Below are 72,089 nucleotides of genomic sequence, written 5' to 3' on the forward strand. Positions count from 1 at the left end.
TGCGTTGAGCGCTACAATTCAACACTTCTTAACCCATTTAAAAAAAAACAATCTAGATATTTGACCGCCATTAACAGTTGGTCACATAGTTTCACACCATCCCTTTCTACCTACAAATGCCATTCGATTTCAAGGTTCATTAAATCCAGAACCTTCAACTAATTCAAGTCTATTCTTTTAATTGAAGCCGAGCGCCCCGTCTTCAGACAGATTTATCCAATCTTCAATATTACAGCGCCACAGATTCCAGATACTCCTCTTCAAACAGATCGGTTCTCAACAATAAACCGAATTTAAAAACTCTGCACAATCTCAGCAACTCGCCCTCTTTTGATGATGCTATCGCTCAAATCCACATCTTCGAGGTTCCTGTCTATTAAACAATGCGCCCTTCAAGTCGACTCAACAAAGCCGATATGCAATTACCCAACTTAAATTCAATTCGACCCTTTTTCTAAGATTATTGATCCTCTTTTTATTTTCCGTCTTTTCCATCATGTGCAATCTTCAATGTGAATTAATCGGCAATTGCAATCACGGGATTGAGTGCCACAACCCCGTTTGAACCACAGTTCCGATCGATATAATCGCCGACCGGAGATCACATGCAATCTCTCCTGTTCTGATTCGATTACAATTGTCACAGTTCCGATCCTATGAATCGGAAATCAAAGGTTGGAGATCACCGATCCCATGCAAATTTGATATTACTACAACTTTCACAATTCTAAATTGCTCCATCACTCCAATGCGCACCGATATGATATCAAACACTGTTTAAAGAGATTCAACTCTGACATACGCCAAATCCACAACGCCGATGTAATTCTCCGCTGCTCCGATCCGATCCAATCGGAAATTGGAAATTAGAGATCGCTGATCTGATGCGATACCGCTTGCCACAGTTCTGATTCGATTCAATTTCAAATCCAGCTTATAACGCTTCGTGTTCACCCAAAGGGTTCTGTCAATGTTTTGACATTAAATTCTTTGTATTGAGGACTTTTCTATGAACAATCTCGACTATTGTTCGATTCACATCAACACGGAAATTCATATAATTAAATACACACACAGAACCGCCACTATATCAATCAAATCAATACATAGCTCATCCTTGAGAACTCGATTTATCTGTACCAGGATTCTAATTGAAAGAATTTCCATACGCTATGCTTTGGTTCCACCTCATTCAATCATAATTTCAACAGACCTTCAACAGAACGCTCATACAAAACAGTTAAACATTGTTTTAAATCACCACCGATCTTTTTCGTGATCGATGTTCGATCAACAAGCTCGCATTATTAACAAGTGTATAGAAACACACACGCATCGCAATCACTTCAAACAATTACATAGAGAAGAACCCTGTCCAAACTCCACAACTCATCGTATAATAATACATTCAATATTTATTAAAATCACAATAAAACAGCAGAACAATCCTCGGCCTTTGGCCCATTACACCATGAATCAGATTTCTGTCAAACAAAAAATCCACCACCCCTCAGAGCCCTCCTCAACCTTTCCAACCTTTTATTATTAACTAGCTCCTAAAAACAATGCTAACGCTATCTCCTTTTTTTAAAAGATTAAACAGAATTAAGCTATTTTATAGCTTCTCGATCACATCTATACAAACAAATCTTATCACTAATATAAAATAAGACAGTCTCTGATTTATTACAATTCTAAAACTATTTGAGGAATCCAACCTCCTCAGCAAATCGATTTTGACCAACAGTAAATAAATTTCATTGGATTTAACCACAACATGTGGACAAATCTCCACATTGCTGGCTAATGCCGATGCTCCTGCATCAGACTCCCGAAGTTTAAATTAACCATGATCTCCTGATCATGCAATTTTGTTCCATGTCCTCCTGGATCCCATACTTGGTTTGATAATTTGTCCTTGGTTACTGCTATTGTTGTTTGTCCTTCAAGTCTCCATCCTTTATGCTGTAATGCCTCACTATCTACTGTTGTCCTTTTCGCATATTTTGCTGCTGTTTTGCTCATTCTAATTTGCAATTTCCAATTCCCTTCACCTGTACCATTTCTTCCAGCCAATCTTCCTTTCTTCTTTTGTCTTGTATTTGTTTTACTGGAATGCTGTAGTATGAGTTTCCATAACTCATCCAATTCTTTGTCTATTTCACTTCCCATGTGCTGAATACTATTCTGCTGCAACTGATTTTGTTCTTGAATTAGAACATCATAATCTTTGTGCCAAAAATCTTCCATATACATTTCTGGAATGTACAAATGCCTTTTCCCAGGTTCTTCTTTTGGGTTCTCATTCATGACTTCATCATTCCTTGTTTCAAATTCCAGCATACCTTCCATTAATCCAATTTGTTGTTCTTGGTTCAGATTGACTTCACACTGCCCTTTTCCTGCATGTCAATCTTCATCAAAATTAATCAACTCAATAAACACAAATGCTTTACCTGGCTTCCTCATCAAAAGATTCGACTTATACCACAAATCTGCCATCTCATCTGGAAGTTCTCTCAAAAGTTCTGTACAATCTGCAATATCTGTCTTTAATCCTCCTTCACTCTGGCTTTCTTCAAGATCAATGATCTTCAATGACTCAGTGTATCTTTTGAATTCAAAAATTCTTTTGCCATCCTCCTTATTATGCATATGATTATGAGTAGTCATTTCTTCAACAGTCTTCAATAACTGTTTGTCTTTCCTCAAGTCAATGTGACCTGCAACCACACAACAACCTTCAGTTTTCGAAATACAATACCTTCCATTTTCTTTTGATGCTTCAAGCACCAATCCCCCATCATAGATCTTTTGGATTTCAGCGGATCCTTCTTGCGGTGACTTCAAATCAATATGAATTAGTTCTAGTTTCCTGAATTCGTTCATCAGTTTGCCATTCAACCTCTGTTGCAATAGCTTCCACTTCACCCTTTTCTTCAGTCTCCATCTATATCTTCGGTCTTCACTTATCTTTCTTTGTACAGCCAGACCAATTTGGTTCTTCATTCTGCTGCCAGCTTCTATACTTCTGCAATTTGATAACTTCCTCCAATTCACTCTCATGTAGCTGACCATTCCTTCCAAATTTCTGATTACTTCCATCTTGCTGAGTTAATATTTCTGTCTCCTTCATGCCTTTGAGGACATAACTCCCTTGTTGCTCTTGATCTTTCATCTCACCTTCAAATAATCGCTGCTCAATTTCTCTAATTTCAGCATCATATTTATTAATGTTGTCTTCCACACCTTTTCCTCCATCAGGTTCTGTAAGCTTTGTTTCTCATTTGGGTTCCTCGAGTAATCTTTCCAAGAATTCTATCTCCTTGTGGAATCTCTCCAACAGATCATCACAATTTCCATTCTCAGCTTCATTCTTTTCTTGGCAATCCTCCTGAGTTAACCTGCTTTCTATATCGTCATGTTGCAAGCATCTTTCATCAATTCCATTAAACAAATTCATTGGTTTACCTTCTTGTAGTACCACTATGAAATTTTCATTGGACTGCTGATCTATATCAACCTCATCTGATTGTTTCACCCCAAACAGAATTTCATCTATGAACTTCTTCTGTTGCAATAGATTAACGCCTTCTTCCTCTAAAAGGGATTCACCATCATACTTTACCTCAAAAGCTTCATTTCTAGTTGTGACAATTTCATCAGGCTGTCCATCATCCTCTACATATCCTGCAAACATACACAAACTGTAAGAATCAAAATCACAAGGCTTCATTGCCTCATCTGCTTTCCTTGTCAACATATCTTCGAATTGTTCTGAACTATGCCAATAGTCCATGAGATATTCAGCTGATCTCTCATTATCCTCTTCACCCAACATTTCACCTTGTTCTGGTCTACAAATGGAAACTTCCATTTCTGCTTCTACTTCTATGAGTTTCTCTGATTCCTCTTGAGCGCTCAATATTTGCTCAATCTTTCTCAATTCTTCTGCTATCTGTAACTTCACTTGCTGATTTCTCCTTTCCCGTAGTCTTGGCCATTTTACTCTTTTCCTCATGGTCCAAACACTTTTCTGCAGCATCTTCATCAATATTCCAATCTGAAAATCTATCTCAGCTTTCTCTCGGTCAATCTCTTCTTGACTCATCTTCATGCCATCTACTTTGGCATCTTCCCTTCTGCTGTGGCTTCTTTGTGAACTTCGGCTATGATTATCTGTAGTCATTTTCTGCTCCTCTATTTCCATGAGCTCCTCACTCCTCTGCAACAAGCCTCTGCAACAGTAACCCCTTCTGCTGCCACTTACCTCACTAAGCTCTCCTCACTCAGTCTTTTGGTAAGCACGATCCCCTATCTGGAATCTTCTTCTGAGCAACACCTTTGCTCCCTATAGGCTTCTGCAATCTCTCACTTTCTCTTCCGAAGACACTTCAATTGTCCTCTCTGTCCAATCTCTTGTTGGATTCTACAGGTTCACTGCCACTTCTAAGGATTTTCCTTATTCTGCTTTTAAGAACGCATCTGGTTCTTCTCTCACAGCTTCTCTTGATTTATATTGCTGCAGTCTTCATTCTTTCTTAAGTTGTCACTTGTGTTTTGAATGGATTTCCTCTCTTCTGTAATCTGGTACTAAACTTCATTCAGAAAACAAACATATTCAATTTCAACAGAGCCAAGCTCTGATACCAAAAATTGATGCAGGGCAAACCCTGCAAACCCAGAATCAAAATCAAATCCGATGCATGTAGATTGCATCTCAGTAAATGCTTAAATCTTCAGTATCTGGCAAATTTTCACACCTTTAACCTTCACTCTGCGTTGAGTGCTACAATTGAACACTTCTTAACCCATTTAAAAAAAAACAATCTAGATATTTGACCGCCATTAACGGTTGGTCACACAGTTTCACTCCATCCCTTTCTACCTACAAATGCCATTCGATTTCAAGGTTCATTAAATCCAGAACCTTCAACTAATTCAAGTCTATTCTTTTAATTGAAGTCGAGCGCTCCGTCTTCAGACAGATTTATCCAATCTTCAATATTACAGCGCCACAGATTCCAGATACTCCTCTTCAAACAGATCGGTTCTCAACAATAAACCGAATTTAAAAACTCTGCACAATCTCAACAACTCGCCCTCTTTTGATGATGCTATCGCTCAAATCCACATCTTCGAGGTTCTTGTCTATTAAACAATGCGCTCTTCAAGTCGACTCAACAAAGCCGATATGCAATTACCCAACTTAAATTCAATTCGACCCTTTTTCTAAGATTATCGATCCTCTTTTTATTTTCCGTCTTTTCCATCATGTGCAATCTTCAATGTGAATTAATCGGAAATCGCAATCACGGGATTGAGTGCCACAGCCCCGTTTGAACCACAATTCCGATCGATATAATCGCTGACCGGAGATCACATGCAATCTCTCCTGTTCTGATTCGATTACAATTGTCACAGTTCCGATCCTATGAATCGGAAATCAGAGGTTGGAGATCGCCGATCCCATGCAAATTTGATATTACTACAACTTTCACAATTCTAAATTGCTCCACCACTCCAATGCGCACCGATATGATATCAAACACTGTTTAAAGCGATTCAACTCTGACATACGCCAAATCCACAACGCCGATGTAATTCTCCGCTGCTCCGATCCGATCCAATCGGAAATTGGAAATTATAGATCGCTGATCTGATGCGATACCGCTTGCCACAGTTTTGATTCGATTCAATTTCAAATCCATCTTATAACGCTTCGTGTTCGCCCAAAGGGTTCTGTCAATGTTTTGACATTAAATTCTTTGTATTGAGGACTTTTCTATGAACAATCTCGACTATTGTTTGATTCACATCAACACGGAAATTCATATAATTAAATACACACACAGAACCACCACTATATCAATCAAATCAATACATAGCTCATCCTTGAGAACTCGATTGATCTATACCAGGATTCTAATTGAAAGAATTTCCATACGCTATGCTTTGGTTCCACCTCATTCAATCATAATTTCAACAGACCTTCAACAGAACGCTCATACAAAACAGTTAAACGTTGTTTTAAATCACCACCAATCTTTTTCGTGATCGATGGTCGATCAACAAGCTCGCATTATTAACAAGTGTATAGAAACACACACGCATCGCAATCACTTCAAACAATTACATAGAGAAGAACCCTGTCCAAACTCCACAACTCATCGTATAATAATACATTCAATATTTATTAAAGTCACAATAAAACAGCAGAACAATCCTCGGCCTTTGGCCCATTACACCATGAATCAGATTTCTGTCAAACAAAAAATCCACCACCCCTCAGAGCCCTCCTCAGCCTTTCCAACCTTTTATTATTAACTAGCTCCTAAAAACAATGCTAACACTATCTCCTTTTTTTAAAAGATTAAACAGAATTAAGCTATTTTATAGCTTCTCGATCACATCTATACAAACAAATCTTATCACTAATATAAAATAAGACAGTCTCTGATTTATTACAATTCTAAAACTATTTGAGGAATCCAACCTCCTCAGCAAATCGATTTTGACCAACAGTAAATAAATATCATTGGATTTAACCACAACATGTGGACAAATCTCCACATTGCTGGCTAATGCCGATGCTCCTGCATCACTTCCTCCAACCTCTACAAAATTAGCCCAAACATAAAAGGGTTCCAAGATTATATAAAAAAACTCAAACATGTGCTCTAATTTTATTGCATCTACAACTCTATAGTGATCCCTCTCTCCATATCAATTCAAGCTTACTAACTCTTCCCATTTTGGTAATGGTGCACCCATTTATGAGTCCATCTCCTTTATTTGGAAGCGGAAGTGTGTTTTCCATGTATTACTGTTTCTCCTCCTACTCCACCTGAATTTGTTACGATGGATCCCTCCATTAAAGACTCATATGATAATTTTGGTCATAATACAGTTAAAGCTTTCTCCATCCATTGTAGCTTCACTTGGTTTTAAGAATGGATCTTTAACAGCTTGCGTGGTTTCTAATGGTTATAGGTATAACACTAGAGGCATAACTTACCATTATATGGGGATCTCATAAAGTAGGCTCAAATCTATTCTCACAGGTAGTGATTGCGAAGATGCTTACATTAATGGTTAACAGAATTGAACATTTTCAGCTATTTTAGTGTGTCAAGTTGGGGGATTATGTAGGGTTCACTTCCTAAGAAGGAGGGTGAAGATGAGAGATGAAGGTCACATTTTACAACTTAAATCAAATTTCATGGGATTGGATTCCCATCTACCCCATGGCCATGGCTACAAAGAGTATAGCCTTTGAACCCATGCCTCATAGGAAGGCCAATTCAACCCTTTAGACTTTCATAAACATTGCTTGAATTTTGATAACAATCTCTTTCCATTAAATTATAGATGATATAATTTGTTTTTCTGTGTGGTTCATGGTCATCGGATATTGGTGACTCGCTACATCCACAGAATATTTTTCTAGGCAGAACCACCCAAAGAGATCACTTCCTACTAGCTCAAACATGGATCTTGACCCTGAAAGTGTTGATAGAATTAAACTCATGACCTCTCAATAGAATAGGTGCTTAACAATGGGGACTCCATCAATTGAGCTAACCGTCAGGGATATCAAATGATACAAATTGCAATTTATTATTCTAACTATTTCCAATATGAACTATTGGAGTAATCATGATGGCCATATAATGAGGAGCTATTCTTGGGGTGCCAAAAATGAGCTTGTTCATTCCATGTAATGCCCGAATTGTTTGACAAGCAATATTTGGAGTGTTCATGTGAACATGATTGGCAGGTTTTGTTTATATTCATTGTTGTAAAGGTTTACTTCTTGTATTCTTCTTACTACACCTGATAGCATTTTCTTCATACAAAGAAACATGACCACTTCTATTGGAATTGCATGGTTCTAGTCTATTTTTTTGAATATAGGGGAATGTGTCATTATTCATATAGTCACTCTTGAAGATTAGTTTACATTTAACATTATAAAGAATGGTAACTTGCAAATATATCTTTATCAGTTTATTGGTTAAATTGAATTATAAACATGTACATTTTCAATAGAATCCAACACCCTCATGAAGTTGGCCAAATAGAGGATCATAGTTTTGATCTTTGTTCTTATGAGAACTGTGGATGTATTTTTTTCTTATCACCTTATATCTAATAGGGAGGGAATAAGATCAATTATTGACAGTTAGACTTCAAGTTTCAAAGTCGATCAATCGAGTAGGAACAAGAAACGTTGAACCATAACCTAAACCAAAACCTCAAGCCAAAGTTAGAGCTATATCTAGAGCCATATTCCATGATATGACATCAATATGTAGTATTTTTTAAACCACCATTCAATAGAAGGATTATACATTTTTCTAGAAAACATATTGTGGTCATCTTCAAATGACCATTTTCGAGCACTTACAATTCACAAAAGACATCAAATTCAAGCTCAATTAGGAAATATTTCAAGAACTACTGAGCCTTGGCGCCAAGTTTTGGAGTTTGGAACATATTCAAAATATCATTTATGAGCACTTCTAATTAGAAGAAGACATCAAGTTCTATCCAAATTAGGAAATTTTTTTCAGAACTAATAATCCTTAGAGCTTAGTTCTAGAATTTATGGTATTCATTAAACCACCATTTAATAGAAGAAATCATCTTTTCCTAGCCATTTGGTTGGTGGTCATCCCAAAACCACCAAATTCATAAACCACATCCAGTCATTAACAATTGTCCACTTCCATATTACAACTCTCTAATTGGACTCACATACACCCAATTTAGATTTGGGGTGGGGGGGTCGGGGGGGGGGGGGGTAGGAAACCTAATCTATTAGGGATATCATATTATTCACTTGAGGAAATATGAATAATCTCAAGTGAATTAGAATATTCATCAAAAGTCTAAGGGACCTTGGAAAATGAATCCAAAGATCAAGAATATTGTATTTATATATGTATGCTATGAATAAAATGTATCACATCCCTATCTCATTTTGTGCATTTTAATAGAACTAAATTTTTGGATAGTTAGTTAGGGTAATTAGTTCATGCTCATATTTTTTTTATACCAAACAATTTGAGAAAGGAACTTATTTCCATGTGTGAAAGTTTAGAAGTCTGGATAATAGCAAGGATAATCAATGTGAGGCTAACTTCAAGGATTCATCCTCTCATTAAGCATCAAGTCAGGTAGGTCCTTTATATAACTAATTTTAATAATTACATTTGAGTTACTATAGACATAATTAGGGATATAGTTACATTATTTTCCAAATCAATCTATTAATAGTCCATACCAACTGTAGGATTATTTTTATTTGCAAAAGAACTAGTGAATTCAATTTGAAACATTCACTGAGTTTTTATTTGTAGGCATTGGAAGTGCTAGTCGACCTTGTTGACTAGACCCAACATTGGAACCTAGTCGAATGTCTAAGTTAGAATGTAAGTCAATTGATCACGTAGTGGGGTCAATCAACCAAGATAGTTAGACAATTATAACTAACTTGTAACTAAATATCATATATAAATAGCTTGTTATTGTAAAATATATGTGGATAAAGATTAGGAGGAATTACTGTAAGTGTTATGGTGCATTAATAAAGAAGCTTATTTGTTGGTCTACCACTACCTATGTTTGATCTCCTTTTATGTGTATAATAATTCATATTGTTATGTCAATACATTATCAATAACTTATCACAAGTCCCTATATTACAACATTGATCTCATTGTCAGTATCTCTTGAACCCGAGCTTGAGTAAATATGCATACTTAGATGTTGAGTTTCAAAGATATTCATGAGTGGTGGGAGAGAAAAATTGAGAACTATCTCAAGAACTACACTAGAATAAATTGACTAATGACAAGAGAAGCAAATGTCCAAGTCTTCATAGATGCCCATAAAATATTTCTAGAAGCCACCTTGGAAGAAATTCTATGATACATTAACCATGCTACTAATGAATATATTGATGGATGACTAGAAGTTAATGTTAAAAATCATGAACAAAGAACAAATAAATTTATATGAGTGGGTTGAAAAAAATTATAATGATTAATGTGAAGAGTAAGAAGTAGAAGAAAGAATGTCAATCGACAAAAATGAAAGGATATTTCATGACAATTTCTTATGCACCATACCATCTCTCCTATGTAAATTTTTTCTAGACAAAGGAGTTAGTGATATAGTTTAATACTAATCGCCATCAAATACTCCACCAACAAATACTAATTGGGACCACAAACAATAAAATTAGGAAAAAAATATTAGAATCCAACTATAAATGTATAAAAGAAATTTGTGATTATTTTTTAAGCAAATGAAATTAGTAATTATGATAACTATCATTGATTTCAAGTAAGTCAAGACTGGCTATGGGGGGGTCATCAATTTGTGAGATACCTTAGTCCATGTTGAATGAATCAAATACATTAAATAATATGATGTGAACATTAAGGAGGAAGTGGATGGAAAGGGAATATATGCTAAAAGAAGCATCAAAGTGAAATACTACACATCAAATGAAGTATCATAAACCTTTAGTTGATATTCAAAAATTGAAAAGGACAAAAGATAGAGAAAGTGAAAGAAATGTGTAACACAAATGAAGCCTAAACATTAGGAGTAAAGAAACTCTAGGAATGGGTGGTCAATGCACTAGACTCATCTAAGATTGATAGGTACCAACTAGATATGAGAGGGCCTACCCCAACAATTCTTATGATCAGTAACAACTTGCAGTTGGTTGTGGTAGCAGATGGCACTAGTAAAGATTAAATAAAATTTCTATTCCTTAAGATGCAATTCCCCATACTCGTTAATTCCTCAACCAAAGATTAAATCTAGATATTGAGCCCTCTCCAATGTCATATAGATTCAATTCATAAGGAAAATTGCATGATAGACTATTGATCAAAATACCATTGGTAGATCAAATCTATGTAGGAAAATAAGATGGTGAGAATCTCACACTCCACATCAAGGATCTCATGGACATACCCCCACCAATATTGGCTATTGAAGAAGAATATTCAAAGTCGACAAAATATTTGGAGTGAACCAACATGTCCCCAAGAAGGGAAGTTCGTTGAATATAAGCATAAGGCTTGCTAGACAAATCAAGATGGTCCACAAGACAAGGAAGCTGAACTCATAACATGAACTAAAGTAATATTGACATAAGTAGGAAATTAAACTTATAAAATTTAGTAGTCCACATAGTTGTCTCACTCAAAAAGCCAACATGTGAAAATCACTCATCCTTCTTTCCCATAGAAGTGACACATTAAATATAAAATGGGCATAAACAACATCCAAATATATAAAGGTGATAAAGAACCAAAACATCATTTGCTTTTATATGAAAAGTTTGGGAATCATTAGACATTAATGGCCCACTTTGATGGCACCATTAGAAATAAAGCACTGACTTGGTTCATGAATTTCATGGAGAATCAAACAAGAAGCAAGTCAGGGATAAAATCCAACTCTTATCCTTCTTTAAAGTGCAATATGGCAAACGCCTTGTTTCTTAGATATTTAAGTAAACAAAGAAATGACCAAGAGAAACAATGAGAGGACATGTTAAGAGATTTAAGGATTTTTTAAGTTAAATTTCTTTTCACATAGACGAACAACTCCTGGTGTAGTGGTATGTATCAATTCTAAACAAAAAATCAAAGGACCACTGCACATTCATGGCATTAATTCATATGAGGAAGCATTGCAAAAATAATAAGACATAGAAACTAACAATAATTGGCCTTCAATGCCATTATTTTTTACTAACAAGAACTTAGAAGAAAAGTTGGAAATTCTTTAGCAATCACTGAGAAGTTTGGCCATCCAAAGAAACAAACTATGGTGCATGAGGACCATACAAAAGATGATTGTAAATATGTATATATATTTGAAAAATAACTAGAAGTGAACATAATTCAATCATAATTACTCTATGAGATTTGTTAATCTCTGAAAAAATCATAGTACAAGAGCTTATCCCACACATTCTAAAAATGGAAAAACCAAAATTGTATGCAATCTATGGGAAACCAAGCCATTCAATGCAAGAATTTAATTTGAATGGTTGGAACAAAACTAATTATCACATAATATATCATACACAGACAAAAATCAAAATACACAAAAAAAATTAATTGCTATAAAGGGCATGAAGGATATCAAGGAAGAAGAGGTAGAGGAGGAAGGTTCACAAAAGGTGGAAGAGGTCTAAGAAGAGGATGATTGTAATATTTTGTATGTTGGAAAGAAGATCACCTTTCCCTCGATTGTCTATTGAAAGAATGAACTGACTTAAAATATTATAACGTATGTGGTGTAGGCAATAACTCTTTAGAGGATTTAATAATTATTTTGGACAAAATATGAATAAGAGAAATAGAAATCTAGTACATATAATCTCTAAATATCAAGTCTTGAATTATAAACCTACATGTCATGAAAACTTAGGAGTTGGCCAACAAAACCATATGCAAGGGACATTCCTAGTCAACTAATAAAGAATAAAAGTTTGTACCTCATTTCAGACCAAGAGAAATGACTAGGACATGAGGCATTGTAATTCTTCAAAAATAAGGAATACGATGGTGCTTTAGACATGGATACACAATGGAAGAAATTCCGCATTTACTTAAAGAGAAATTGTCGGTTGGTGTATTTCTTGAATTTCTCAACAATTTGAATGAAAGAGGAACATATATTATATAAAAACACGTTCGATTTGTCGTAGAATAAGATGCAAAATGATTATGGTCCACAAGTAGACTTAGAATCTTGGAATGAAGATAACAAAAAAATTAGAAAGTTAATTTAAAGAATGAAGACAATGTTGGTTGGACAACTAATTTGTTAGGGTTACTATGGACACATGTGAACTGTCATGGAAGTCCAAGAAATCTCTTGGGATATGAAACCAAGGGTTATACAATATGTATTACTATGTACATTTTGTTAATAGAATGCATTTCACATTTATATGAATCTATCAATCAATATTGTGTGAGTTTAACATGGTATCAGATAAAATGTACTCCTACCCTACTTAACGTTTGTGAGACATACTTTTGTGGCCTTCTTAGAAATCAAATTGATTTTTGGTCTAATCAACTTGAGCGCTTTCCCACTCTCAGTCTATCCCTTTACCTATCATATTGCAGACATGCCTATCCCTTGGAAAACACAAGGCAATTTCATTTACCTTCAGATTATTATAACGAGGCCATAAATTTGCTCGAAAAATGGTGGAAATTCCAGTATGATTTTTGCCAAAATACAACAGAAATTTTGGGAAATTTCGGTTATAGTTGTCAAAATTCAGAATTTTGGGTGAAGAGGGAGTTTTTGATTGTGTTGAATCCATTTTCACCATAAAAAAATGATTCAAATGCTCCTATGATAAGATTTTTTGAAAAGAAATCGCCAGATTCTCAACTAAAAATAACTTTCTGAGAGAATTTGTGGCCTTGATAGGCTACACCTTTAACTTTTTTCCAATTTTATCACCTCAATGGCTACCTAACATTCGTACTCGCTATAAATTTGCTGGACTATGGTACAACATCAAATTTTATCCATTCTTGTAATAATTAGATGGAAGTTTTTGGTTTCCTTGCTTAACCTTTGCTTTTGACACTCACTGTAAAATTGCTCCATAGCCTCAACCTACATTTTTTCCTATACATAATGCTCTATCAGTGTCTAGACACTCTCAAGTCTCCAGACCTGTCAAGTATGCCCCTCATCTACTACATTGTCAAAAACCTCTTTGCTCATAAGTTTTACCTAGCTCTCGTTGCTCCTCATGATTTTTTTCTCCTGGTATCCCAATCAGTTTCCCAAGTAAGTGTACCATTCATATTACCTCATGGATGAACTTTATAAGGAACTTGTACATTTTTTTGGATGCCATTGTTCTTCCCACCATGTATCCCAAGTAAGCTGTATCATTTTGAATCTTACAACCAGCTTAAATGAACGTACAAGGGCCAGCTTGGTAGTGTTAGCATTTGTAAATATTATACTTACATAGCATGTGGGAATTAGCACTTAGGTATACCTCATTGTTCTTGAATATTTGGTTGTAGAGGTTTTGGAACTTACTGGTAATGCTTCCTAGGATAACAAGAAGAATGTTATAGCCCCTAAGCATATTCAACTTCTTTTTCGTAATGATGAGGTTCTGAGCGAAGTTGTCGGGTGTGGTAACCATTTCCAAAGCCACGAGAGGAGGAATGGTGATGCTTGCTGAAAAAACAACAGTATTGAAAGAATGCGTAAAATTAAGGAGAGCGCTTCACCATGAAGACCAAGTCTAGTTTTCATTCTTTGTACAACTGACGGAGAAGCCTGAGTTCTACCTTGATTTTCTTTGCACCAAGTTCGAACTGTAGTATATTTTGGCTATGGAGATGGTCGCCTTCTCATCTCTAGGGAATAGTGAAATTTACATTCAAGGATTTGGATAATTTGACATCCTATAACAAAACTTTCAAAGTGTTTTAAGAAAATTAGTATACTTTGTATGTCTTGTCCAATGCTTTCCATTTTCTCGAGCTATTTATGCAATGTAGGGTGGTTATGTCTAAATTGAAATATGAATTTTACGGATTAATATTTTCCCCTTTCCTTTGAAACATTAATATTTCTTGTCTGTTAGTTCCATTTGCAAATCAATATATATAGTTTATTGCAATCCGAGAATAAAAGTTTTTGTTTGTAGGTTTATTTCATTTGAATGAAAAGTACTTGTGGGTGTAGGTGAAAACCCGCCAACTGAAGGACGAAGACAAGCTACAAAATTATCTGACCATTTTCCAAGAACGATTTCATGTTGTTATTCTAGAGTTATAAACATTCAATCAAGAAAGAAATGAATAAAATAGGAAACAGAATCACATACAAAGTCACACAAATAATTACGTGGTAAAACCCTGATAGTGTGTCAAGGAAACCTCCATGGGGCAAGGGATTGGAAGTCTTATTGCTCAATAATGATTCTCCAAGTTACAAGAAGCCTCTTGGAAAATCACCAATTTAATATGGGCTATTTTGTTACATAACTTCCTTTCGTTATAGAAAATTGATTAAACGGTAAAATAGATTTACCCAGATAATTACATCATTTACATTAATTGTTGTAATTTTTCAAGAATCTCCACCTTGACAACGATTTTCCTGATCCCTTTCCCATGCCCATTCATCATCTCTTTTACAAGCCAAGAGAATCCAAACACCATCAAAACTTCTCTACTGAAAGTGACTTCGTGAATATGTCTACACAATTCTCATGTGTATGGACCTTCTTGAGGGCTACTTTGTTTCCATCGACCACATGTCTCACAAAATGGTACCTTACATCAATGTTCTTGGTCTTGTTGTGACAAGCTGGATTTGTATTTAAATGAATAGCACTGTGACTGTCACAGGACACATTCACTTTCTCATGCATCCTTCCAATCTCATCAAGTATAACTTCAACCAGATTTCCTCTTTACAAGAATTAGAAGCAGCTATATACTCTGCTTCAGTAGTAGACAAAGAAAAAATTTCTTGAAGCTTTGACATCCAACTAATTGCTCCACCTGCATGAGTAAAAACATATCCTGTAGTATATCTCCTCTTGTCCAAATCACCTGCATAATCAACATCCACATATCCGTAGATCGAACCTTCACTACCGTTCTTCTCCTAGATTTGCATTGAACATGCTGACAACTCCAACTGCATGTGAAATGTTAGGTCTTGTAGATACCATCACATACACTAAGTTTCCTACCACATTTTCATATGATACATGAGAGATACACTTCTTTTCTTCATCAGTTCTAGGACTCAAAACCGAAGAAAGCTTAAAATCGAAAGTTAATGGAACATTAATAGGTTTCACATTGTTCATACCAAAATTTTTAAGTACTTTCTCCACATCTGCTGTGATAACTAGAGCTTTCCATTTTTTATGTCTTTGCGTATCTCCATGCCCAAGATATGTTTTTTCGCTCCAAGATCCTTAATTTCAAGCATCCTAGAAGGTTGAGCCTTTATCATGTTGATCTCTTCCATTATTTTTCCCGAAATAATCATATCGTCAACATATAAGATCGAGATAATGAATATGCCATTGAAACTTTTAAAGTACACAGAATGATCTTACTTACTTCTAGTAAATTTCTGGCTCACCATGAAGGAGTCAAACTTCTTGTACCACTTCTTGGGAGACTGCCTCAAGCAATACAATGATTTCCTGAGCTTGCAAACTAATCTTTTGTTGTGACCTTGTACAAAACCTTCTAGTTGTTCCATATAAATATCTTCATCGAAATCACCACAAAGAAAAGTTGTTTTAACATCTATGTGTTCTGACCCAAGGTCAAGTAATGCACTTAGTTCTAACACTGTACGAATAGAAACACATTTTATGACTAGTGAAACAATATCATGAAAATTTATACCTTCAACCTAAGAATATCATTTTGCAACCAGGCTCGCCTTATACCTTTCGATACTTCCATCAACATTTCACTTCAATTTGAAGAACCATTTGCATCCAGAAAAACTTCTACTGACAACACTTCTCCCTTCTGGGAGTTATATAAGGTTCCAGGTTTTGTTCTTATACTTCCTACAATCTAGATAATTGTAAACATTTTGGAAAGTATGAAATTGTTTCATACAAAAATTCAAAACAAGGGGTGCACCAACACCCTATTCATCTTCAACTAAATCAACGGGAGCAGGGTCTTTCACACTAGAGCCTAACAACTCAATTTGAGCGATACGTGGAATATGTTGCTTGATGTGACTAAGGCGGCCATTTTGTTGTTGCAGTTGGAATTGATTCTTCTGAAACTCCTTACTATAATTTGGGTACCTATGAGAAGACAAAGGTGTGTTTGTTGGGATTTTCTCTGGGGCTTTAGTTAGGAGCTTCTTCATCATCCAATATAGATGAACTGTTTGTTTGTATTGGGTGGATCTTCCTCCAAAATGACTAGGGTTTGGCACCAAACTCTGCCAGTCTTCCAAATCAATATCAACAATATCCTCTTTCTGGTTGAGATCCTCTTCCCATTCTGTAATGAGCTGCCATACTTGGGCTGAGCTGCCTGGATGGTATGCATGGGACACTTCATTAATGATTTGGGAGGTTGACTTACGCCCACAAACTTTACCACTTGAAGCACTAGATTGACTGATCTCAGGGGATATGATACTTTGTTTACCTCGACCACGAGATCCCCAAGAAACATTTCCTTTACTCGAGGTGACACGAGCCATGTAGCTGAGGTAACTGCAAGGCTTTTTAAAGACTAACTGTAACCCTGGAAACCGACTTGAACGAATTTTATACATAGGAGCAAGAAGCTTCCAGGGGTTGCTCCAAAACAGGGCACCCATGAGAGGAGGCTTGAACCAACATAAATTGAACCAGCGCTTGGTGAAACCTCACGTAAGACTCCTTCCCCAGGACGATCAGAAGCTTAGACCAAATCCAAATCGAACGAGGAATCACAGACAGGAAAATTACCAAACTTACTAAGGAAAAAGTCGAAATCCAACACCTTGATAATATCTCTGCCACCTTCATGGATGGCATTAATTAGTTCCATGCACACACCCACCTCTCCATCTGGTTCATGCATGTGGAGGGTGGTATAAGATCGCCTTGGGATTTTCATATAGAACGATGGATAGGGGTAGGTCTCATGTTATCCATCTCACACCTCAATCAAGGATGTTGGTCTTTATCTTGATAATGTTGCTAATTTTCTCTATTATCCTGCTCCACGATAGATTTTAAGGTATTGAAGTCCACCTCCAGAGGTTGGGGATGCCAAGCCATCTCCATAGATCTACCCGGATGAGAACAACCCCAATTCTCTAGGAAATATGCAGCTTTGTTGCATTCTATCATAACATAGGAAGTGAGGATATGGTCAAAACTGGGGAGAATCTCACCCACTTCCTGCACCAGGCGTGCTATATGGAAACTATGGCTAAGATTTTCCCATATTTCGCCCTAGTTTAGCTTCTTGACAATGCCAATCACCAGTTTTGAATCGCCTTCAATCACTATCTTTCTGTAACCAGTTGTAATGGCGGTAATGAGGCCTTGTTTGACTGCAGTGAACTCTACCTCATTGTTGCTAGCATAACCACAGTTTGCTTGAATACAAGTATAGTTCTCTTTTGCAAATCCTAAAAGATACCTCCAAAACCAACATTCCTTGGATTACCTTTAGAGGATCCATCAAAGCTTAAATTAATGAAGCCATCCAGAGGGGGCAAAAAAGTGTTGGGGCGACATAGTAGGGGCAATTAAAAGTTTCCATGAGCTTAGAGCTATCATCCTGGGGGACAAATTCAACAAATTTAGAATTCTAGCTTCATGAGGGGCTACTTGCCAATCATCCAGATGCCATTTTTCTGCCAGTATCGTATCTCCAATGTTCCGAGTTATGTCTGTCCAAACTACTTAATGAGATTTATGGTTGTATTTAAATATCTTGATGTTTCTCTCCTTCCAAATTGACCATAGGAGGAAACCCAGGGATAATTCCCAAGCTCGATTTAGTACCAAACTTGAGAATAGGCCTTACGTCATAAGAGGATGGATTCCTTGATTCTTTGCTTATCTCTGTCCAGGTGGACAAATAGGTCCCCTAACTGTCACCATTTTGGTCTGCAAATGATCACAAGTTTAGAAAATGTTCCAGGTTCTCATTATGTTGGCCACATAAAAAAAATGAAGGACCATGGAAACCACATTTTTGAAGCTGATCCGGAATGAGGATTCACCCTCTTTATACCAACCATAATAAATATGCTATTTTCAGCCATGGTTTACCTGTCCATGTCTTCTTCCATATATGGTGTTGGTGGTTTTGATAATCTTATGCTCAGAGTGTGTATGCTTCCTTGATATTGAATATACCATGGGTAGAATATCCCCAATGAAGAATATCATGTCCCTCCTGAATTGTAATTTTTCCAGACTGTAATTCTTTATCCAATTGCTGCCATTATTTTGAAAGGGGAGGGATCATCCAATCCTGAGGCTCCTTCCATTGTCTCCATCCAGAGTTCGGCTGGGGGGGCTTTCAGAATTGGTCCATTGAATAATAGTTCTGAATATTTGTGAATAGGAATATCTCTCCTAGCTCTTGTCAGCTAAACAATTTCTCCCTCTGTTGCCATGAATCTTGCAAAAAGAGTGTCGTTTGGCCATTTCGAATTTCCCAAAATAAATTCTACTTTATGAGGTCATTGTTTCCTGTAACCAGGTTCCGGATTGAAGAACCCTTAGGGGCATCGCTGTATCTGAGGATATATTCTGTCTAGATCGGCATACCAAATTTTCTGGTCCATATTTTATTCCATAAATCTTGGCCCCCCTTTAACCATCGCCACCCAAGTTTAACCCCGTGACTTGATTTAAGGTGAAAGGATCCTGAAGACTTAAATCCCCAGCCATCTTGGCATGTGTAAGGTTAGTCCAAGATACCAAAGCCAATTTCTTTAATTGTTGGGCTCCACCCCATAAGAATTTTTTTACAATATCTACCATAGCCGAACATGAGGTTTTGGGTGTGACCATTCCAGAGAGTTGATATACTGGAATTGAATAAAGGACTTCTTTTAGAAGAATTGTTCTACTGGCCAAGTTTAGGGCTCTAAACTCCCGACTACTAAGTTATGATTAGATTTTTTGGAGAAGGTCTTGCCAACAGGAAGTCTTTTAAGAATTAAACACCAAATGCATGCCAAAATATTTAATAGGTAAAGATCCAATTCCAAAGCCAAGTAGCCTAGCGAGGAAGGTTTGGATATTCCCAGGGCTATTGAAGAAGAACATTCTAGATTTCTCATTGTTAACCAGGGTGCATGAGGCTGTCATAAAATCCTACAGAATCTCTTTGATGTTTCTTGCTTCTATTAGGGAGACTTGAAAAAATAACATGATGTCGTCCACAAATTGTTGGTGAGTAATGGAAAGATCATTGCCCCATGGATGGAAGCCCTTAATTTGAGAGGAAAGAACTATCGATTTTAGATATCTACCCAGTCCTTCAGCAGCTAGGATGAAGAGAAAAGGGGAGATTGGATCTCCTTGTCTTAAGCCTCGAGTGGGATTGAAAGTTTTAATGGGAAATCCATTGAGAAAGATAAATCAGACTACATATGAGATAAGGGAGAAGATTGAATTCACCCAATGCTGATCAAAACCAAAAGATTTGAGAATTCTAACAAGGTAAGACCGGCTTAAGCGATCATAAGCTTTAGATAAATCCAACTTGATCATCACGCCAGAGATTTTAATTTGCTTGAAGGAGTGAACCTTTTCTTTAGAGGTAATGGTTCCATCAAGGATTTGACGACCTTCCACAAAACCAATTTTCTCAGGAAAGATGAGAGCTGGAAGGAGAGGCTTAAGATGCTTGATGATAACTGTGGAAATAATCTTATAAATAACATTACACAAAGAAATGGGTCTAAAACCCTGGGATCTTCAGATTTAGTTGTTTTGAGAATTAAAGCAATGAAATTCTAGTTGATACCTGGAGATACCTTCTAGTTTCGATGAGATTCCTCCACCACTTCAAGAATATCCCACCCAATAAAGTTCCATGCGTCTTGGTAGAATTCTGCCATAAATCTGTCTGGCCCTAGTGCTTTGTTTCTGGGCATGCCCTTGACAACATCATCTATTTCCTCCAAAGTTTCAACGGGCATGAGGGCCATATTCTGCTCTCTGGAGATGAGCCGAGTGATGTGTTGGGTGATTCTCGGAATAGATTCTAATCTATCTCGGGGAGGATCAGAGAGAAGGGACGGGAAGTGATTTAATACTAGATTTTCCATCTCTTCATGATAAACCAATATATTCCCCGATCCATCCTTAAGGGAGAAAATTTGGTTGTGTTCTCGATGTTGGATCATGGCTTTGTGGAAAAACCAAGTGTTTCTCTCACCTTCCCTAAGCCACTGTATTCTAGATTTTTGTTCCCACAAAATTTCTTCTTGTTTTCTTCTTTCCTCCAATTGGTTCACCAATCTTCCTTCTTCCTCCACTAGGATTTCATATCTTCCCTCCATGATGTTTTTTTGTGGGACGTCTTGCATTCTATCTTGGAGTTGTTTCTAATATTTCATGATGTTTCCAAACTCCTCTTGGTTCCATCTCTTAATCTGCTTTTTAATTTCTTTTAACTTCAGCTGGAATGTTTGCATGTGATTCCTCCCTTGGGTTGTGCTCCCTTTCCACTAACTTTCAAATTTATGCATAAACAATGAATCCCTTAACCAGAAAGATTCAAAGCTAAAGAGATGATCTTTTGGTCCTATTTTCAAGTCAATCTGCATCCTAATCGGCTAGTGGTTTGATCCCATGCATATCACTATGGACGCTTCAAGCAAAATATCCCTACTAATCACTTGTTTAGAGACCATCAATATATCAAGACATGATGTTACCTGATGAGGACCCCCATGTCGATTGTTCCAAGTGTACACTGCATTATTTGTTGGCATATCCACAAGTTGTAGTTTCGTGATTGTGTCTTGAAATGCCTCCATATCAGCATCGATGCGATGAAGGCCTCTCTTCTTCTCATCCAACGACGAGATCAAGTTGAAATCCCAGCCAAGAATCCAAAGCTACTCCGAGTATAACCTTCTAAGTTTTCCTATATTCTAAGGGAAAACACCTTTTTCTCCTAGAATGTGAGGCCCATATATTTCAGTTAATAGAGTCCAATCACAGGTACCAATGTATTGGAATTTACCTAAGAGAGTGTGAGGAAGACTAATTCAGTATTCAAATATGATCTCGACAGGATTCCACAGGATAACGAGCCCGCTTGCGCTCCCATTGGACTCTTGAGCTGTAACCTCGTACTGGAGTTTTAAACCTCTGACAATTTCCTTTAATTTGCTTTATGAGATTTTGGTTTCTTGGATAATCATAATACTTATTTTATCTCTTCTGATCATGTCTTTCAAATACCATTGCTTTCCTCTACTATTGAGGCCTCTTACATTCCAGGATGTAATAATCATTGAAAAGGCTTATTGATTTGGTGGAAAATCGCAGAGAGCACACCACCCTTCCCGAGTTAACTAGTAGATCTCCCACCATCTGTATGGATTCTTGCAAATTATTTTCGCCCCTTTCTTACCTCCTTTACCAAATATATTCAAATCCACTCCCTATCCTTGATGAGATCCCAAGTGATCTGGCTGGCCCATTGATATCGACCCTTGCTTAGCTTGGTACTGTTGGAAAATCTCCCAATATAGTTGCTTTTTGTCTTCAGGGATGAATTGTTCATCCAGGGGGCACCATTCACTCAACCGTCTTCTCATGACTTGTTCTTTTATGATGAGTTCCTCCTTCATGCCATTGATTTGCATATTAGCTTTCTTCGCCTATGTTACCTGTGCTTCTTTTTCCTAGGGTTCATCCTCAACTTTTTGCTTAGGTTTATTCCCCCCATTTTGCGACACTTTAGGGTTTTCACTGCTTGTTGGGTCTCTAGATTCACTGGCGTTCTCCTCTTACTTTGTCAGAATTTCAAAGTGGTTGGTGCGGTTCAGTCCTTTCTTTGGTTGTAGTTGAGAAAAAAAAAAGGGAGGTTTCACATTATGCTTCTTTTTTTGGACTTCCTGAGAACCCTCTGAATCCTTCTAAGATTTGGCCGGATCTTTGGCAGTTTGAGGCTTCGTGGGTTCTGTTTGATTTAGAGGGTATTCCTTGTATAGGTGATCATATTCATGACATCTCCTGCACCGGAATGGGATGTGTTCGTAATCTAGCGGCAGTTGCCATACCTCATCTTGATACTCTAACTCAATAAATTTCGAGAGGGGCTCAATTATGTCCATATACACACAGATCTGGGCATATGAAGTATACCTTCCTCGCCTTGTTGAATCAGCCACCTTGACAAAACTCTCGATAGAGTTTCCTATCCCTTCCAATATTTATGGATCCCAAAAATCCACCAAGAGTCCAAATAATCAGACCCATACTGGAGTCTTGATCTAGATTGTAGCATTCTTCCCAATGGCACATGAAGAGTCCGACATTATAGTAGAAATAGGGCCCATTTTCAAAAACCCTTTCCTTATCTTCTAGACTGGTAAAAGTCAATGTAAAGAAGCCCTGAGCCCTCAGCTTCAGATCTATGTGCCCTTTTGGCTGCTATTTTAATTGGATCCACTTGACTAGATCATGTTCTGATGGCCAAATACTAATAAACTTACAAATCAATGCATGATCTTTCATGAATTTCTGATACGTCTCCAGTTTGTTGCTGGGAATTACGAATCGGGGTTTTTTAATTGCTCTTGATAGACATTCTCTTTGTATTCTAGCCTTCCATTGTGCCCCTAATACTGGGTTTCCCTTGGCTCCTCCTCATGATCTACTAGATGCCGTGGCCACACCTTGAGAGCTTGATTCACCTACCACGATATTTTGGTAAGAGAGACTCTCCCCTCCCCATATGCGTGCTCATACCTCCATCAAAATTTTGAAGAGGAAAAACCATTAAGATTTAGAAAAAGGATACTTGTGTGAGTGATTCAAAATTTGAAAGACTATACCTTAACAAAGCTAATCGCCTTATCTCAATTATATTATTTTGAAACATTCTCCACTACAACTTTTGATTACCTTACATTCTTTCTTCTTTGTGAGTCTTTCCTCTTCCTTACGCCAACCTCCTTGCACGTACTCGAGAGTCAAAACTAACCCTAAGTGCAACAAAAATATTAAATTTATTTTGAATTTATAATAAATGACGTATTTTTATATAGATTTTAGAATATTTTAAAATTTTAATAACATATTTTTCTAGATTTTAAAATATTTCTGAAATTTATAAAAAAAGCGAGTGAAGTGAAATAATTGACTTCTGTTCTGCATTTCTAAAATATTCAGAAATTTAATGCCTTTAATGCCCCTGAGAGATAGATACTCAATATATGAGATGATAGGCACGGTTGGATTTGTCCGGTTCGTGAAAGTTCATTAAAAAAAAAACCGTATCATATGTACAAACGAGGGATCGTCTGTGCAAATTGCAGTCAGATATGCAATGGATTCGGCAAGAATTAAGCGGTACTATGGAGAGGTAATTTCTTTATCGGGGTTCCAATAATTCGGCCGACATCGAATCATAGTACCAAAAGCTCCTCTGGGCCTCCAATAGGCCGTAGTTTAGGTTTCAAATTTGTTGGTAAAATTAGGAAAATTTTGGCTTAATAAAATTGCGCAGATATTTTGGTAAATCAAGGATATAACGGTGAAATTTTAAGATTTTAGACATTCAGGAATTTTTGATAGGGTTGAATTTATTTTAACCTTAAAAAATACTATTTAAAAAATTCTACTGTCAAAGTTTTCGAAAAAAACGGCCAAATTCTAATCTTTCTTAATTATCCTAACAAATTTACCACCTCATTAGAAGATGCCTCCCATAGTAACTACTAGTAACTAGATGCCTCCCATAGTAACGACTAGTAACTACTATAAGTTATCACTACCTAATAAATTCTTTCACCAATTCAACTAATTATGAAAACCTGCAGGTGGAACGTAGCTATTGTCAAGAACTGTAGAAAAAAAACAGACAAAACACTTTAAGTCCAGACAAAACACTTTAATGTCTTGTGGACTTAAAATTTATTGAATATCTCACAAACCGAATGAAATCATCAATGTAAGTTATGTGATATAAGTGTTTACTAGAAAAGGCAGCTAATATTCGGTATTTAATTATTATCCAACCCAAATCTTTTATAACACCCTCCACTGTAATACAATTCATTTATTAATATATATATTTATAGTACAGTGATGTGCGGTTTGATTAATATATATATTTTTATAATACAGTGATGTGCGGTTTGACGGTAGGTTTATTTGGGCAATGCCCAGGCGACCAAAGTTCAAATCTCATTGAGTACAATGACCTGCTGTGGTGGTAGGTAAAGGAACAGATTCCCCTTTCCCATATATATATATAACATAGTCGAAAATTTAAAAAATATAATATATAAAAATGTAGTGTTTAGAAATTTTATCAAAAATTTAATTAAAACTAAGAAAAATCACAAATTTAAAAAATTATATTACAAAAAAACAAACACCGAAAATATCTAACCAATTTTTATGATCCGAGTATTATAGAAATATTTTCGGAATAAGCCAAAACCTCTCAGGCTCCAATATATGAGGCTGTAAAATCATGTTTATGTGTGGTCAAAATCATATCGAAACACTGCCTTGAGTCACGCCGCTGGTTAAGTACGGCCATAGGTATCGGGAAAAGACGCTGTATCGTTTCCGTATGGCTATTCTCAGGAAAACTGGTTACATGAATTGTTTTCATATACATACTGTCAGAAAAACTGTTTGGAGGAGGCACCCACTAACTGTGGCATAGATCAGAGGTTTTATAAGTTAATTGAAATAATAAGTAACGAAAGGTATACACTATAATCTATAATTCACAATTTTGTTTATGTCATTTTGTGTTTTCTAAATATAACAAGGAGTCACTGTTGTGGCGCTAGTCCCTGTCGGTTAATAGAACAGTTTGGTGAGTTATTATTATGAGATTTAATTTGTGTTTAATTTGCATTATCATCAGAGCTGGTTTGCATTACTAGTGTGTTGTAGGCATGCTTACTTGTATTAAGATTTAGTGAGTTTGATAGCGAATTGTTGTATGGACTTTTTGACTTTATGCAAAGAGTGAAATATAATGAACTTTGCGTTTGTTAAGTAAAAATTGTGATAAATGTAAGATTAGTTTTAGATGTAATTTTCCAATGTGTCATGATTTAGAAAATGTTTAGATTAATAATTAAAATGTAATAAAATTTAAGAGTGAATCATGGAAACCTTGACGGAAAAAAACTATAAAAGGTAATAATAATACATTATAATGTATGAAGAATTAGAGAGTGTTAAAGTAAGTTATGTATTTTAATAAGCATGGGGTATAAAATATATTTAAATGCATAATAATGAATTCATGGTGCACAAAAGATAGAATTTTGTTATTTTTTTTACATTTGAATATTATGGAAATATTCATAAAATGATAATGAGCAAATAAACATTATTATGAATATAAATTTGTTAATTAAATCCGTGGTGGAGAGTGTTCAATATTTAGATAAATGATTCTCGAAAGTCAAAGAAGAACTTAAGCATTTAAAAATTATGGAGTCTTGAACCCATGATTGAAAGATTAGATATCTAGTAACATGTTTGGACATAAGTGATACCATTCAGGTTAATGTCAGTGATTGGGGAATTATTCCATGGTCAAAAGAACAAAAGATATATTTATTTAAAAATATTGTTTATCATAACTTTAGTGTGAACTTTAAATTTGTCCAATTACTAATTAGCAAAGAAAATAAACCCTGCATCTAATTTCTAATTAGTAATTTGTTGCATTTAATTAATAATTTGTTGTGATGCAAAAGGACATGACTTTTGGTCTTTTTTATAGTTTTGGGTTAGTAAATATAGGATCTAAGTACAATAGCAAAGTAATTTTGATAAGTTTATTTTATAAATTAAAAACTAAAATAAACAGATTAAAATTAAAAAAACATTTAAACTCTACGAGTTGAAATGTAAATTGATCATGATCTGCAAGAAAAAATTCATTATCTTTTGGTGTTGTATACTCTTGCTTTCTGCAATATCTGTGTTCCATTTAAGTAAGTTAGTTTGTTATTGAAATTTTTTCGAAGTATAATGAAAGGACTTACATCCAGATAAACAGATGTCATTAAACATAGTTGTTTTTCTATTTTGTGATTATCTTAATTAGGGAGTATAGTTTAATATAATTCATTTATTTGGCATAACATAAGCATAGGAGGTATGATGACATATAGAATGATGAAAATTGGGATAATTGAAAATAATAAAAGAATGGAGATTGACTATACCACTTGAAATTACTCTATTTATTAGTTAGAAATAATGTTTTGACAGCTTGATTTTTTAAAAGTTATTATGTTATTAAACTGTATACCTAGTGACAAGAAAGGCTTACCTTGGCATAAGCTAATTATTGCAGGTTAATACAACTGGGAGAAATGATATTACATGTTATAAATTATGAAAGTCATATTCAATTAATACTGTTTTAAAAAATACATAAGAGTTCATTTCAATGTGGGAATCTTTTTATTCAAGGAATTTTATTTCTTTGTGATTGGAAGTGTAATCTTTCCATTATGAATACTGAATAATAAAAATATTATAGGAAATTTATACTTAGTTAAAACTATAAATAATTTAATAGTTATAATTAAATATGAATGGATAAGCAGTGTTTAATATTATATGGGTAATTTAAATCATAAAATGCATTATTTATTTAAACATCAAAGATAGAGTGTGATATTATAATTAAATAAAAATAAATAATAATAATATTTTTATATTGGATCAGAGATATTGAAATTTAATTATAATTGGCATGTTTATCATGATTAATAATAGTAAAAAGTGTTTAATCATAATTAACATGGTTGTGATGCTAATGCATGGTCATCTCGCTAATCCATGGTCAAAATGGTCAATCATCATTAAAATGGTGAATGATGGTAAAGCATGCCCAATGTAGTTAACAAATATTAAAAATAAACAAACCCAACTATTAAATAAATGAGTTCAAGTAACTAAAATATAGTAGATAGAAAATGGTGAATGATGGTAAAGCATGACCAACATGGCTATCAAATATTAGAAACAAACAAACCCAAATATTAGATAAATGATTTCAAGTAACTAAATATAGTAGATAGTAATTTATATTTATGAAACTTGTTCAAATTGAATTATAACATTGATTTTCTACATAAAATCAAATATATAACACATAAAGAGCCCAATTTATTAAACATTAGCATAATGAATCAAGAGCCATAGAGACAAAATAAAAACTGCCAATGCCAATTTTTATCAACTAATAATTAATGCATTAAACATTAGCATAATGAATCAAGAGCCATAGAGACAAAATAAAAACTGCCAATGCCAATTTTTATCAACTAATAATTAATGCAACATTCGACTAGATGAATGTTCAGATACAAGATGATCATTTAAGAACATAGGATTTGTGTTGTAACATTTTGTCATTCTGTCAATACAATGTCATTTTGTTAGCAATGACAGCACTTCATTCCAAGTCTGCATGTTTCAAAAATTTGAGTTGAAGGGGATCCCATGGAATTTGCAGAAATTTATGCTTCTTTATATTAGCTTAACTGCTGAATTTTAACAATATCATTTCCAGACTTTCCTAGAATGGCTGCAACTGTGCGTTCAGATGTTACAACTTCAACTGTAGTTTTTGTGATAAGCTGACCAGCTGCTGTCACACTGCCAAAGGTGATATACAATGCCAAGGACATTAGTACAGAAATACTGATCAGCAAAACCACTATGATAGCAGCAATTGACAAAATTTTGCAAATGTTGTGTACCTTTCAAATTTGGCAGAAGTCCGTTGACGAAGAATTGGGTCCTCAAACTCAGAGAAATTGCCAATACTGTTTATATTGCGATTTGACTGAATTTTGAAACAAAGCATATAGTTAGTACTACAGGGGTTCGTGTTTGCAGACAGATTTATGGTTAATTATCTTAAATAGAAATTTAATTGAATCAAGGAATCTGCTTTTGTTCTAAGAAATCAAAATCAAAAAGTAGCAACAGAGGGACAGTAGACGAATTGTTGGAAAATGTCGGAGGGAGATCAAGAACTGCATACAAAATTGGTGCACTTGTTTGCTGTGGATTGCCTGAAATTTCAATCAGTGATTCAGATTTTCCTGGTCTAACTTCAAGAATATTAACTTTGGCATGAGAAATCTGACCATACAAAGAAAACATGATCAATAAATAAAGTGTGTTCATAGCAAGGCATCAACAATTGAGCTTGTTATTTGAGCGTGCAAGAGTCCATGGTTATTTGAGCATTATGAGTTAATGGCATTCTGGTTGAATACTGAGGGTTTGTCTTAGCTGTGGTCGGCATGCGCTGTGGTGGTCTGATCGGCGGCCAGCTGTTCCTCCTCGAGATGCTGGAAAGTTCAGCTTGGGTTTTACTGTCTTCGCGGCCTTTGGGTTTTACTGTCTTCGCGGCCTTTGGGTTGGTATTGTTACTTGCTTGTTTAGCTCTGCAGTCTGTGCGATTTTTCGTGTGCGGTGGAGTTCCTGCTTGCTCGGGTATTGTTACTTGCTTGTTTAGCTCTGTCGTCTATGCGATTTTTCGTCTGTGGTGGTCTTGTGGGCGGACAACTGTCCCTCGTCGAGATCCTGGAAAGTTACTCGACTTGGGTTTTACCCTGTTCGCGCCCTTTGGGTTATTATTGTTACTTGGTTGTTTAGCTCTGCAGTCTTGCCTGCTTCGTAGGTGCAGCGGTATTGTCTGTTCGTTTCCCTCAAGAGTCCATGGTTATTTGAGCATTATAAGTTAATGGCATTCTGGTTAAATAATGAGGGTTTCTCTTACCTGCATGGCTTTTATGAGCGATATAACCTAAGTCGAACCAAGGTTTTGGGGGTGGAAAGGTTGGTTTTGGGGGTGGAAAGGTTTTGGGGTGTTATTGGGGGCCTCGCATCGTTCGAGGTGAAGGGCACGTGGTCCGGTGACTCCCAAGCGGTTGTGTAACGTTGGTATGAATCGGACCGTGTTCGCGCCCTTTGGGTTATTATTGTTACTTGGTTGTTTAGCTCTGCAATCTCTGCGATTTTTCGTTTGTATTTGTTGTATTGTCTGCGGTGAAAACACAATGCGGTTTCTGCCTGCCGTGATACTGTGGGCTTGTCTTAGCTACATGGGTTTTATGGAAATTTCTGTAAATGTCGGTTTCGACCAGCATTTGGAGCGAGACGACCTGGGTGAAGCTATGGCGTGTATTCAAGGTTTTTCGGTTGTATAATTTATGTGTATGTTTACTTTGGTGCATAATGTTTTTTTAATTTTGTAATTCTGTTATGGATGTATGAATATTCGACTCTGATATTACTCCTAGAACGGAAGGTTGCTTTGTTGACTAAAGTTGTATAAGACTAAAACACATGCCTAAGATGGCTTGTTGCAGCTTTGCAATGTTGACGAGATCTGTTTTGATTTGCAAAAACAATTTATTAGAAAGTGAGTATTGTACATACCTGAACCAACTGATCAGTTTCGAAAGCACACCGAGGAAGCTGTTCTCTTTGTAATATTCTAATATTGGCAGCTATTGTGTGCCTCATATCAGAAGTCAGTGCGGCACCCCTGCCAATTAGACAACACAATTTCAAAATAAGATCAAGTTGCTGAAACATACTTTATCATATGCAATCCTATTACTGGTTACAGAACTGTATCTGCGATCAAACTTCAGATTCACGCTAACTAGCTAAACATGAGAATGCAGAAGGAGAGATCAAAAGTGTGAGGCTACAAAGTCATAAACTTCTGGAACAAGGCTTGTAGCACGTGCTTTTCAATGAGGTCTAATAGAAACATTGGCTGAAAATATTGCACAATGCTGAGGATGTAGGCAATTAAATGCAAAGAACCAACTAGAAATTTTAGGCACGGGTTTCATAAAAAGGTTTAAGTCCCCTTGCCGAAGTACTCCAAAGGTAGCTTCTGCATACACAACACTGTGTGTGAAGTGCACTTCAAATGATATAAAAAATGAAATGGGTTGAGGTAAACTTACTGCTTGGACATTCTTTATCATGCTTATTTTAAAAGCTTGCATCATTTTATTTATTATTTCTAAATAACTATGTGTCATGATCTTTCTTTTTTTATTCTCGAGTCAAATGAATGCAATTAAACTAAAACAGAATGCACACAGAATCCAGACTAACACGTAGGAAAGTTTTAGAGACATATATGTAAAACCAACTGAAGCACAAAATAAACGTACTTTCACGTTGAACTCTGAGCGGTTCTATTTTAGAAGATAAAGAATTGCAAAAAATTCATTTCTATCTATATCCGAATCCAACAGAATTTGATGCGGTGCTCCATGCGATGGAAAAATTTGACAACTTAGGTAAGCTAACAGAAATATTTGGGAAAGAATAAACACATGTGACATCATCATGATGCTCTGTCACGAGTTGCACTTTATATCATCAACTGCACTTGCTCATGCAAATAAACTAGTTGAGTCAAAACAGTAGTCAAATTATGCAAGACTGAAATAACATGGAAGTGTAACCTAAAACATCTCAACTGAATTTTGCATCTAATAATATCTTGATCCATAAATAAAACAAAGATGTCTGGATATGGTATTTGCAAAAAAACCTGAAATACTTGCAAACAGAAAGAAGCATCAAATAGTTGCAGATTGTACTTGCCTTATGTGAGCAGGGAACAACACAATTTCAAAATAAGATCAAGCTGCTGAAAGGTATTTTATCGTATGCAATGCTATTACTGATTACAAAACTGTATCTGCGATCAAACTTCAGATTCACGCTAACTAGCTAAACATGACAATGCAGAACCATATTCATATTACTTTTGCATTTGTTCTGGATGTGAAGGGCAGCATGTTCCTGCATTTTGTAATCTGTAGAACAAATAGTTAGTTAGAATAAAATTATAGCATTGTAAATTGAAGAGAGGACATATTTGAGAGAAAACATGTTAAGGAGTTATGTGAACTAAGGTTTCTTGTGCAATCCTTATATCATGTACAATGTGTCAAAAGCTTGTTTAACATTAAAAAAAGTATTTGATTGACTAAAGCTGTATAAGAGTAAAACAGATCTCTAACATGGCTTGTTCCAGGTTTCCAATCTTGACAACATCTCTTTTAATTTGCAAAAACAATTTACTAGAAACTCAGTATTGTATATACCTGAACCAACTGATCAGTTTCGAAAGCACACCGAGGAAGCTGTTCTCTTGGCAATATTCTAATATTGGTAGCTGTTGTATGCATGATTTCAGAAGTCACTGCAGCAGTGCTGCTAATTAGAGAACAAAATTTCAAAATAAGATCAAGCTATTCGAACGTACTTTATTTAAGATTAAAAGGAGTATTTGATTGACTAAAGCTGTATAAGACTAAAACAGATGCCTAACATGGCTTGTTGCAGCTTTGCAATGTTGACAAGATCTTTTTTGATTCGCAAAAACAATTTATTAGAAAGTCAGTATTGTATATACCTGAACCAAGTGATCAGTTTCGAAAGCACACCGAGGAAGCTATCCTCTTTGTAATACCGTAATATTGGTAGCTGTTGTGTGCCTCATATCAGAAGTCAGTGCAGCACCCCTGCCAATTAGACAACACAATTTCAAAATAAGATCAAGCTGCTGAAACGTATTTTATCATATGCAATGCTATTACTGGTTAGAGAACTGTATCTGCCATCAAACTTCAGATTCATGCTAACTAGCTAAACATGAAAATGCAGAACCATATTCATATTACTTTTGCATTTGTTCTGGACGTGAAGGCCAGCATGTTCCTGCATTTTGTAATCTGTAGAAGAAACAGTTGGTTAGAATAAAATGATAACATTGTAAACTGAACAGAGGACATATTTGAGAGAAAACATGTTAAGGAGTTATCTGAACTAAGGCTTCTTCTGCAATACTTATGGTTGTATAAGAGTAAAACAGATCTCTAACATGGCTTGTTCTAGTTTTCCAATCTTGACGAGATCTGTTTTAATTTGCAAAAACAATTTATTACAAACTCAGTATTGTATATACCTGAACCAACTGATTAGTTTCGAAAGCACACTGAGCAAGGCGTTCTCTTGGTAATATTCTAATATTGGGAGCTGTTATGTGCTTCATTTCAGAAGTCATTGCAACAGTGCTGCTAATTAGACAACAAAATTTCAAAATAAGATCAAGCTAAACAAGCAGAATAGGAACCCCACCAACAACAAATACAAACTTCATATTCATGCTAACTAGTTAAACATGGCAATGCACAAGGAGAGATCAAAACCATGAACCTACAAAGTCATAAACTTCTGAAATAAGGTTTGGACTTCAAATGATATAAAAAATGAAATGGGTTCAGATAAACTTACTGGTTTGAAATTCAGCATTGAGTCCGAGCAAGAATACCAATGGAATGAGTGGAAGCTACCGGAAATGGATATCAGCCATTGTGTCCTTTGTGCTTTGTAGATTGGAAACCATGTGAGCATTGTTCAGATTGTAAACTGCAAATCATGTCAGCAGTCTTCAGATATATGGCATATTCACATGGTCTGTGGGATAAATTCTTTCCTGGTAATGTTACCAGATTTTATGCAAAGCAGTTACCATGTAGCATTTGTTTCGAAAATATAACTCTACGTTTGACTTTGAATCAGATGTGTTTAGGAACATGGAAAAAATTTAAGCAAATTGTAGAGCTAACAGTAAACAGAAACATAGGTAATATAAAACAAAACCTTTCGAGCCCAAAACTTTCATTTGGCTTAAGGTTATAATGCTATTATAATGAAAAATCATGCGGATCAAGCAACGGTCAGCAATTGATCGATTGCATATAGTCCCAGGGAAGGACTAATAATACCAAATGCATTATGTCATAATTGCATTTTCAAACAACATATATTCATTTTAAAGTCCATATAGTTTGATGCTATTTATAAAGTCTAGCTTCAAGCATGTTGTAGAATGCGTTCGATCTCAAATACAAAACAGAAACACAAACAATACAAATAGACATGTATAAAGACTTTCTAGGCCTCTTTCCTGAATCGTTAGCTACACTATGCAACAAACAAAAACTAACATAGCATTCAGCCATAACATAGGAGGAGACAGAAATGACTAGCCGATTCAATATACAATTTGTCATTTAATCAATCTATGGAATCTTTGGTGTTTGCATTCAGCAGCTGTAGATACAAAATTATTGCTGATCTGATGTTGCATTTGCTATATTCAATGATATAATTTAAACCAAACATGGTACTTTTTAAGATGCGACAAAAATATACATACAAAAGCTGGCAAGACAATCTCTCGTTGTCAAGCTTGAAGCATGATGCAGAATGCGTTCCATTTGAGATAGAGAACAGAAACAGAAACACTACAAACACATATGCATAAAGACTTTCTAGCCTTTTTTCATCAACTGTTGCATCACATATTCTTTGTAAATGACTCAAAATTGCAAGTCAAATACTTGTATTATCGTGAGAGCATAATATGAAGAAACATATTCATATTACTTTTGCATTTGTTATGGATGTGAAAGCTGCCATGCTCCTGGATTTTGTAATCTGTATAACAAACGGTTAGTTAGAACAAAATGATAACAGTGTAAATTGAAGAGAGGACATATTTGAGAGAAAACATGTTAAGGCATATGTTGATGTACCTTCCATTTGTTAGTTGACATGTAATAGCTCACTATCTTCATTGAGTGTGAACTTGCTCTGAATTTTGAAGTCACGTAAGATGTAAACAGTGGTAGCTTTCTGTTGCAAATATGTCTCATATGACATTGATTTTAAATCAGGAAGTAACTCATGTAATAAGGGCTCCCTGATAATGCACTGGACAAAGTTATTTGTAATGGATTCTATTACAACATTTATACAATGCTTGTAGAGGAAAGGGCAATTATCATTGCATTGTGAACAGAAAATTGTTGCATTGGCTATTGCTATGGATGAATTCACTGGGCAGTTACAAATTGCACAAACAGGTTCGAAAGGAGTTGAATATGGATTTGTTGCAGTCAGAATACCTTCGACCTGTTTATAAAACATTCAAATGTTAATTTACATTATTACATGCCAAATGCAAATGCAGCAAAAACATTATTATTGCTATACTTACAGCATAGGTAGATGTAGTTAGTTTTGTGAGATTGTTGAGTGCATCTGTGTTAAGTTCAGTCATGAACGTTGACTTCGATGCTCTAAATATTGTTTCTGTTGTGTTTACCTTTTTTGTTAAATTTTTGAAAAGAATGAGCGGAAAGTGTCCTTTTTGCAATTGTTTTTCCATTGAAAGGAAAAATTGTTCATATGTGTCAAAGAGTTGCAACTGCAGAACAGAAATTGCTATGTATTGAAAAATACAAAAAGTAATATGCAACTACATTGTTCGTATGCATTGAAAAATTGCAATTGCAGAAGACAAATTACAAAAACTATGGACAAATTACAACAACTATGTATTGAAGTGATGCATGTTATCTACTGACAATTAGGAATAAGTAACATCTGAATAGATACAGTTGCATTGTCGTTTTCAGAATCTCCATCTTTGATATGGAGTATGTAATGCAATCCAACTCGTTTGGCAAGTGTAACGGCAGCAGCGATTGTGCCAATTGGGTACATTTCTTTTTTGTTTGCAAATTGCCTAATGGTCGTATTGGGAATGAAGCGATATTCTTTGCAAACTTCAGGTACAGTTTCTATGATACTTGATTCATTAAGCAATATTATTTTGTCACAGTCACCGCGATCATAAACACTTTTAGGCAATATCCTGAAGTTTGTAATTGAGATGTTGTTGCCTTGCAAAATTTTGTGTTCATGTCGCTCCACCAAATGTGCAGGTACACTCAACGTTATAGTCATCATTCCTTGAGCATCTGTCAAATCAGCTCGCAATACTTGACGTGATTTGTTTGCTTTATCAAGGAATGCACTATAGACAACCATTATGTCTCCAACAAATAGCTGCCCAATTTTACGACTATTGAGATCTTCAATTGATACTTTAATTGGCAGTATCTGTTTTTGCCTATTAAAATTGCCTAGTTAGAAATTGCTATAAACATTTGTAGAATACTATGTTTCTCCTAAAGACTGAATAACTAGAAATAGATTAGAGTGTTGTGTTTCATATGCATACCTTTTTGATGTATCATTTTGCACGTTTGTTGAATGAAGTTTGGCTGCGATTGTTTCAGTTGGACTAACACAGGAAAATGCATGGTTCAATATGATGTGGATATTATCACATGTATTTTGTGATAAGCAATCAATAAAGAAATTGTGATATGTAACCTGTACATGTCTTCTTGCTGCATTGTTTGGGGGGACTTACTACTAGTTCTTTCTTCACTCGTCCAAGATTTTCTAATTTATATACATTTAAATATAGATATGTAAAAAGAGAAGATATATATAGTAAACACTAATCTGACATATATACATTTAAATATAGATATGTAAAAAGAGGAGATATATATAGTAAACATTAATATTTTAAATAGAAAATAGCATATTTGTATAGTTGTCATACATACCTTTTCAAAGCAAGTGGTTGGTTTGCCTTTCCTAATTGAGTTATGTGCTCTATTTCTTCAGTTGTTTGTTTTCCTTTTTCAGGATTTATGCTATGTTATAGAATAGGAACATATATTTAGTTCAATTTCAAAGAGCATATAGAAGTAAATAGTTAACAAGGAACATTAAAACCATAGAACCATACATATGTAAAGATAGAATGGATATATACTAAACATTAACATTCTAAATACAAATTGGCATGTTTGTATAGTTGTCATAGACATACCTTGCTGAACATTATTATTCTAAATACAAATTAGCATATTTGTATAGTTGTCATAGACATACCTTTGCAAAACAAGTGGTTGGCTTGCCCTTTCTAATTGCGTTATGGATTCTATTTCTTCAATTGTTTCTTTTCGTCTCTGAAGATTTAGGCTATGTTATAGAATAGTAACATATATTTAGTGCAAACTAGAAGTAAAAAGTGAACAAGAACATTAAAACCATAGAACCATACATATGTAAAAATAAAAATAGAATGCATATATAGTAGACATTAATATTCTAAATACAAATTACCATTTTTGTGTAGTTCTCATAGACATACCTTTGCAAAACAAGTGGTTGGTTTGCGCTTTCTAATTGGCTTATGCATTCTATTTCTTCAATTGTTTCATTTCCTTTTTCAAGATTTATGCTATGTTATAGAATAGTAAGACATATTTAGTACAAGTCAAAAGAACATATAAAAGTAAAACTTGAACAAGAATACAAGATCCATAGAAAAGGAAAGGCAAAAAGAATATACTCTGTTTGTTTATGTTGCATGTTGTTGTTCTTTTTTCTTGGTCGTTCTGTTCAATTGAAAAGGGTTTTACTAGCAGAATCTGCATGCATAAATAGATGAGGTCATATCTGCAAATTTATGATAGGATAGTTGTGTTGGTTAATTGAAAAGGTTGTCTTTGGCATAAGTTGCATTGATCAATACAGAACGCCATATATGTAAATGTAGAATAGAATGCATAGTATGTATGCTGTTATCACTTCGTTTACCACAAAAAGATATTGTAGTATGCTTTAGTAAAATAGATATGGTAAAACCAATGAGGTATTGCAAAAATGTCAAAATTTGGAATTTTGTAAACTGTTTCATGTGTATATCATAGGTCAAGGACAAGAGATATTATATCATGGTTAGACGAATATGCATCCAATACGAAAATTCTATACTTTATATTGCCTAGATTTGCCCAAACATGGTCAATCAATGATTTGTGCATGCTATTAGTTTTGTCAACTAGGAAATGAAGATTGTAGTTTTGCATGTAGGTTTCTAGCTGCTTTGTTTTTTGATTGCAATGCACCATATCAATATTGAAGTCCCCTAATATAACTATGATATTGTTTAGATCTAACTGGTATAAGGCTTTTGCAATGACGTTGAGGATATTGTTTAGGTTTGCATGTGGCGATGCATATATATTGAGTATTGCAATTTGTAATGTGTGAACTTTTATTTTTGCAAACAATGCTTCTACAAAGCAGTCTTCAAAATGGGTATGTTCAAGGATAATGATATTTTTCTTTGTCAATATCATTACTCCATGCTTAATGCAACTTGAGATGCAATTGAAATTTTTGAAGTATTCATTTTGCATAGACAGCAACATATGTGTTTCTTGTAAGCACAAGATATCAGATTGCATTGTGTCATAGTCATTGCATATGTCAGTAAGATGCGCATGAAGATTGCGAGTGTTCAATGAAAGAATAAAGATGGATCGCAATGATTGTATTGATGAACAGTCATATTCTAGTTACCATTTTGCAGTGGTTTGCAAACGTTGCATTTCAGAATTTACTTTTTGCTTGACCTTGAAGTTACTATGTTTAAGAGGATTAAGCAAATACAATGATTCTATGTTTCTGACACGTGATAGTGCTGTGTATACTAGGCCATGCACTTGTACTCCAGTAGGGTCGAATGCAAGCCTATCCAAGGTTAAGCCTTGTGATCTATGTATTGTGCGTGCACATGCAAGTTGAATTGGAAATTGTTTTCGTATTTTCAATGGCGCCATCTTTGATGTCATAGGCATTGGTTTTGATATTCGCAATATTGGTGTCCAATCATGTGCTATCTCTGAAGTGTACAAATGACCTAGTTTTCTAGATTGTCGATGACCAATATTAGGGTCATGGAACTTAATCCATAGAACATCGACCTTATTTGTATGGGTATATGCTTTAACTATTCCATCTGCACCATTCACTAGCCCATCTGGTGCATCATAATTGCAAGCATACATTTCAACTAACATGTTCAACTTTATCAAAAGCTGCGGAGGCAAAATAGCCGTATGTTGATGAGCTACGAAATTGTCGCTATTCTCCTCATTTTCGTCAATTGCATTAATCAAAATTTCTTTTCCAGGCATTAGCATCAACATTTTCTTGTTATGCATTGCAACATCTTTGTTTTTGTAAAATAAATAGGGAAATGTTGGATCATTTGGTACAGGGCGCATGCAACTTGTATTCATGTATGTTATATCGTCAGATGTTTGACAATTTGTTTGCATTCTATTTAACACTGATATGAATCTCTTATTTGTTTGTCGCATTTTCATATGCAATTGGAAGCACTTGACATTATCCTTCCAGAAATCATGTGTTATTGTTTGATTGTTGATTGTTGGTTGTTCAAAAATAAGAGAGTCTTGAATAGGTTGTGCTTGATAGAAATCACCACAAAATATGATGTCAATGTTCCCAAAGTATTTTGTTTGGACATGTTTTATGTTTCTGAGTCTATTGTCAATAGAATATAAGAACCGACTTCCAATCATCGAGATCTCATCTATGAAAGCTACTTGCAATTCTTGATATAGCTTTGATAAGTTGTCCAATACTTCTTTGCTCAGTGAGAACAGTTGAGACTTGTTAAAAGGCATTAGCAATGCAGAATGGATTGTTGTTCCACCTGCATTATATGCAGCTTTTCCTGTGTATGTTAATATTAGACCTTTTGGTTTCATAGGATCAGTTGTGTTTTGTGAATCATAAATTCGTATAAGCATTTGGAAAATCGCTTTTGCTGTGAGCGTTTTACCTACACCTGCTCCACCTGTAATAAAAAGGTAAATTGGTTCCTTGGGGTTTTTTTTTTTTTAACTGCAATGTCTTTTACAATTGCTTGTTGTTCTTTGTTCAAGATTCTTCTAAGTTTGTAATATTCATTGTTCTCCATTAAAAATGGATGGGCAGTAATTTGAAATCCAAGATTGATTTTTTTCTTCATTTCAAATTGTTTTGGAAATTGCAAGTCCGATTGCAAATCATATTCCTCATAATGGGAATTGTTCTCTTGGTTTTGCATATTCATTTCGTTAGTATTCAAAGAACTAATTTTCTCATTTGTTGCAGTCTCTAAATCACCCCATGTTGGATTGATGTTATATGTAAATTTGGCTTCATTAACTTGAATTGTTTTTTCATGTAATGTATATGCAGAGAGCCATGTAGGCAATTCTTGTTTCAATGTATCTTCACAATTTTCAAATGGCATATATAACAATAATTTCTCTCGACAAAAGTTTTCAATATCATTGTGTTTGTTATATTTGACAAATCGTATAACATTTGGTTTTTTCCTTTTAGATATGGGTTTGCCATTTTTCTTGTAATTTGATACAAATTCTGCAAGGCAGATTTTGCTAATGGAACTTGGTCGTCCAATGTAGTAGTCAACAATGGAATGGCACATAACATCTTCTGAATCATCAGGTTCTTGTTTCAAAAGAATATGCGGTTTAAGCATAAACGTGCATTCATCAACTGGAGACGTGTTCACAAATATACATTCCCTTGAACTAGAATTCAATGGCAATGAAAGTGCTATATGCACTGCTTGTTGAGCTGACATTTGCTGTAGATTGAGTAATGTATTTCCAAGTTTACGAATCATTTGCATAGCGTCAATTTCATCTTTCTGATGCTCTTTCCGTATTCTTCTAAATGCATTTGTCATAGACTTGTCAATTTTGGTCATATATGAACTACAATATGATGCTGCAGCATATGCATTTAGCACAAATTGTGCATCTGTATTTGCATTCCATAAAGCAGGGATACTGTTTGCAAAACTGTTATTCCAAATGTGAGAAGGTTTTCGTTTCAGGAAAATTGTTGGTTGCTTTACTGTATGTTTTAATAGTTCTATGTACTCATTTTGTAGTAGGCCTATTTCTAGGAGGAAATCGTCATGTGTTGTTGAATCATTGTAGTTTGTTTGCTCCAAGAATGCAAAAAACGATATTGATTTCTCTACAATTTTTTTATTTTCTGCATTGGTTGGTTCAATGATCATTGTTGATTTCATTGGTGGCATGGGGAAGTTGTATCTGCAATTTGAATTTTTTCGCTTCTTACAACTTTTTGTATGGTGATGTTTATGCAATTTAGCAACATCTGGCTCCAAATGATTTGTATTACAAGTGATGTAATTGTCAAGAAACTTCTCAATTTCTGAGTTGCTTTCTTTTCCATATATTGGAGCATTCTCTATCCATAACAGTCCATGTTATGTTCAGTTCCTCTATTTTGGAATTCTGTTACAAAATAGTAATCAGATATTTTTCCAAAGAATGTAGTATCTTGAGATATCAATCGCTTTATAGCATTAATTCTATGTCTATAGTATTGGCTACATGTGACTGGATATTTTCTTATAAGGTAGTCAATGTCATCATCTTCTAATATATCAATAGCATTTTTATTTGCTTTATTTCTAAACAATGTGACAAGTGTATCTACTAATGGTTTCCATCGATGTTCTGCACTTGTGAATGTCACAAAGAAAGTTGGAGGGCCCAGTTGTCGTATCATTGCAAATATGTTTTTCCTAATTTGTTCCAAATGGTCAGAAGATATGTGAATGTTTTTGAAATCTATGTATCCAATGTCAGACTTCAATAACTTTTCCAAATTTGCTCGATACTTGACATCTTTTGCTAATATTTTCCTGCCTTTTAGTTGTCCTTTTCTTATTCGCACCCATATGCAAGAAAGCACTTTATCAATTATTATTTGCATTGTCTTGAAAAACAAATTTGTTGTATGATATTGGAAGTCACCACTTGCTTGTAACAATTCCCATTGTACAATTTTTTGGTAACTAAACCTATTTGTGATGTCATGATCACGTGCATCGCCATAAAATAATGTTGGGAAGTTCATTTCTTCTGCATATTTGTCCTTGAAGATGCCTAATGGTCGTTGTCCTTCAGCAGGGGCCACTTCAATAATCTTGTCTTGCAGATCGTAGATGCGTTGTGATTCTATTAATCCATGCACCAATGTTTCAGTAGGTGTTTCATTATTTGCATCACTATCTGTATCACTTTCATTGTCACTGTTTGAATTTTGTACAATGTATTCATTATCCTCTTGTAAAACATGGGCCCAATTCTCATTTATACAAATGTTGCTAGCTCTATAAAGACTTCTAGAACATAGTTCGTTCAATGCCTTCATGACAATAATCGGACGTACTTTACCTGTTTGGTATGCATTTTTGTATTGCAATCGTCTTTTCAATGCAACTGCAATTGTCATTGTATCATTTAGATATTGTGGCAATGCTGTTTGCACAATGTCCATATGAACTGGTACATTGATAATTGATCCTGTTAAGCCAATTTGTGACCGTCTATGTCCCCATTGTCTGATTTGTGCAAATGCAATTCTCAATGACACAAGTCTTTCTTCTAGGTCTGAAAGTATATTTACAGTTGGCAATGAAATGTTACGTCTTATTTGTTCAGGTGCTGCAAATTGTGGTAGCTTTCCATTCTCGAGTGCTTTCTTGCAAGAAACACATATGTTTTCATTGCTAAAGGTCCTATTGTTCAACGTCAAATTCATATGCTTTTCTTGCAAATCTGTAGTGAAGAACCTAATATTTTTTGCAAAATGCAATTTGTTGCAAACTGCACATGTATTCCTAGGCGTGTCTTCGACTTTTTCCATATAAATTTGTATTGCATTTTTCTTTCTTGACTTCTTATTAGAAAATGGTTTTTTGCATTTGTCATTGCATTTGCGTTTTGTACGTATGAATTGCTTTAGCTTGTGATAATTCAGCCTACAATCCTTAGTTGGTTGCATTTGCTCTAAATGACATGCTATCTCAAATGCAATATTATTGCTAAAATGTACTTGAGATATACATTGCTCTTTTTCTAGTACATGCTCATGACGCAATTAATTACAAACATCATTTGCTTCCATGCACAATTGTTGAGAATTGTGAACATATTCTTGTATCATTGCATGACAGTGAATATGTGATGTATTTGTCATGAATGACAAGATGTTAACAATATCATTGCATCTCGAATAAGCGCAACTGTACTTGACAAAGCTATTAGTAACAGAGGACCATACTTGGATATGGACTTTGAATATGACAGATATCCATTGTAGACAAAATGGTCCGCCTTCCACTTGTCCTTTTTCATATGGCATTGCCATATTTATCAGATATTGTTGCCAGTTGCTATTCATTGTATAGTGTATCGCATCAACTACTAGGTATTGCTCTAAACAATGCAATGCCTCTTGATTCTTATGCATAATTGCATTGCAAAAAGATTGCACAATGTAAAGTCGCAAACACTCTGCATTGAATTCTGTTACTACTAAATAGCAAATTGCATTAAAGAGACTGTCACCACAATTAGATGTCACTTGCTTTGCAATAGTTAGTCCATTTAAAAGCATATTATTTACAATGTGCATACAATTGCTTTCGATATCTTTGCAAATAGGTGATAGGTAGATATTAGACTGGTTGCAAATGCAAATTGGAAACTTTTGGTAAACCAATGGTTCATAATGACCACTAACAGGATTTGCATCGTGAAAGAGAATGCAATATGGAATTGCATTTTCATGTTGATTAAAGAGCAAATATCTCGTTTTTCTTGTCAATGACCAAACTACAATTGATATATCTAGCCATTTAGCTAGCCAACGTATGCAAAAGGTATCACCCCATAAACCTCGTTCAGACTCCTTTATATTTGTAGATGCAGAATAACGCATTTTATGAATATATGTACCAATATCATTAACAACATGTAACGCGTATAGGAACTCAGGTGCTAGTTCATATTGATATGACTGTATTGCTTCAACGTCATTATTCTTTAAGCAAAAAAGAAAGCGGTCTATTAACCCATTTCGCAATTCATTTGAAGTATAACGAAAATGTAGAAGCATTTTGAACGAGTCAAATAGACAATCTCCTACAGTATATGAAAATGCATTTAGTCTAAAAAGACCATTTCTTTTTAATACAATATCAATGTTCTCAGGCAAAATGCATTGCAATCTGAATTTGTAATTGTCAACATCTATTATTTCTTCCATCATTTGCAATTGCTTACCAGAGTTGGCTTTTGCAATTGTCTTGTACAGCTTTGCAAAAAATATTAATGAAGTTAGCAAAAACTGAACATGATTGTTTTGAACAAAATGTATGTATATTAAAAAAATAGGCTATTGCATTATCTTGGTAAACAAATATCAAATTTCTAGCAACAAGCCATATTTATAAATAACAAAGAAATTGGAAATGGAAACAATGCAAAGACATAATGAAAAAAATGGAGCATAATTCTAAGAATATTTGTGCAAGTTAACAAAAGGGAACAATCGAAACACAAAATGAAGTTAACAAAAGGAAGCAATGGAAAGAAAAAATGAACAAATGCAACAGAACTTTAAGAATATTTCTGAAAGTTAACATCATTTTCAATTGCATTTGTCAAATAAAATAACCATGAGGCTATTTATGAGTTTTACATAAGTGGTGCACCAATTCAACTGTCAAAATATAAAAAGTATCGTCTCTGATTTGTGCTAGATTGCAACTCCAACATATTCCAAGGTAAAAAGTTTCCTGCTATTCGTTATCAGACTATGGTTATACTATATGGATCTAAACAGAATTCAAGGATCAAGGAACGCAAATAAGGCATTGAGAACCAGATACGAGTAGTGCATAAGCGTACTTCCATAACGCTTCTCAAGAAGATCCATCATTATGGGACGCTGCAGGTATGATCCATATAAATGATGAACATGTAATATGTTCAAAGGACAGCTTTGGCAAACACAGCAACAATCTGCCTAAGCAAATTGTCCCAAGACTGTTGGCAATTGTGGCATGTGAAAGAAGATGCCCAAAAATAACAGATCTTTGATGATTCACAAATTGTGGTGAATTGGATGAATGGAACAAATTCATTGGATAATTATAAACTTCAACCTATATTTCGGGAGATTCGACTTGCTTAAACAGAGTATTTAACACATTATGTTTGAACATGTTTACAAAGACAGGAACATGGAAACTGATGGACTGTCAAAAACAAGATTACACTTGGTAGCATGAGCTTGGGTCATTCAACAGAGAGTGGAAGGAGAGCTGATGGAATGTCTTTTAAATGTCAATATCTATATGTATAATTTTTTATGGCACTGTTTATGAACATATCTAGGACCTAATTCTTTATGAGACAAAACTGGTTTCAAACCTGTGATGTATGTCAGAATGACCATGACAGGGCTGTCATATTGAAATTTTTGAAAACTGGTTATGAAGCAACATATCTTCTCAGCCATACTTTTATCACTTCCTATGCTTAAGCATATCTCTATATCTATATTTTTTTATGGGACTGTTTATGGACATATCTAGGAGCTAATTTCTTATGAGATAAAACTGGCTTCAAAGCTTTGATATATGTTAGAATGACTATGATAGGGCTGTCATATTGACATTTTTGAAAACTGTTTATGAAGCAAGATATGTTCCCAACAATACTTTTATCACTTCCTATGCTTAAGGATATCTGTGAAATGCAGAAACATATATAATAAATGTAATTTTGTTTTCATAATAAAATAATTTTTTCTCTCTGAGCAGAATAAGGTAGTTAAACATCATATCAGAAGCAATCTGGTTATAAGTAGCTAACATGAGATTTTAATATAAGGTTTAAATAGACAAAATGTCTTGATACATCATTATACGGAGCTAGTTGCATGCATTACTCAACTTCTACTTGTTGGGATCATCTCAAATAATATTATTGTTATGATTATAACAATTGATAATATTAATATTAATATTGATGTAAACACAGAATAAACAATGACAATTTCATATTTGAATTCTAATATAATTGAATGAGAGAAAAAATATAAATGACTGAATACAGCTTAAATATCTATATTTTTTAAAACAATCACAGAGTAACTCGACTATAAATCTAGAGTAACTGAACCATAAACCTACACAATGCAAAAATTAAAAGCCTAACAAATTCACAAAAAGCAATTAATAGAAAAATTGACAAAAAGCAATTAGTCGAATAACACCGTACCTGGAACAAAGCCGACCGTTCAAATTCCTTCTCGTCTAGACCATATTCATGCACAACAGAGCCTGTACCAAGAACCACAGCTTCACCTAGGTCATCTCGGCCCAAATGACAAGGAAGTCACATGGTGCTCGAAACTGACATTTACGGGAATTTCCATAAAACCCATGCAGGTAAGAGAAACCCTCAGTATCACGGAAAAACTTATAATTTTCGCAAACGAAACATTTCATCCAATATATAAACAACAGCAAACGAACAACATCTAGTACCAATATAGCAAACCTTCAATTCAGCACTTCTTAACAAAGCAAATGAACTTAACACTAACTAAATGAACTTAACAGAGTTGTTAACAAAGCAACCTTCCGTTCTAGGAGTAATATCAGAGTCGAATATTCATACATCCATAACAGAATTACAAACTTAAAGAAACATTATGGACCAAAGTAAACATACACATAAATTATACGAGCGAAAAACCTTGAATACGCGCCTAAGATAGGAAACCGTGCAGTTACAAAACAGACTGCAATCTTCAATATTTTAACATTTCAAACAGTTCAAAAACCCCAATTTATTTAGATCATCATGTGCAAAAACAGTTCAAACTACAAAAGACTACCACTCAATCTGTACCAAGAACCATAGCTTCACCCAGGTCGTCTCGGCCCAAATGATAAGGAAGTCACATGGTGGTTGAAACCGACATTTACAGAAATTTCCATAAAACCCATGCAGGTAAGAGAAACCCAAGTATCACGGCAGGCAGCAACCGCATTGTGTTTTCACCGCAGACAATACAACAAATACAAACGAAAAATCGCACAGATTGCAGAGCTAAACAACCAAGTAACAATAATAACCCAAAGGGCACGAACAGGGTATAACCCAAGCCAAGTAACTTTCCAGGATCTCGAGCAGGGATAGTTGTCCGCCGATAAGACCACCACTGCACATGCTGTAACCCAAGTCAATTGTAAATCAATCTGAATTTATTGCCAAATCAATTGTATACTGTCCGATTCATACGAGCGTTACACATCCGCTTGGGAGTCACGGGACCACGTGCCCTTCACCTCGAACGATCCGAAGCGCGTAATAAGACCCCAAATCCTTTCCACCCCAAAAACCTTGGTTTGACTTAGGTTATATCGCAAATATAATAAAAAATTGCGTCGGTCAACCCAAAGTCAGCGATCTATCGATCGCATATAGTCCCCAGCAGGGATCACGGAGTAACTGGACTATAAACCTAGAGTAACTGGACCATAAACCTACACAATGCAAAAATTAAAACCCTAACAAATTGACAAAAAGCAAGTAATACAAAAATTGACAAAAAGCAATTAGTAGAATAACACCGTACCTGCAACGAAGCCGAGCGTTCGAATTCCTTCTCGTCTAGACCATATTCATGCACAACCCAGCCTGTGCCAGTACCATGAGAAAATGTGCAAATGACGAAATTGGTTAACGAAGTCTGCACACAAAACCCTCAGTATTCAACCAGAATGCCATTAACTTATAATGCTCAAATAACCATGGACTGTTGCATGCAGGTAACAGAAACCCTCAGTATTTAACCAGAATGCCATTAACTTATAATGCAGTAGCCGAACTTAACCTCTAAACAATACAACCAAGAATCACAGCTTCACGCAGACATTTACCCAAATTTCCATAAAACCCATGCAACTAAGACAAACCCTTAGTATTCAACCAGAATGCCATTAACTTATAATGCTCAAATAACCATGGACTCTTGCATGCAAGTAACAGAAACCCTCAGTATTTAACCAGAATGCCATTAACTTATAATGCAGTAGCCGAACTTAACCTCTAAACAATACAGTAGCCGAACTTACCAAAGCGACAGCACAGAGTCGAGGGATACAAGCCGCACCTGGAACAACATAACCGCAACCAAACGTTTGCGATAGAGTTAACCGAGCAGGCAGGAACCGCATTGTGTTTTCACCGCAGACAATACAACAAATACAAAGGAAAAATCGCAGATACCACAGAGCCAAACAACCAAGTAACAATAATAATCCAAATGCCATTAACTTATAATGCAGTAGTCGAACTTAACCTCTAAACAATACAACTAAGAATCACAGCTTCACGCAGACATTTACCGAAATTTCCATAAAACCCATGCAGCTAAGACAAATCCTCAGTATTCAACCAGAATGCCATTAACTTATAATGCTCAAATAACCATGGACTCTTGCATGCAGGTAACAGCAACCCTCAGAGCAGGCAGGAACTGCATTGTGTTTTCACCGCAGACAATACAACAAATAGAAAGGAAAAATCGCACAGACCGCAGAGCTAAACAACCAAGTAACAATAACAACCCAAAGGCCGCGAACAGGGTAAAACCCAAATAACCATGGACTCTTGCATGCAGGTAATAGAAACCCTCAGTATTTAACCAGAATGCCATACAGTAGCCGAACTTACCAAAGCCACACCCAGCAGGCAGGAACCCCACCGCAGACGAAAAATCGCACAGACTGGAGAGCTAAACAAGCAAGTAACAATACCCGAGCAGGCAGGAACTCCACCGCAGACGAAAAATCGCACAGACTGTAGAGCTAAACAAGCAAGTAACAATACCAACCCAAAGGTCGCGAAGACAGTAAAACCCAAAGGCCGCGAAGACACTAAAACCCAAGCCGAACTTTCCAGCATATCGAGGAGCAACAGCTGGCCGCCGATGAGACCACCACAGCGCATGCCGACCACAGCTAAGACAAACCCTCAGTATTCAACCAGAATGCCATTAACTTATAATGCTCAAATAACCATGGACTCTTGCATGCAGGTAAGAGAAAACCTCAGTATTTAACTAGAAGACAAACCCTCAGTATTCACAATAATAATCCAAATGCCATTAACTTATAATGCAGTAGCCGAACTTAACCTCTAAACAATACAACTAAGAATCATAGCTTCACGCAGACATTTACCGAAATTTGCATAAAGCCCATGCAACTAAGACAAACCCTCAGTATTCAACCAGAATGCCATTAACTTATAATGCTCAAATAACCATGGACTCTTGCATGCAAGTAACAGAGCAGGCAGGAACCACATTGTGTTTTCACTGCAGACAGTACAACAAATACAAAGGAAAAATCGCACAGACCGCAGAGCTAAACAACCAAGTAACCATAATAACCCAAAGGCCGCGAACAGGGTAAAACCCAAATAGCAATGGACTCTTGCATGCAGGTAATAGAAACCCTCAGTATTTAACCAGAATGCCATACAGTAGCTGAACTTACCAAAGCCACACCGAGCAGACAGGAACCCCACCGCAGACGAAAAATCGCACAGACTGCAGAGCTAAACAAGCAAGTAACAATACTCGAGCAGGCAGGAACTCCACCGCAGACGAAAAATCGCACAGACTGCAGAGCTAAACAAGCAAGTAGCAATACCAACCCAAAGGCCGCGAAGACAGTAAAACCCAAGCCGAACTTTCCAGCATCTCGAGGAGGAACAGCTGGCCGCCGATGAGACCACCACAACACATGCCGACCATAGCTAAGACAAACCCCCAGTATTCAACCAGAATGCCATTAACTTATAATGCTCAAATAACCATGGACTCTTGCATGCAGGTAAGAGAAACCCTCAGTATTTAACCAGAAGACAAACCCTCAGTGTTCAACTAGAATGCCATTAACTTATAATGCTCAAATAACCATCGACTCTTGCATGCAGGCCACACAGTAGCCGAACTTACCAAAGCCACACCGAGCAGGCAGGAACTCCACCGCAGACGAAAAATCGCACAGACTGCAGAGCTAAACAAGCAACTAACAATACCCGAGCAGGCAGGAACTCCACCGCAGACGAAAAATCACACAGACTGCAGAGCTAAACAAGCAAGTAACAATACCAACCCAAATGCCGCGAAGACAGTAAAACCCAAGCCGAACTTTCCAGCATCTCGAGGAGGGACACCTGGCCGCCGATCAGACCACCAGAGCGCATGCAACCACGTGCCCTTCACGCGCGCCACGTGCCATTCACCTCGAACGATGCGAAGCGCGTAATAAGACCCCCAATCCTTTCCGCCCCCTAAACCTTGGTTCGACTTAGGATATATGGCAAATATATCCAAAAATCGCGTCGGTCAACCCAAAGTCAGCGATCTATCGATCGCTTATAGTCCCCGGCAGGGACTAATAAGTGGTTTAATATTTAATAATTCAGCCTAGTAATTTAATAAAGTAAAAAAATAATAGAAATTTACAAATATAAATAGATTAATTTTATTCAAATTTTATTTACTATCATAGTCATATAAATGGCTACTAAATATTTATAACTATTTATTTATGAGAAGCATTAAAATACCTACTTTATCATAATCACATTGTTTAAAAAAATCAGAAAAAATAGAAATATATTTAAAAAAACATGTAACAAGATTTTTAATCATGGAGATTTATCTTTACTTGATATTTAATTTGAATAGGGTTTGCAACGTATCATGACTTATCAATACCACATGCCCAAAAACTCATATCTCATTTTATATAACATTTTTAAATTAATCAATTTAATTAAAAAAAACAATAACTAGTTAAAAATAAGTCTTCATTTTTAATATATATAATTACTGTTAAAAATATTTTATAGCAATTAAATCTCTATCATCAACATAATAATTATAAATAATCAAATTAAAATTTTAAAACTTAAATTCCAAAATAATTACACTATCCATTACACTTAATTAAATACACATACTGAACTAAGTGACAGGCTACTAGATGCCAAAAACTAATAATCATCTATTTTGTTTTCATTCTTCGTACCTCGAAATGTTGTTTCAAGCCCTTATGGTATAATAATAAACAATTCCAAACATTTTTCTTCTTTAAATTTTTTGCAATTAGCGTTGCTCGGCAATTTTTTCCTCCTTGTTAAATTTTGCATTTAGCCTCGTTAAGATAAAATATAAAATATTGAGGAGAAATCAATTCGAACACATGATTTATTATTATCTAAAATTCTCTTATAACCATATCCTTTTTGTAAAATTTCGCAATTAATTTTGTTAAGATAAAATATAAAGGAGAAATCAATTTAAACGCCTTATTTATTATTATCTAAAATTCTCTTATAACCATAAGTTGTTTGATCAAACTTTCTCTACATTCCTAACTTGATATAAATCCACGGTTTTGGTTTCGTTATTGGTTTAACAAAACCAATGAATAATTTGTGTGCATTTGTCCATTGAGATTAAGGGTGATCACATCTACATCTATAGTCCCACACATGTATGCTATTTTTATTAAAAGAGAGCGTTGTTCATTGAGATTAAGGGTGATCACGTCTACATCTATAGGCTCACACATGTATGTTATTTTTATTAAAAATAAATGTTATATTGGAAGATTATTCTATTTCTCTTTTATATATATATATATATATATATATATATATATATATAAATATAAAGATAAAAAGTTATATTGGAAAATTATTTTAATCTTAATTACTATTTTTGTAATGTAAAAATATTGAATGTTATTTGATTATTAAAATGTGTTGATTGTTGTTTTACACTTTTCTTTACTTATTTTTTTTTGGAAGAGTGATATTTCAAAGTACTATATGACACTTATGATAACTGCGCACTAGGCCTTTTTTGGTGGAACATGATTTTACCTATCTCATCCAACTAAGAATGGTTGGATTGGGAGATTTATTTATATGCAAGCTTGTAAAAATTTGATTAGATCTTTCTTCCCTACTGTTCACATTCTTTTCATTTTCTTCTCTCCATAAGGTATTAGTCTATTGTTATAAGGTATTAGGAGTTTCTACGGCAGAAGGACTTTCTCCTTGAATAACGGTTGGATCTGCTTTGTTAGGAAACACTTTTCAACACTATTCATTTTAGGTATGACCACTCTTTGAATCGGTTGGATCTGCTTTGTTAGGAAACACTTTTCAACACTATTCATTTTAGGTATGACCACTCTTTGAATCCAATAAGGCTATGGCTAAATTCAAAGTATTTGATTTTTCAGTAAGAAAAAGTTTGATGATATATTATAGGGAAAAAAGTATGATAATACATACATACATCTATCTACAGATTAATAGTGAGCCACCCAAATCACTTGATAGTAGAAATATGGTGTTCAGATCACCATTCAAATTCCCAAAATAAAAAGCTAATAACATTTAGAAAACTCTTACATAAATAACAGGAAAAGCTAAGCCTACCAAACTTAAAAAGACATGTCTGAATGCCACCTTTGCTCAATGTGCTTCCATAAGAAGATTTTAGACTTATTGTGTTGCATTGATTATGACTCATAAATTATATTAATAGGAATTTCTCAATATTGTTAAAATCCTCTCTGTTTAACTTCACAGGGGGATGGCGCTTCACTTAAGCACGTCTTTGTTTATTTTACCGTATTGTGCCGAAGAATTTAGTCTCTGTTTATGGATGTTCATTTAGTCGTGATGTCTCTCTTTCTACTGAGTACTGAGTACTTTGCATGAATCCATTATCAACGAGAAAAGAAAAAACACGATGCAAAGCAAAGGTCATATCATCTGAATCTGTTCAGTCCGTTCACACAGATATTTTGGCTTTCAACTTGTTTTGGTTAATGACATCGATACAGTGAATCAATGTTGTTTTCTGTAGTATGGTAATTTAATTAAATATAAAAACATTGTTTTAATAATAATTGAAAAATTTAAATGTTATTTCATTTTCTAAATTATTATAAGTAATATACTTTTTTTCCCGTACCAAAAAAAACATGATTTATATTAATGCAAAAGATATTTACATAAGAGAGGTGCTATAAAGAGCAATAACATATTTTTGTAGCTGGAATATTTTGCTGATAAGATAAAAACCGATCAGGACCATCATAGAAGCATAGGAAACAAAATTCTCTGTATGAAAATTTGGATCAGAAAGATAGACAAATAGCAAGGAGCCAAAAACACATATATATACTGGTCCCAACACTCATATGGGTCAGGGGATAAACAATGTACCTATATGAGAAAGCAGAAGGCAGTGATTCAAGAGAAAGTAGAAACCAGTAGAAAGCTAGGTACTTGGAAGGGTGAAATCTTCTATCAGATATATTGTGTCTTGTAAGTAATATATACTTGTCTTGTAAGTAATATACTTGTGAAATCTTCTATCAGATATATTGTGTCTTATAAGTAATATACTTGTTTTTAAAGCTTTTATATATATATATATATATATATATATAATTGAAATAAAAAATTAATAAATATAAAGAGGAATCAAAACTAAAATGGAAATTGAAATCAAAACTAATTGCCATAGAATTTCATTTATATTTAAGAAATTTAAAATGAAGATGGATATAAGTTAGTACCTAAAACAATAACGTGACGTAATAAAAAGAAATTAAAATAATATTAGGTAAGAAAAAGAAATTAAAATAATATTAAATAGAATAGAATTATTTAACATTATTTTTATAATATTTAATATTATTTAATATAATAATTAAAATAGTTCAAATTTATTTTATTTCTGTATTTATTAAGCATTAAGAGGAATTAAATATTTTGAGGTGCATATTTTTTTAGAGTGAAAAGAGATTTGATTTTTTGGTTGTTTGGTAGATTAGGAGTTAAGATGGATCTAGAGTGATCTTACTTAACGACTCCAACAAATAGGAACTAACTAGACATACATTGAGTTAGAGATTTGGGTAAGGAAATTATGATTCTCTATTTTTGTAATTCAAATTATATTATTTGGTTGGTTTTATCTTCAAAAGTTTTTTCCTAATAATTTTTTTTTGTTAATAACTTTTCTAATTTTCTAGCCCCTAAGGCCTAGACTAGTTGGCGAGAGTTTACTATTAAAGCACTCTATTTGTACTAGTTCAAACCCCAATTTACTAGTGTTCGTAGTAGGGATAGTTGTGGACACCAAATGATTATAGTTGTAATGGTTGGAATCGACTCCATGTGACATGAGTACAAGTCTAACCTAGTTTTTTATTCTCATAGTTAAGAAAATAAACTTTTGTACTTTTCCATGCCATATGCAACTCTTGATTTGACTTCCATTTTGAGGAAACTACATGTTGCCCTTGAAAATTTTTAGAAGTTTAGTTGCATGCTTTGAGGGGGATGGGACAATTGTAGTTCAAAAACACTTCTCAAACATTTCCATTTTTCTTAATAATAATGAGGTTGAGCATGAGGATGTTACATGAAATTGTTTGTTCAAAATTTGCATGTGAATGTGTGATAATTATTTAACAAATTTCCCACTCCATGCATGCCTACTTTCCCTAGCTTAGTGTAAAATTTAAGGTCAGATGGAGTGATGAAGAGTGCCAATATTGTGTTATAAATTACATTAACACCATTAAAAGGGAATCTGATGAAGAGTGTTAATATTGTGTTATAAATTACATTAACACCATTAAAAGGGAATCTGATGAAGAGTGCCAATATTGTGTTATAAATTACATTAACACCATTAAAAGGGAATCTAACGTAGTATATGAATTCAGTGTATATGAATTCAATGGTAGGTTTTCTCAAGCATATGTACAAACTAATCCCATATTTAGGGATGAATAATACTATGCCTTAGATATGTATTTTCATGTGTTGAATTTTGATTTCAGTATCATTTTGAGAAAAATTTGAAAGATAATTATGGAAAATTTTAGGGGAAAAATTTCTCCCATAAGTTAATTTTTCATGTTTTTTTCCAAAACAGACTCACCAATTTCCATATGAAAGTGTATTTCCTATTCTTGATGGTTATTATGGAAGAGGAATAAATTCTTGGAGAAATGGTTTCTTCATTCACACTATTTTTTTATAACTAAAATAGTTATAAGTATGCATTGATTTTTGGCATGATAATACAAAGGGAGAGTAGTTGATAAAATCCCCAAAATTCAAAAGTGTGCATAATGTAAAAAAATCTAACTTCAATATAAATTGTTTCTTCCTTTGATGAAGAGTTTTTCATAATTTCTACTAGCATACATCTTATAGATATTTTATAAGATTAAGTTTCTTCCTTTGATGAAGATTTTTTCATAATTTCTACTAGCATACATCTTATAGATATTCTATAAGATTAAAATTGATGTACAAAATAGATATTCTATAAAATAAAAAATTAATGTACAAAATAGATATTCGATAAAATTAAAATTGATGTACAAAAGGAAAAGCTTGAAATTAAGGAAAATCATGGCCACTGTGAGCTTCCTAGGGTTCTTTTAGAGACAACCTAACGTCCCTTCTTGTATTGGTTTCTCCTCGTGAGCTGCTTTAGGAATAGACCGAACTTACATTGTTTCATGTAAATTGTGGAATGATGGCTCCTTGTCAATCCTATAACTATTTGATGGATGATGTTATATTTTTCATTTAGCTTTTGTTTACAACAATTTCCAATATGTTTGCATGCTCACTGCTCTATGTTTCTTCATAGGATGCAATTTTTTGCGTGATATATAAAGTCGTGTAAAAAAGAATGAAGTTTTAAATATATACCATACCTTTAAATCTATATCTTATTGAAAATTCCTTATTATATTATGATGAAAAATCAATAGGGTTATGCAATTTTGACCATTGATGATTACAAGATTGCCAATTTTTTAAATTTTTCCCGTATAAAAATTTAAATACAAATAATAATAAAAAATACATCTAGAAAATAAAATTTAAATTAATACTTAATATATAAAACAAAATGAATCACCATAAATTTGTTTATAGATTAAAAAAACAAAATTTAAAGAAGGGAAATTTGGAATATGATCTACTTGAAAACCGAAATGTGGATCATATTCTGGAATTTCCTTCTTCAAATTCTAACTACAAAAGCCTACAAACAAGAAATATAAATTTAATTTAAATGAATATATCGTATATACAATAATTTTATTAAAATGTGTCTTTATGCCATAGTAATCTAACATTTTAATTATAATTGTTGTAAAATAAAGTTTATAAATATAATATAAAAACTCTTAAAATTATAATAAAAATAAATAGTTTAGGGTTTATTACCTTGGGATTATACTATCAATCATGGTCAACCATATTTTATAAAACCATCATCGTCAACCATGATTAATCATGCTCAACCATGGTCCAATATTGCATTGTGAGAAAGATTGTCTCAATATGGAAATCAATCATTGTCTCAACCATGGTCCAACGTCGCATTATGACAAACATTATCTCAATATGATAATCATGGTCAACCATTGTCAACCTTGGTAAACCATGCTTAACCATGTTTTATCATATCAAACATAGTCATATATAGTCAATCATGGTCAGCCATGGTCGAATGTCACATTGTAACAAAGATTGTCTTGATATGAAAATCAACCATGGTCAAGCATGGTCAATCATGTTTATTTTAGAGTTTATAATATTTATCGTATGCTTTATATACCTTAGGTTTATAATACTAGTACCATGGGTTTAATATTATTCCCTTTGGTTCATAATCCCTTAGGTTTATTGTTCTCTTAGGTTTATAATATCAATCCCTTGGGTTTATTATATCAATCATGTTCAACGATGGTCAATTATAGCTAACCATAGTCAACCATGTTCAACCATGGTCGAATGTCGCATTGTTACATTGATTGTCTCAATATGAAAATCAACCATGGTCAACCATGGTCCAATGTTACATTGTAACAAAGATTGTCTCGATATGAAATCAATCATGGTGAAGCATGGCCAACCATGCTCCAACATTGCATTATGACAAGGATTGTCTAAATATGGAAATTAACCATGGTCAACCATGGTCGGCCATGTTTATTTCATTGTTTATAATATTTAGCTTAGGGTTTATATCTCTTGGGTTTATAATTTTTATCCCTTGGGTTTATTATTCCCCTAGGTTTATAATATCAATCCGTTGGGTTTATTAAAATAAAGGTTCATATTCCTAGGGTTTAATAATATTCCCTTAGCTTTATAATCCCTTGGGTTTTTAGTATTAATACCTAGGGTTTATTATTCCCTTGGGTTTATAATATCAAGCATGGTTAACCATGGACCAATGTCGCATTGGGACAAATATTGTCACAATATAAGAATCAACAATGGTCCAATGTCGCATTCTGACAAATATTTTGTCGATTTAAAAATCAATCAGGATCAAACATGGTCAACCATGGTCTAACATCATATTTGGACAAGGATTATCTCAATATGAAAATCAACCATGGTCCAATGTCACATTGTGACAAGGATTGTCTCAATATGAAAATCAACCATGGTCAACCATGTTTAGCGATGTTTATTTTAGTATTTCTAATATGTATCTTAGGGATTATAATATTAGTCCCTTGGGTTTAATATTATTCAGCCATGGTCAAACTTGGTCAACCATTTTTTATGAAATCAATCATGGTCAATTATGATTAATCATGGTCACCCATGGTAAACCATGGTCAACCTTGGTCAATGATGGTCAGCCATGTTTTCTGAAATCAAACATGGCCACCCATGGTAAATCATCGTCAACCATGGTTAAAAATCACATTGTCATAAAGATTTTGTTGATATGAAAATTAACCATGGTTAAGCATGGTCAACCATGGTCCAACATCGCATTCTGACAAGGATTGTCTCAATACGAAAATCAACCATGGTCAACCATGTTTATTTTAGTGTTTATAATATTAATCTTAGGGTTTATATACCTTGGGTTTATAATATTAGTCCCTTGGGTTTAATTTTATTCCCTTGGGTTCAGAATCCCTTGGGCTTTTCGTATAAATCCCCTAGTTTTATTATTCCCTTGGGTTTGTGATATCAATTCCTTAGGTTTATTATTCTCTTAGGTTTATAATATCAATCCCCTGGGTTTATAATATCAATCATGCTCAACTATCGTTAATCATAGCTAACCATTGTCAACCATGGTTGAATATTGCATTGTGACAATAATAGTCTCAATATAAAATTAACCATGGTCAACCATATTCCAACGTCACATTATGACAAATATTTTCTAATATGAAAATCAATCATGGTCAAGTATGGTCAAGTATGGTCCAATGCCGCATTGTGACACAAATTGTCTCGATATGGAAATCAACTATGGTGTACCATGTAATTTTTAGGGTTTATAATATTTATCTTAGGGTTTATATACCTTGGATTTATAAATTTTATCCCTTGGGTTTATTATTCACATGGATTTATAATATCAATCGCTTTGGTTTATTAATATAATTGTTCATATTCATAGGGTTTAATATTATTCCCTTAGGCTTATAATCCCTTGGGTTTCTAGTATTAATCCCTAGGGTTTATTATTTACTTGGGTTTATAATGTCAATCATGCTTAACCATGGTCCAACATAACATTGTCACAAGTATTGTCTCAATATGAAAATAAACAATGGTCACCCATGTTTATTTTAGTCTTTATAATATTCATCTTAGGGTTTATATATCTTGGGTTTAGAATATTAGTCTGTCTGGTTTAATATTATTCAACCATGGTTAACCACGTTTTATCAAATCAATAGTTGTCAACCATGGTTAATCATGGTCGACCATGGTCCAAGATCGGATTGTGACAAATATTGTCTCAATATGAAAATCAATCATTGTCTCAACCATGGTCCAATGTCGCATTATGAAAAATATTATCTCAATATGATAATCATGGTCAACCATGGACAATCATGGTCAACCTTGGTCAACCATGGTCAACAATGTTTTATAAAATCAAACATGTTCATTCGTGGTTAATCATGGTCAACCATGGTCAAACTTCACATTGTGACAAAGATTTACTTGATATGAAAATTAACCATGGTTACGCATGGTCAACCATGGTCGAACATTGCATTTTTTGGGTTGTGTTATATTCTTTCCACGACTAGCCCACGTAGTTAACCCGGGGGGTTAGGAGGGGGGCGGAGCCCCCCCTTCATTTCGTTGATTGCGTAGTGGGGGAGTCATAGGGGGTTTGAGGGGTGCAGGTAAGCCCACTCTATGGGGTCCGCGGTAGCGCCCCAGAAAATTTTCGTTTTGGACCCTATGTTAGGTTGGGCGGACCTACCTATGGTTTTGTGCATGATTTCCGCACATGGTTTTGGATGCAATGGTTTTCGGTCCATGGTATTGGATGCTTTGGCATGCATAAATATGTATTGTAACATTGAAAGAAACATAATAAAAAAATCAAGTTGGCAGTCCCGGTTTTGGGATCCAGGGGAAAATCTCTGTGTATATGTGTTTTATGTGTTATGCTCTCACATTGTTTATTTTCTGTGTTTTAGAATTCGTATGCAAGTAATTCCTGTACGGGGTTAAAACATACATTTGGTATTAGAGATGTTTTGGCTTCAAGGGGACGCCTTTATTTTTGAGGGGTTTCGCTTGGGCCTGTGGTAGACCCTGTTCAGTGGGAGATTTGCGAGATCAATTCTGGTGGTGAAAGAAGATGGTGAGCAGTGGAAAGATAGAGATCGAGAAATTTAATGGTCAAGTTTTAAGTTGTGGAAACTCAATATGGAGGATCTGTTGGTGGATAAAGATCAATGGATCGCGGTAGATCTGGGTACTAAACCAACAAGAGTGTCCGATGAAGAATGGAAGAAGTTATATCGGAAGGCAAAGATCACAATATGATTGTGTGTCTCAGATTCATTATTTCTTAATGTATCAAGGGAAGCTACGGCGAAGGCTTTGTGGGACAAGTTAGGGACTTTGTACCAATCTAAGTCTCTGGTGAATAAACTGTTCCTACGGAAAACGCTGTATAACCTGAGGATGAAAGATGGAGACTCGGTGACAGAGCATCTGAATGTGTTTAATACTGTGGTAAGTCAGTTATCGTCTGTTGATATCAAAATTTCAGATGAAGATAAGTGAATTAGTTTGTTGTGTTCTCTACCAGATTCGTGGGATAGTCTGGTTATTGCAATATGTAGCAATGCAACTGCCTTGTAGTTTGATGAAATAGTCTCATCCTTGCTAATGGAGGAAATGAGATGGAAAAATATGGAGAGCCAGAATGGTGATGCCTTGTCTGTACAAGGACGGTCCTAGAATAGAAACAAAAATAAGTCATCGAGTGGGAGATCTAAATCTCCAAGAAGACCTGTAAAGGTGGTGTGCTGGAAATGCAGAAAGGAAGGGCACTACAAAAGGGACTGTAAATTTAAAGCTCCTAATAAAGGAAAGGGATCTGATGATGCTCCTTCTGCAAAGGCGAAAACCACCTCAAATGAAGGTGGGGATGTGTACTTGGCTTCTTCAAGTACACATGTAGATCATGAGGCGTGGTTGATTGACTCGGGTGCATCCTTTCACTTCACTCCCCATAGAGAGTGGTTCTGTGAGTATGAGAAATATAATGGTGGTGATGTTTTCTTAGGGGATGATAGGAAGGCTAGAATCATTGTTCGTGGAAAAGTAAAGTTGAATTTGCAAGATGGAAGGGTTAGAACACTTCCGGGTGTCATGCATATTCCTGCATTGGCCAGAAATCTGATTTCTGTAAGCAAGCTAGATGATGCAGGTGTCAAAATAGTGTTTGAGAAGGATACCTGCAAGATGGTTCAGGGAGCACTGGTATTGATGTGGGGATTTCGGATTGGAACTCTGTACAAGCTGCAAGGTAGCACTATTGTTGATGAGTGCAATAGTTCTGTGGTTCCTAAAAGTGGAACAAAAAATATAGTGGTCTCTGGAGAGAAGACCATGCTGTGGCATCAAAGGCTTGGACATATTGGAGAGAAGGGCCTTTGAATACTTCATGGTAAAGGTATGGTAGAAGGTATGAGTAATAGCTCTCTTGATTTTGATTTATGTGAAAATTGTGTATATGGGACGCAGAATCAGGTGAGTTTCCCCTCTGGTGGTAAGAGGGCGAAATAGATATTAAAGCTTGTGCACAGTGATGTGTTTGGACCTGTGAAGGTTCCATCACTAGGCATGTCTATGTACTATGTATCATTTATAGATGACTTCTTAAGGAATACATGGATATATTTCCTTAAGAATAAATCTGAAGTCTTTGACAGGTTTAAAGAATTTAAGGCTATGGTGGAAAACTAGACAAAGAAGAAGATAAAGGTGATGAGGAAAGATAACGGTGGAGAGTTTTATAGTAAAGAATTTGAAGAATTCTGTAAGAAGTGTGGTATAGCACAGTAGAAGACTACTCCATATACACCTCAGCAAAATGGAGTTGTAGAAAGAATGAACAAGACGTTGATGGAAAGGGCAAGAAACATGCTTAGTGGTGCTGATTTAGGACAGGAATTCTAGGCAGAGGCGGTGGAGACAGCATGTTACCTGGTCAACATATCACCTTCATCAGCATTGGAGGATAAGAATCCACAAGAGGTATGGACTCGTAAGAAACCATCTCTTTCACATCTGAGGGTATTTGGATGTGATGCATATGTTCCAAAGGAGAAACAAACCAAGTTAGATAGTAAATATGAAAAGTGCATCTTTATTGGGTATAAGGATCGTTTAAAGGGTTAAAAGCTTTGGATCCCAGTAACAAGGAAGATTTTGTACAACCGAGATGTGGTGTTCAGAGAGGTAAAAGATGTTATTAAACATGAAGTCCAACCAAAGGAACCTGAGAAGATAGAGTTTGAGCTAAAGGAGGAAGAATCAGACTCTTCAGCAGAGGAGGAATCAGAAGATGAAGAGCCACAAACTCCAGGTGTGAGAAGATCAGTTTAAGAAAGAAGGCAACCATAAAGGTATAGTCCATCTACTTTATGTTCAAATTTTTCTTTATCTATTACTGATGATGATCCCAAAACTGTGAAGGAAGTAGTAGATTCAGAGGATGGAAAACTCTGGAAAGAGGCCATGGTTGATGAAATGGCATCTTTGCACAAAAATGATGCTTGGGATCTAGTGGAGTTGCCCGCTGGAAGGAAACCCATTGGCAGCAGATGGGTGTTCAAGAAGAACACAAATGCGAAAGGAAAGGTGGAGAAATACAAAGCTCGGTTGGTAGCAAAAGGTTATTCCTAGGTGCCTGGAATTGATTTTGGTGATATTTTTTCTCCTGTTGTCAAGGTAGCTTCTATTAGATTACTTTTATTTGTTGTTGCTGCTTTTGATTTTTAGGTAGAACAGATGGATGTGAACACAACATTTCTTCATGGGGACCTGGAAGAGGAGATCTACATGAAGCAACCTGAAGGCTTTCCAGTGAAGGGTAAGAAAGAATTGGTATGCAAGTTAAAGAAGTCTTTGTATGGGTTAAAATAGTCACCAAAGATGTGGTATCAGAAATTTGATACATTTATATGGGGACTTGGCTTCACCAGAAGCAAAGCATATCACTGTGTGTATTTTAAATTAATTGGTGACCATGTTATTTATCTAGTCTTGTATGTGGATGATATGTTGCTGGTTGGAAATGACAAAGAAATTATCCAGGATTTGAAGACCCAATTGTCCTCCAAATTCGACATGAAAGATCTTGGTATTGTAAACTATATTTTAGGCATGGAAATTAAAAGAGATCGGGCAAAGAGGAAGCTCTGGTTAAACCAGAGGAAGTATGTCAAGACAATGTTATAGAGGTTTAATATGTAGGATAGTAAACCGGTGAAGGTTCCTATTCCTATAGGTGTAAAGTTATCTGTTGAATAGTGTCCCAAGACACAAGAAGAGGAAGAGGATATGTCCTATGTTCCATATGCAAGTGCAATCGGTAGCTTGATGTATGCGATAGTCTGTACTAGACTAGACATTGCACATTCAGTGGGAGTATTGAGCAGGTTTGTGTCAAAACTAGGGAAGGAGCATTGGACAGCAGTGAAGTGGGTTTTCAGGTATTTGTGTGGCACTAGTGATTATGGTTTGTGCTACCAAGGAAGACCAGGATTGGACAAAGTTTTGGATATCGTGGCTTTGTTGATGCAGACTAGGCTAGAGATCTGGATTAGAGAAGATCTACAAGTGGGTATGTGTTTAACCTTTTTGGAGGTGCAGTCAGTTGGATGAGTAAGAAACAATCTGTAGTGGCATTATCAACTACAGAGGCAGAATACATGGCAGCCACTCATGCAAGCAAGGAAGTAGTTTGGTTGCAGAGATTATGTTCAAGTATGGGGTTAGTACAGGGAGCTATAAGGATAGACTATGACAGCGAAAGTGTAATTTTCTTGGCAAAGAACCCTGCTTACCATTCAAATACAAAGCACATTGATGTTCAGTATCACTTTGTGAGGGATATGATAGAAGACAAAAAGGTGTTGTTGGTAATGGTGGACACTTTAAAGAATACTGCAGATGAATTAACAAAATCAGTGAGCTCTAAGAAGTTCTCTTGGTGTAGAGAAACAATGGGTGTTGCAAGGTTGGATAAATGACTAAGCTCTCTTGTGGCCCCCTGTGGAAAGAAAACAACAAGTGGGAGATTGTTGGGTTGTGTTATATTCTTTCCACGACTAGCCCACGTAGTTAACTGGGGGGTTAGGAGGGGGGTGGAGCCCCCCCTTCGTTGCACCGATTGCGTAGCAGGGGGAGTCACAGGGGGTTTGAGGGGTGCAGGTAACCCCACTCTATGGGGTCTGAGGCAGTGCCTCGGAAAATTTTGGTTTTGGACCCTATGTTAGGTTGGGCGGCACTACCTATGGTTTTGTGCATGATTTTCGCACATTGTTTTGGACGCGATGGTTTTCGGTACATGGGTTTGGACGCGATGGTTTTCGGTCCACGGTATTGGATGCTTCGGCATGTATAAATATGTATTGTAACATTGAAATGAACATAATGAAAAAATCAAGCTGGTAGTCCCGGTTTTGGGATCTAGGGGAAAAACTCTGTGTATATGTGTTTTATGTGTTATGCTCTCACATTGTTTATTTTCTATGTTTTAAAATTCGTATGCAGGTAATTTTCGTACGGGGTTAAAACCTACAGCATTGTGACAAGGATTGTCTCAATATGAAAATCAACCATAGTCAACCATGTTAATGTTTAAAATATTTTTCTTATGGTTTATATACCTTGGGCTTAAAATATTAGTCCCTTGGGTTTAATGTTATTTGCTTGGGTTGATAACCCCTTGGGGTTTTAGTATTAATCCCTTGGATTTATGATATCAATCCCCTAGTTTTATGAATCTAAGTGTTTAACCATGGTCAAGCATGGTCCAATGTTGCATTGTGACAAATGGTGTCTCATTATGAAAATCAACCATGTTTATTTAAGGGAAACATGGTCAACCATGGTCTAATATCGCATTGTGACAAAGATTGTCTCAATATGAATATAAACCATGGTCAATGACTGTCAACCATTGTCAACAATGGTCAACCATGTTCCACTGCCACATTTTGACAAAGATTGTCTCAATATGAAAATCAAACATGGTCAACTATGGTCAACCATTGTCTAACGTCACATTGTGAAAAAGATTGTATCAATATGAAAATCAACCATGGTGAACCTTCATCAACCACGTTTATTTTAGTGTTTATAATATTTATCTTAGCGTTTATATACATTGGCTTTATAATATTAATCCCTTAGGGTTTTAGTATTAACCCCTTGGGTTTATTATTCCCTTGGGTGTATAATATCAATTTCTTGTGTTTATTATTCTAAGGGTTGATATTCCTAACTTATAATATATAGTGTCTACAATATAACCATGGTCAACCATGTTCTAATGTCACATTGTGACAAAGATTTTCTCAATATGAAAAGCAATGATGGTCAACCATGGTCCAATGTCATATTGTGACAAATATTATCTCAACATGAATATCAACCATGGTCAACCATTGTCAACCATCGTCAACCATGGTCCATTGTCACATTTTGACAAAGATTATCTCAATATGAAAATAACAAATGGTCAACTATGGTCAACAATGGTCTAATGTCACATTGTGACAAAGATTATCTCAATATGAAAATCATCCATGGTGAACCTTGGTCAACCATTTTTATTTAAGGGTTTTTAATATTTATCTTAGGGTTTATATACCTTGGGTTCATAATACTAATCCCTTGGGTTTAATATTATTCCCTTCGGTTTATAATCTATTTTAGTATTAAGGCCTTATGTTTATTATTTCCTTGGGTTTATAATATCAATCACTTGGATTTATTATTCTAAGGATTGATATTCCTAGCATATAATATTATTCATAGGGTCTATAATCTTAATCCTCGGGTTTAATATAAATCCCTTGCGTTTATAATCGTGGTTAAGCATATTTAATAATATAATTAATAATATTATTATCATTAATCTTATTAATAAAAAAAAATAAAAAAAATAATAATAATAATTATTATTATTAATACAAAATTATATTGTATCAATAATATAAATATAATAATAATAATAATTAATATTAATTTTTATTAATATTATTTTTAATAAATATTGTTAATTGTGGGTGGCAGGACGAGGATAGGTTCTCATTAATCCCCGAGGGAATAACTGTTGTCAACTTCGCTTTGGGCTTGGTTCTCGTTTAAACAACTAGGCTAAAATGTATGGACTTCTTCAAGGTTTGCTTATTGTCAGGAACATCAAAGTGGATGATATTGTTATATTAGGGGACTCTCATATCACGATTCAATTTTTATTTAATGGTGCTTGTCCGAAATATAATTTCCTCGCTAGAATTTTGGCTTAGATCTAGGGCTCTAGAGATGGATTCTGATCTGTGGCTTTCTTCCATATTCTTAGGAGCAATAACTTGGAGGCAGATAAGATGGCTAACTTTGCTTGTAACCTGGCTGAATCTGACTTGGTCATTAACGATGATACCCTTAAATGTATCATTCCCTAAGGGAGAAAGTATGATTAATATGAGCCTTATAATAATTAATGATGCATACATGATAGAGAATTTCTCTTGGATCATGACAGCGTAATTATCAACCACCTTAGGGTTTGCAAGCAAGGTAATTAAGGGAAAATTGATGGTTGTTGAGAGTAAGGGTGGTGGGCTTCTGGTTTTAACCGTGGTAGTGTACCATTTTAATGGACCTGCATGATTGCAGGTGTCGTTCTTTAATGAATTAACCTTCAAATATTTGGTCTGGCACTATGCCTCACACTAGTTCATGATGGAATGTGTGGTTTTCTCCTCTAGGAAATTTAATGCACGTGAGAGTGCATATGTATGGGAAATATCAGCTCATGATGACTTTAGGTGGGAATCTTTCCATAAATTTGACTCTGTAGTTTCCCTCATGATGAGTAATTTCTTCAATATCAACCTTCTGGTGCAGGGTCTGGATAAGGAATTGGTCTCACTGGGTGTCTAGTGGAAGCCCGAGTGTCATAGGATGGAAAATCGGGTGTTGTTCTAAGTAAGATGGGTTGTTGCTTTTGGAAGGGTGTTGAGCATTCTATTTTGGATGTTGTCAATTTAGTTGTGTTGGCTAAAATTTCTCTACACGCGTCTCAGTATCAAATTCGTTGGAATAGCTCCAAAGAATATGGACTGATTGCAAAATGGTGGAGGCTCTAAAGCTTGGAATACAAGTGTGGGTGTGAGTTTTGTCTATTACTAGGGGGCTCCAATTATGTCTGGGAGGCTCAACCAGTTGTTCCTAGGTTCTCCCTCTCAGTTTTGTGGGATCTTAGGAAGTTTGTGCTCTTATCCGACCATTCTGGTCTCTGCAAAATTGATGTCTGGTGGGTTCTGTCACTAATTGGTAAGGCCTTGTCTGTGGGGCTAGGTAGTGTTAATATTTTTAGTCTTTTTCATGCCTTATGATGTCTAGATAGAGCAGTGCACAACACAATCTCGAAGGATAATATTGTTGGCAGCTCTGCGCAGGTTTTAGAGGGTACTATTTGTGACTCCATGGATACTGATCCAGGATTTAGTTCCTCCTCGGATGACAACTTGTGCTCTCATTGTAGCCAGCCCCACAAGGTTCTGCAGCATGCAGATTACCACTTGCAGGTTTAGGTTCTCCAATTTTCCCATTCTCAATTTGAACTCTCTGATAAATTAATGGCCCTTCAAACTCAGTTTGTGAGGGTAATGGGTGAGATATTTTCTCTCCGGAGCATGATTCTGGACATCAAATTTGTCTTAGATCCTCGGTTAGGTGTGCCAGATGCCTTGTTGTTGGAGGCGAGACTGGAAATTGATTTAAACCAACCTGTTACAGGCTTAGAATAGGTACTTTGTGTTCCTTTGTTCGTCATTGCATGGAGTTTGTTCGTCAAGTACTTTGTTCAGAGGGTCTGTACAGAAGTTTGTTGTATGTCTCAGTGTCCTTCATCCCTAACAACTATATAGTGTCTAGCAGTGTTTATCATGTAATGTTGAAGTATTTGGCATCAGAGGCTCTGAAATATGAAGATGTATCCCCCCATATACTTGGTTGTGACTAGGCGCAAATTTTTCAATATAATTGTTTGAAAGTAAAATAAATATTGTTAAATTTTATTTATATAAATGAATGTATTATTGATAATATAAATTTATTATCATTATTATTATTATTATTATTATTATTATTATTATTATTGTTATTACTAATTATTTATTAATATTATTATTAATTACTATTAATAGTAATTATTATTAATAATTAATATTAATTTTAATTCTTAATATTATTAATTATTAATATTATTAATATGATATATGATTATTAGTGTATATCAACCATGTTTATTAATGTGGTTGTGTTAGTTTTATTGTAAATTTTAATTATGGTTAGATATTAAAGTTGGGAAATAATTCACATTGTTTAGATTTTAGATTAACGTTTCAAATCTAAAACTAGATTTATTGCTAAGATCAATTTGTCAAAAAAAAACTAACGAATGTAATAAATATAAAAGAATTACAAGAGAGAAACCGAAAGATTAAGTGAGGTAGAGATCAAGAAGGCAATCAAACTTAAGGAAAACCCTAAAAGATTGAGACCGAAGGAACTTGGAAGGTAATAAAACTAAAGAGAAAGGCCAAAAGGATAAAAGAGAAAAAACGTTTTATAGTTAAATTAAAATATAATAATCGGTAAATCATGAAATTCTTATTCCAAATGAAAACCCCAATAAAATGAATATTATTCTATGATATATGATAAGCTATTAATTTTTTATTAATAATATAAAATCTATAATAACCTAGAAGTGCAAAGAATTTGTGTAAGACCTAAGATACTAAATGAGAAATACAAGAGAATAGTATTAAGTAGATTAATAATAATAATATTCTCTTAAATATAAATATGTGGAAGTATTAATAAAATATTATATTAAGAATGATAAAAAATTAAGAGAATGGGTCTTATATATTTTTGAATGTATAAATGAATTTTCTATTAAAAAAAATTGTTAAGTACTTACATAATTTAAATTTACAATTAAAAAAAAACACATCTTATAATATGATATTTATGCTATTAGACATATCTATTTTGGAATAACATTTTCAAAATTTTATTTTAATTATTCATAATTATTAAGCTAATGGTAAAGATTTAATCTTCATAAAATATTCTAAAATATTCTTAGTAGTATGCATAAATGAAAGATTGATATTTTTTCTAAATTAATTACATTTTTTTGTTTTCTTAATTAAATATATTAATTAAAAAAATATCATGTTAACGAATATTACAGAAATGAAGTGTTATTGTGAATATCCAACATCTATTTAATTTAACAAACAAAGGCAAGAAGACTCAAGCCAATTATTATCAAGGACATAAAATTATTATTCAATAAATGAGTATGAGTGTATTAGCTATTTTGGCCTTTACCTATGTTATTTGTCATATTACTTCATGAATGCATATAGATTTGAGTCTCTCAATTATCTCTCATATATATAATTTTAATTTTAATTTTGGTGAAATTACATCAATATTATGTTTAAAAATAACACTTAAATAAGATGGTAAATTGAATCAGTCTTTTAATATCTAAATATCTAATATTTAAATATAATTGCTTTTGAATCTAGATTAATTATAAATTTTAATAAATAGAAGTATTAATTTAGTTTTGAATTTACTTTGTATTATATCTGTAATAATAAATAACATATTTTTATAGATTCTGAAATATGTTATAGATTTTAAAATATGTTTAAAATTTATTTAAAAAGGAGAAGAGTGAAGTGAAATAATTGACTTCACTTTTCCATTTCTAAAATATTCAAAAATCAAATGCCCCTAAGAGATAGATACTCAATATAAGATGATAGGCACAGTTGGATTTGGATTGTTAGTCAAATTCCATTAAAAAAATCCGTATCAGATGTACAAACGAGGGACCGTATGTGCAAATTGTAGTCATAGATGAAATGGATTTGGTAATAATTAAGTGGTATTATGGAGAGGTAATCAAGGGCTATCAATATTTGTGGACTTATAGATTTATTAATGCAGGGGACATATATGTCAACTCCGGGATTTAGCTAAGTATAAAATTTAATAGGTGACATATATTGATCCATAAATTAATGGAGCTATAGCTACACAAATATTGGTTGCCTATCTTTATTGGGTTGCAATGATTCGACCTACATCGAATCATAGTATGAAGAAGCTTCTGGGCCTCAAATCATAGTACGAAGAAGTTTCTTTGGGCCTCAAATAGGTCGTAGTTTGATTACGCTTCAAATTCTTCCGTAAAATCATGAAAATTTTGGTGTGAGAAAATTTCGCAGACATTTTTGTAAATCCAGGTTACAACAATGAAATTTCAAGATTTTGGGTACCCAAGAATTTTTGATGGTGCTAAATCCATTTTGACCATCATGAAAATTTTGACTTGAGAAAATTTGGTAGACATTTTTGTAAATGCAGGTTACGACTATCAAATTTCAAGATTTTGAGTACCCAAGGGTTTTTGATGGTGTTGAATCTACTTCGACCATCAAAAACATGATTCAAACACTCCTAGATTTTGTATACCCAAGGGTTTTTGATGGTGCTGAATCCATTTCGACCATCAAAAACATGATTCAAACATTCCTACTACCCATTAATGACACCCTCTAACTTGGTTTGATAAATACCCAATAAATTCTCAGTGCTCGGAGATTTAGTTAGTATTTTGGTTTCCTTCTCTCTTCTAAAGAAATTGACAATAGCTACACTCCACCTCCCAGCTCTAATAATTAGTTGATTTTGATTAAAAAAAGTCAGAAGAAAGCTACACTTTATTGAATTTTTTTATTTTTATTTTTATGAAGAATTCATTATCCAACTCATCGCCCAACTTCATGTATGTACCTGCCCCTTATTTAGATCATTATGCAAATTTCACTGGTTTCTAGGATCTTTCTTTCGTGTACTTCATCGTACACTGCTTTAGTCCCTTTATCTACAACAGATGTGTCGTTAGTGGCTTCATACATAGTAAGGACAACTTTGGAGGGTTGAAAATGGTTCTCCACTTCAAATTTATGGTTGGCCTACTTATCATCTTGAATATCTAGTAGCCCTGTGAATTCCCTTGCAACACCAAGTTCTCCTTAGGGTTGTAAAATGTATTCTGCATGTGGTAGTTATGATGTTCTTATGTTGTGTTGAATGGTTTAAGAAATATGGTAATGGTAAATATTACACATAATGGTTTAAGAAGAAATATGGTATTGGTAAATATTACACACTATACAGTAAATTGACTCACTGTTTTTACATCTTTATTACATGAAAGTAAAATAATATTCAAGCAATAAAATGAAAGTGGTAATTAATATTTTCTATTCAAATAACCATTTTTTTTGGGAAATGTGGATTGGCCTTAAGTACGCCCATAGGTATCAGGAAAGTGTGTTGAATTGTTTCTGTATGGAGATTGTCACCGGAATTGTTGACATGAATTGTTTTCATATAAAAATGATCAGAAGAATTGTTTAGATCGGAGGAGGTACTCACTACCTGTGTCATAGGAGGTTTTATAAGTTAATTAAAATAATAAGTGACTAGAGTTATACACTATTATCTGTAATTCACAATTTTATTTATCTAATAATTTTTTTTCTAAATATAATAGGTGTTTAAGAAGTAATAATTCAACTAAGTAATTTAATAATATAAAAGTATATATAATTTAAAAATTTACAATTGTAAATATTTTTTTTTCAAATTTTATTTACTATCATAGTTATGTAAATTAAATGGTTATTAAACATGTATACTCATCAATTTATGAGAAGCATCAAAACACTTATTTCATCATGATGTCACATTGCTTTAAAAAAATGAAAAAAACTAAAAAAAATCAAAACACATTTAAAAAAAATATGTAACAAAATTCTTAACCATGGCGATTTATCCCAGTAGAAATTCCTTGTAGATTCAAACTGCCTATGTAATTTTCTAAAACAAAAGACTTGATTCTACTCTACTCATCAGCTAAAACAATTAAACAATCCAGAACTCACAACATAAACATGACACAAGATTCAATCACATATGCTCAGAGGGGGAAATAAAATACTCAAAACCCCTTCCTATCTACATTGCATTAGTCAAAAATTAGAGAAGAAATACAATGCTTACTCAATCCCGAGCAACCTCTGCACTAGTATAATCTATCTCACTGCTTCCTAGACAAGCTCTGGTCCCTATTTCCTTGTGTTGTTCCTCAAGGATTTAGCCATATATATATATATATATATATATATATATATATATATATATATAAGTTTAGTATTGGTGAGGTTATATTATGGTCATGTTTAGGAATAACACCCTAAAAAAAATGGTGAATTGAACCAGTAACTTAACATCTAGGTATTGAATATTTAAATATGATTACTTTTGAGTCTAAATTAATTGTAAATTCCAATATCCATTAAGTAGAAGTATTAATTGTTTTTTCTGTGTAAGATTGGTAGGACCTTTCTATTAATTTTCTATCAAAAAAGAGGCAAGTTACATCTAAATTCCAGATGGTTAGGTGGGCTCAACATGCCCAGTGGGAAACTAGGTCTCTTGACCACCTAATGGCATGACAAGCCATCCAAAAGCAAGATATTTTTATTCAAGCAAGCCACGCTAAATAAGTCTAAGTGTTCTTATACTTCCTAAAATCTAGATAATTGTAAACATGATGGAAAGTATGAAACTATTGCATACAAAAAGAAAAAAAAGGGGTGCACCAACACATTATTCATCTTCAGTTGAATCAACAGGAGCATGGTCCTTCGCATTAGAGCCTAGTATCTCAATTTGAGGGATACATGGAATATGATGCTTGATGCAACTAAGGTGGCCATTTTGTTGTTGCAGTTGGAATTGAATCTTCTGAAACTCCT

The sequence above is a fragment of the Pinus tabuliformis genome, chromosome X (assembly GCF_031772625.1).
Source record: "Pinus tabuliformis cultivar Carrire ecotype Pingquan chromosome X, CPIR1, whole genome shotgun sequence".
Lineage (NCBI taxonomy): Eukaryota > Viridiplantae > Streptophyta > Pinopsida > Pinales > Pinaceae > Pinus > Pinus tabuliformis.